The sequence below is a fragment of the Populus nigra genome, chromosome 1, assembly GCF_951802175.1.
Source record: "Populus nigra chromosome 1, ddPopNigr1.1, whole genome shotgun sequence".
NCBI classification, from domain to species: domain Eukaryota; kingdom Viridiplantae; phylum Streptophyta; class Magnoliopsida; order Malpighiales; family Salicaceae; genus Populus; species Populus nigra.
The window spans coordinates 46,332,820-46,397,878 of record NC_084852.1 but is presented as its reverse complement, the minus strand read 5'-3'; the positions used below and the strand labels follow the sequence as shown (position 1 = coordinate 46,397,878).

General features: G+C 34.8%; 5 protein-coding genes and 1 long non-coding RNA gene across 6 annotated transcripts; all 6 read right to left on the bottom strand.

The window, feature by feature from the left end:
- Nucleotides 1-9,406: 9,406 nt before the first annotated feature.
- On the bottom strand, nucleotides 9,407-12,282 carry LOC133701570 (cinnamoyl-CoA reductase 1-like). Its single transcript, XM_062125524.1, has 5 exons — nucleotides 12,018-12,282; nucleotides 11,762-11,916; nucleotides 11,433-11,618; nucleotides 10,734-11,086; nucleotides 9,407-9,793 (listed from the first exon to the last, which is right to left on the bottom strand). Exons 1-5 carry the CDS (start codon nucleotides 12,154-12,156, stop codon nucleotides 9,598-9,600), a joined length of 1,029 nt encoding a protein of 342 aa, XP_061981508.1. The 5' UTR covers nucleotides 12,157-12,282; the 3' UTR covers nucleotides 9,407-9,597.
- A 4,395-nt stretch (nucleotides 12,283-16,677) lies between these two features.
- Nucleotides 16,678-18,290, bottom strand: LOC133681195 (cinnamoyl-CoA reductase 1-like). The gene is made up of 4 exons (XM_062104364.1): nucleotides 18,077-18,290; nucleotides 17,821-17,975; nucleotides 17,367-17,552; nucleotides 16,678-17,034 (listed from the first exon to the last, which is right to left on the bottom strand). Exons 1-4 carry the CDS (start codon nucleotides 18,213-18,215, stop codon nucleotides 16,678-16,680), a joined length of 837 nt encoding a protein of 278 aa, XP_061960348.1. The 5' UTR covers nucleotides 18,216-18,290.
- An 8,274-nt stretch (nucleotides 18,291-26,564) lies between these two features.
- Nucleotides 26,565-29,532, bottom strand: LOC133700114 (cinnamoyl-CoA reductase 1-like). Its single transcript, XM_062123673.1, has 5 exons — nucleotides 29,275-29,532; nucleotides 29,019-29,173; nucleotides 28,690-28,875; nucleotides 27,991-28,343; nucleotides 26,565-27,027 (listed from the first exon to the last, which is right to left on the bottom strand). Exons 1-5 carry the CDS (start codon nucleotides 29,411-29,413, stop codon nucleotides 26,832-26,834), a joined length of 1,029 nt encoding a protein of 342 aa, XP_061979657.1. The 5' UTR covers nucleotides 29,414-29,532; the 3' UTR covers nucleotides 26,565-26,831.
- Nucleotides 29,533-37,923: 8,391 nt separating this feature from the next.
- LOC133702589 (uncharacterized) lies at nucleotides 37,924-38,929 on the bottom strand. The gene is made up of 2 exons (XR_009843798.1): nucleotides 38,838-38,929; nucleotides 37,924-38,760 (listed from the first exon to the last, which is right to left on the bottom strand). It is a non-coding gene; the product is annotated as an uncharacterized LOC133702589 (long non-coding RNA).
- Nucleotides 38,930-47,214: 8,285 nt separating this feature from the next.
- On the bottom strand, nucleotides 47,215-50,147 carry LOC133700930 (cinnamoyl-CoA reductase 1-like). Its single transcript, XM_062124666.1, has 5 exons — nucleotides 49,890-50,147; nucleotides 49,634-49,788; nucleotides 49,305-49,490; nucleotides 48,606-48,958; nucleotides 47,215-47,682 (listed from the first exon to the last, which is right to left on the bottom strand). Exons 1-5 carry the CDS (start codon nucleotides 50,026-50,028, stop codon nucleotides 47,487-47,489), a joined length of 1,029 nt encoding a protein of 342 aa, XP_061980650.1. The 5' UTR covers nucleotides 50,029-50,147; the 3' UTR covers nucleotides 47,215-47,486.
- A 5,187-nt stretch (nucleotides 50,148-55,334) lies between these two features.
- Nucleotides 55,335-57,152, bottom strand: LOC133702421 (sister chromatid cohesion protein PDS5 homolog D-like). Its single transcript, XM_062126776.1, has 4 exons — nucleotides 56,612-57,152; nucleotides 56,457-56,500; nucleotides 56,240-56,311; nucleotides 55,335-56,162 (listed from the first exon to the last, which is right to left on the bottom strand). Exons 1-4 carry the CDS (start codon nucleotides 56,846-56,848, stop codon nucleotides 55,712-55,714), a joined length of 804 nt encoding a protein of 267 aa, XP_061982760.1. The 5' UTR covers nucleotides 56,849-57,152; the 3' UTR covers nucleotides 55,335-55,711.
- Nucleotides 57,153-65,059: the final 7,907 nt, after the last annotated feature.

Here is a 65,059-nt window from a genome sequence, read left to right as displayed (position 1 = left end):
GAATATTTCAAGAGAAGTATGTGATAGACGTTGTTATGAATATTGCAAATAACCATTGGAAAATGTTTACTAAGATGCGTCTCAAGAGTCAATAAAATTCCTCCTTACTCTGCCAGCCTAATAACAGTTTTGTCAAATGATTTTAATAATATCAAAAACAGTTAGTAAGTTTTAATAATGTCAAATGGTTTTTTTTTTATATCAACTACTACCCTCTCCCTCCAACCAAAATGAGACATTGTCCTTAATGTCCGAAACTAGAAAGATAGAGTATAGAAGACATCACTTGAAACAACGAACATTGACAAACCTGAAACACACTTAAACAAATATAAGAAACAACAAAACACAAAAACTATGCTCTTAATAAAACCAAACGACACAAGGTTTCACAAACGAAGGCTCAAATCCAATCTAAGCTTTTTACAGCTTTCCTTAGTTGACCAATTTATGTGACTCATGGAGGGATCAATCCATTTTTTTTTAAATTTTCCTATTCGAGAATGCTCATAACCAACAACGTTTACCTTTTGGTCTAATCAAGGTGTCTCCTGTTCTAACGTTTGAGTTTGATAATCGTAACACACATCGTAAGTGTGAAATTATATATATATATATATATATATTCACATGTTTCTTTGTTTTGTTTTTTTGATTAACATGGGTCTTCGGGCCAACTTGCGCGCACCTGGAGTAATCCAACAGGCCCTAAAGTTAACGACCATGTAAACCTCAAGTGGCCCTGAGATTTGTGAAACTTGAACTAGTAACTTTTAGGAAATAATCTCAGGATCTAACCAGTTAACAACCATGTTTCTTTGTTTCTTGCTTGTATAAAGAAAGACCCATCATATCAATTAATGGTTGATCCAGAGAGCAACTCTAGGGGTGTATTAAATGAAAAGCTAAAATTTAAAAAATATTATTTTAATTTTTTAATGTTTTTTTATATACTTCAAAGAAAGTGCTAAATAAAATGTCAAAATACTTTTTTTTTCCTGTAAATGCTATTCCTATATCTCTTAAAAAAGCTGAAACCAACAAAGTGGAGCCAACAAAAAAATAAATTACATCATGAAATCATTGCACCCATCACATTAAAACCAATTTCTATTTATTAAAAATCAAACACGTGATTGTTGAAGAAACACAAAAGACTTGTTTCATAATAACAAGTATTTTGGATAAAAAATGATTTTTTGTGTGGAGAATTTATAGAAGACCTTGTTCAATAAATTGAGTTCATCATTAATCAGAATATTTTTTTTATTTTTTTTTAAAAATTTATAACTAGTAAAAATTAAACACATGTTTGTTAAGAAACCACTGTCATAACCTAATTTTTGACCATTTTATTTTTATTTTTATTTTTATTTTATTTACTGAAAAGAATAAAAAAAAATGATGAAATAATAATAATAATAATGATGATGGAAAAACAAGTAAAATGAAATAAATGAAGAATGAATTAAAATTTGGGTTAAGGGCAAAATGGTTGGAAGTTTTGGGGTTTAATTAAACTTTGAAACTAATATAATTAAGCTTGGAATTAATTTAATTAATATAATTAAGGGTCTAATTGGAGAATTGATAAATTTTTAGACTTAATTAAGCTTGAAATTAATTTAATTCATCCAATCAAGGGTTTAATTGGAGAATTGATAAGTTTTGAGACTTAATTAAGCTTGGAATTAATTTAATTAATCCAATCAGGGGCTTAATTGGAGAATTGATAAGTTTTAGACTTAATTGGACTTTGGATTTAATTAAATTAATGAAATCAGGGACTTAATTGAAGAAATAACAAAGTTTTAGGTTAATTGGGGGCATGATTGCATCAGATTAAAGTCCAAGGACTAACTTGTAAAAGACGCCGAAATACAGGGCCAATTACAGTTTAAACCAGGGGCTTAATTACAAGACTTTTGAAACTGCAGGGGTCAAAACATAAAATGGCCATCTTTTATCTCCAAACAGCGTCGTTTTGAAAGGGACGTTGTTTATCTTCTTTTCCTTTAAGCCAGTGACCGTTTCTGCAGTAATGGAGGGAGGAAACACTAAAGACTTGTTTCATAATAACAAGTATTTTTGATAAAAATGATTTTTTTTTGTGGAGAATTTATAGAAGACCTTGTTCAATAAATTGAGTTCATCATTAATCAGAATATGTTTTTATTTTTTTAAAAAATAAATAAAAACAATTTATAACTAGTAAAAATTAAACACATGTTTGTTGAGAAACCACAACAGAGGTTTTTTGTTTTTTGTTTTTTTTTAAAACACATATTTTGGTTGAAAATATATAATACTTTTGTGTAAAAGTTATAGAAAACCATATTCAATAAATTAAGATCATTAATAAAATTATATATGTCTTATAAAAAAATAAATGAAAATAACTGATCATATTTATTAACCAACCAAACATTTGTTAGTTGAAAATAACTCATATTTAAAAACACATATTTAAATTGAAAACGTTTTATTTTCCAAATAGTATATAAAAAATTATGTGGTTTAAGAAAATACCTATTCATTCAAAAATAAAAATAAAAACTTCTAAAATGACGCTAGAGCTTCTTAAAGATCGACAATTTAAATATTATACACATGTTTTGAATCTCAAGGACGTTTATCTTAATAATATGATTTTTTTTTTGAAGAAAAAAAACAGGAAGTAGAGTCTTGAGTTTTAATAACAATAACAACGACAATAATATAGGAAAAAACAACGATAGATTTATTTTTAACAAACAAAAAGAAGCATATATATATATATATATATTTGTCTCGTAAGTTTGAAAGAAGCAGCGGGTAAGCGATGAGGGTCAATCAAACAAGTTTTATTTCAAATCATAAACTCAATCTGCAAAGCTTTGGCTCCCGCATGGTAAAGGGTTTTCGAGTAGTTTCAGATCATGAATTAAGACATGGAAAAACAAACCAATTAAATAAGTTAAATATTCACAACGAATCAAGGGAGTACCTGCATATTGCACAATGGTTAATAATTAATGGATCAACAATCAACTGATACTGTCAAAAACTATCGCTTACTTGTTTGAAACTAGCAAGCTCGACCTTTGCTGCTAGCTGTAATGGACGGATCCTCTGGTCTAGAGCTGAGAGAGAGAGAGAGAGAGAGAGAGAGAGATACTCTTTGTGACCATATATCGATTTATCCCAAAAGATAGAAATTCTAGACGCCCCTACTCGCAAAGAGGACTTAGACTTGTCAAGTTAACATGTCTTCGTCTTCGTCCTCGTTCATGCATGGCTGGACAGCTATTCCCACGTCACATTAATTTTATAAAAGCCAAGTTGGGGGACCATTAGCCTCGGCGTAGAAGCGGTATGTGATTTTGCCCTGTGTATTACTAGTTCAGTATTACACATTAATTTCAGTGTTTTTTGAATTACAACGTTTTGGATTTACACGGATACATCCCAGGATTAATAATTTATTATGAATTTCAGGATTCAATTTATTATAAATTTTCACTACATCAAGTAAATAAACTCACCTTTTTTATTCTTATATGTTTAAAATTAATTTATTGTATTTTTTTATACAATTTTTGGTTTTATATATTGTATAGTTAAATGTTTTACAACTTTTTTTATAAAGGATCTTATTGTATTAATATATGATTTGTATGTTAGGATTTGTTTAGTATTTGAAGGAAATTGATTTTATTTTTCATTTGATGAAATTAAATTTGATCTTGTAACTTAGGTGTGTTATAATTAAAGAAATGATGGTTTATTTAGTGGTACCAATTATATTTTATTAATTATATTATTAAGTTGGAAATTTGAGAAAAAATAATTTTTTTTGAATTGATAATAATTAAAAATTTTATTAGGTTAAATAAATATGAATTGAACAAACGATGGATATTTAGTTAGCTATCGATTATTTATTACTTTTTATTGTTAGTTCACATTTTGACACAAGATTGAATTTGTGTTGAAATGATAATTAGTTATTGAATTGGGATTTCATTTAGAATAATTATTTGAATTTTGAGTTGATATATAGTTACATTATTAATAAATTTTGTTATCAATATTTTTTATAGACTTTATAAATAATGAATAATTGTTTTTAATATATCGAGACTCCTTGAAGGTTTTATAATAAAAATTATCTTAAAAGGGTTAAAGATTTTATTAATTTTATACTTTCTAATATGAACAATATTAGTGGGGGTGAAATTAAATATCCATGTACAAAGTATAATAAAAAAAAGTTCCATCATAAAGATATTATGACGATGCATGTACTTAAAAAAATATTTATTAAAAAATATTTTTGTTAGTTTACACACGAAGAACTATATGTTCCTTATAAAATTCATTGTTCTACGAGGAAGCATACTAGGAGAGCACTTTCCTTCGTTAATCATACAAGATGCCTAGTAAAAGCTTATTGTTGTATATTTAAATATAATTTTTTATTTTTATTTGATCTTTATTTATGAGACTTTTTACATATTATTTATTTGAAAAAACAGCTTGGAAGCAAACACACTCCAATGAAATTATATGAAGAAACTTATATAAGAAAGGGGGATAGGAAGAAATGGGTGAAAGAATTTGTCGAAGAACAAAAGTGTTTGTTGTAATTCTTTTAATTAAAGCTCGTATTTATTTTTATTTTTATTATAAATTTTGTATTAACACAAGTCAATCTAATATATTATCGTTTTAATATAAAAAAAATATTATGTAATATGCATTGTATTTTGAATTTATTATTAAAAAATTATTACAAAACATGTTAGCAAAATTAAATATTTTTTTATTAAAAAAATTAATACCACTTGCAGCACAAAGTCGTATCTACTAAAATTTGAACTATTCAAACCTGCATTACCGAGTTTGGACGAAGTCCAAGGGATCTTGGCAACCATTCACTCATCACTTCAAGGTATAAAAAAGTGTAAATTACACGGTAGCTGCCACTGGCCACTTGTGTTGGCGTGGCTTGTCTTCAATTCTTTCTTCCACAAAGAAAGAGTCTGCGATCAAAACAAAGATGGATGGCATCGATCCTAGCTTTTTTTGGGAGGGAATACAAGAGACAGCATGAAAGGCAATCCTTTGGCTCAATTCAAGAAGAGCCAGCAGAGAAAAAAAGAAAGGGAACCCCCTTCTTGAGATACCTATTCTCAGTTACATCTGAAACTAATTAATTTTGGCATGCAGTTTGATCCCAAAGCTATTTAGTAGTAGTGATGCCTGAATATTGTTCTTGCATGAAAGGCAATCCTTTCTATACATGAAAAAAAAAACAATAAAATTAACAGTTTCAGAGAATCAAATGATTAATTAAAAAGAAAAATGAGGGAACAAATGGAGAAAAATAATAAACAAAAGATTTGTTCAGCAATAGATTATAGATCCCTAACGTACGTAGCTGGGCAGTGGAAACCAAGAAATATTACAAGCCAAGTAAGAGGTTAAATACATGCGATATCTTAATTAGTTTATGAAAAAAACATACATCATCCTACTCAAGAACCAATCAACTTCGCAGAAAAATGAACCTCAATATAATAAATATTATACTAATAATATAATAGATTGCAATTAAATAAGAGGTTTGTTTTTGTTATTCGTTTTGAGCAATCACCTTCGCAGAAAAAGGGCATCATTTTTATTTTTTTTTGCGTTTGAGGGTCGTTGCCTAATGGTTTTGGTAGAAAATTTCCTGTTTTTATACCCAGGTTCAACTTTCTATACGAACGTCTGTCACTCCCGTGATGTTTTACCTACCTACTACACTTACAAAGTATTTAGTGGATCTGAAAATTAATCGTGATGTGCGTAAACTAACCCAAACATCTCGATTTATAAAAAAAACAAAAAAAAACATCATTTTTTTAAATAGTAAAACAACTTTGTTTTTTGTTATTTTTATTTTTTGCTCTTAAATTTGACAAAATTAAATTTCACAAATAGCATTTTAACTTTTAAAATTACTATAATTATAAAACTTGGCGATTTAACAAGTTAAATAGAAATCTTGAGAACCCGAGTTAAGACCCACCGGTCAATCTAAAACCAAATGACTTTACATAATTAAGATGAAAGTGGACTCTTTTTTTTTAATAAACAAAACGACACCGTTTTGTGTTAGGGAGACAGAATTGCTCCTTCCCCTTCTTCCCCAATTCTTCTTCCCATTCTTCCCCTATTCTTCACTTAATAAACAAAAATGCTTGCCATGGCTAATTATAGAAACCAGATCGCTGCTCTTTTTCTGCATTGCGGCCAGCATCCCAGCGATAAACTTTAGATCTTTGTTCTGAGAGGTAATTAAAGCATCAATAAACTCTGCTGGAGATTGACTGAAACCAAGAAAGAAAGCTCGCTTCTGACGATGCTCATGTATCTTCTTTATAGGGTTGCATATCAATCCATCACAGGCATCAGTTTCTTTGTTACTCTCTATGCTGGTCAAGTACGCCACAAGGTCCTTTTGTAATGGTGAAGGAACATCAACCATAAAATCATAGCAAGTAGTTCCGGTTGGGCAATTCCCTGAGAGCTTGATCTTATGTTCCAAATGAATAGGCTGTTGAGGAGTTATAAAATTACTAATATAATGATATTAATTATGCCCTGAATATTATAAAATTACTCAAAACTGATAAGGTTTGTATTACTTTTAGAGACAAAAAGATAGCTGATCGGAGAAAAGAGAGAGGAGAGAGATATAAACAAAAACACCTATTTATGGCCAAAAACCAAGCCATTTCATCCCCCTAAATTTTTTCAATTATAGATGGGCTTGCAGCGCTGGGCCTAGGCGTGCGTGGGTATTAGAACAATGCCCATGACAAGTCCAACCTCATTTTCTTTCTTAGTTTCAGCTTTGCCTTTTGTTTGGCTTTTTTTACGTACTAGATTTTTATTTTGTTTTGATTCGAGAAAACTCCGAAAAGTATATTTTATAGGTTTAAATGAGCGAGTAAAATCCCGGCTGTCCCAGGTCCTTACAAGAGCTGCACGTCCTGACTTGAACTTGAGACCTACTATGCAGATCTTAAACCATTTGCTATCACGCTACACCTCTTGATGACATAATAGACACTCTCTATTAAATTATATATATAAGTTCTTAAATTAATTTTTTTATAAAAAACAGAAAATTAATCATAAGTTATTTCAGGTCTTCAAATTATAAGCATCACTGAAATTAAGTTGAAATTTTATTTTATAATTCTTATTATAGTGTTGATGATAAAAAGACTGAAAATAAATACGGTTAAGTTCTATTTGCCATACTATTTTTTAAAGAATAAATATTAAATTTACATTTGAATAGAGAAATTCTTTTTATAATAATAAACATTAAATTATGGATGACTTACACGTTGTAATAAATTTCATAAAATATGTTTGTGCTCATCATATATTAACAAGATAATAAAATAAAGACAAGGATAAACATTGAGTTTGAATAAGCTTTTATTTCATTGAATTTAATATCTTTTCAAATTGTATAAAGATAAACAAGTCAGATATTCTTTTTTATTTATTTATGAAATATAGATTTTTAATAAACTCATTGTCATGTGCAGACAACATCCCACAGCAGGAAACTTACTAGTAAAATCGAGTGGAGAGGACATGCGACCCAAAAAAGAAGAAGAAAATAGCTGGACCAGCGGAGTTTTTGGGCCAAGAGGCTGAGTCCAAAGAGTGTCTCTTGCTGAGACATGCAGCTAAAGGAGATTCTGTGGTGCTTCACTCTGCAGATATCTTTTCACCGTGTTTTTAAAATTTTATTTTTTTTATTTAAAATAATTTTTTATATATTTTTAAATTATTTTGATGTGCTGATATTAAAAATAATTTTTAAAAAATAATTTTTTTTTATTTTAATATATTTTTAAATAAAAAACATTTCAAATCACTATCGCTATAACAATTTCAAATATTACCTACCTCCACAAATAAAGGAAATAAGCGATATGGCCGTATCCTCTCCTTTTTAGGACGTTGAGGCCTGAACTGGATCTGGTAACACATAGCTCAACTGAAATTAACATTTGGGATTGAATATATTGCACTGTGATTGTTTCTTGTCTGGTCGACCTTTCGTTCCTGCTTCTTGTTAAATATGGCTTCTTTTGTGGTGACCTTTTCTACCGGGTCACCTCTATAAAAGATAATTTTGGCTTTCATTTAATTCTGTTCCCATGTACAAGAGTTCTAAATTCTAGATCATATAAAGTAGAATGAGAAAACAAGTTCATTGCAGAGATCTTCTTGTTAATGAAACTTGCAAGGAACTAATATACCATGATAAGAAAGGAGGGGATTTCAAGTGTAATACACCGAAGAATTGTATGCAATGTTTGTGGAGGAGTATCGCTATAGAAAAAAAAAAATTGATTCTTTCCCAATTGGTTGTGCAGTAGGTGTAATGATTTACTTTATGTGCAAATTCTCTAGTTTAAATTCAAAATAGCTTACCTATCCAAAAAATAAATAAAAATAATAGCCCTTTATCATCCTCAATCTATCAATCATCCCTAGCAAAAAAAAACAAGAAACAAATCCCATAAAAACAAATGTTGTCAGTCCGCTTCGCTCCACTTTGATATTTTTTATGACCCACAAACTACAACACTATATATATATATATATATATATATATATATATATAATACTAGATTAATCAAAATTAATTATTTAAGCTCAAGGGAAATAGATTCCATCATCATATTTGTAAGGGCTTTTTTTTTCCCTGGAGGTTAAATAAAAAAAGAGAGAATCACACAGAAGGGACATTCGGTCTTCCCTTCTTACTTTTACTTGTGGCAAATCTGTAAGGATGAGCAGCTGATCTTTGTATTCAGCTCAAGGGAAATAGAGTCCATCATCATTCGTGCGTAAGAAGTAATGCTATTATTGTAATCTTTTTACATTCAAGTATTTATTTATTTTTATTTTTATTTCTATGATATTGATTTTTGATCATGCTTATTGAATCTGTTTGAGACTTTCTAGTGTCTTTCAATTCATAATTATTATTAGAGATTAGAACAAGAAGTAAATAAATTGAATTGATTGTTTGATCTTTCACTTTAATTTATTAAGAAGGAATGAACCATGTTTAATTATTTAAGCTTTTGGATGGTTGCTTGAAATAAAATTTAACCGTATATGCTCTTAAAGCTATTAACAAGTTAATGAGAATTGCTTTTAATATTGAATTTGCTTGATGATAAGGAATTGATTAGAAGCTTACTCTAATTAATTTACTATTAATCCTAATTATTTCTCTGAGTTTTAAGAGAAATTGAATTTATTTGCTTGAATTGAAGGGATAGTCATTTCACTTCAATAATTAAACTGTTTATAGGAATGGATGTATAACCCTTTGAACTAAGATAACAAAATAGTAATTATCTTTTAAGTTTTCCATATCTCGTTACTTTTCTGATTTCTGTTTTATTCAGACCCCTCTATCTTCTTTTAGTTTCAGTGCATCATAGGCTTTAGCTACAATTTCCCAATTCGACCGGGTCATCAGCATCATACTACTAGATACTGTTTAGGTGATAGTGAAAAAAAGAATTAATATTTGGAGATTCCGACTACCGACAAGTCTTGAGCTTGTTTTGGGATTGGAAGGTGACCCTTTTCCTGCAAGCTCTTAACAGTTTCATATAGGCATTGTTTCACTGGGGTGAAATCGATATTGCCCAGATCCTTGATCTTCTGGTTTGTGAACTTGTGGGGTTGTTTTCTTGGGTTCTTCTCATCTGAACACCTGCAAATGCATTGCAATACAAAATATTAATATTCAAGATTAATAAAAAAAAAAACACACCACAATTAATTCTTTCTACAAACCTGGTAGGTTTTTTTCTACAAAATATTAATATTCACTAGCTCATTAAGCACTACAATTAGACAAACAAGTACTGTAGCATAAATTGCATGAGATGAGGATTTAGGACCCAATAATCCTCTTCCTAACTCTCCATGACTAAATTTGAAAATATATAACGAAGAAAGATTTAACTTGTGATCCATTAACTTTGTGCAGTACCAATCGTACGTAGAGAACCCATTTTGGTCCAAATATGACAAAGACGATGGGGTTGGTGAGGACCCTTTTGCTGCACCAGCATATTGTCAAATCATTTGGCTTTCTTTGTTGATGATTCAAAAAATTATGCCACGGGGGATTCGATTTTTCATGATTTTTGGTTAAGATTATCATACAAGTCAAAATTGGGACAACAATTGCCCCACGATACCATTAAGAAACCAAAAAATTAAAAATAAAATAAAGCAGCAATCTGCAATGTTTTTTTAGTATATTTATAATAAGGACAGAAAACCCTTTTTTTCATTTATTTTCTTATTTTGGGCATGAATAGGGATGAAGTATCAGAAAACTGTCATGCAACAGGAAGTGAGGATTTTATTCTTTAATTTAAATATTATTGTACAAAATCTTCCAAAACATTCATTGCACTAAGTTGCTTTATATATCAACGAGAAAGTAAAAAGCCTTAAATTGACTGTCTTGTGCAAATATAATGTTTCTTAAAATCATAATATAATTTTGCTAATGAAGATTTCAAGAAAAATCGGGAAAGGACCATGAAAGAAAAATAGGTTAGTAATCACTTAAAAATATGTGGGTTTGTTTTTGCGTTCAAAAATTCTTTTCAAAATTGTTCAAAATCATAAGAACTTACTTGGTGGGGATGGGATACTCCGGGAAGAACTTTGCAAGGATTTCCACCACCTCTCCACGGTGGAGCATTCTCTCAGCGCAAATGTAACGGCCGGAGGCGGAAGGTGTCTCGAAGACTAAAATGTGGGCTAGTGCCACATCCTTAACATGCACATAAGCTTGAACAGAGTTAGCATATGTCTTGGCTGAGCCGGTTAGGTACTTGAGGATGTGAACGATGCTAGCATTGACTGTGGGTTGCAACAATGGTCCAAGCACCAGCACTGGGTTCACCACCACTAGGTCAACTCCATTCTTCTTAGCCACATCCCATGCATCCTGTTCCGCCACAGTCTTTCCATAGCAATACCAATTCTGCAATTCCAAGATGAACTTACATCAAGATGTGAAGGATAGGCAATTAGGATTTCAAGATGCAGTAAGCCCTAGGACGCAAGAATAATAAACTTGCATCAAGATGTGAAGGATAGGCAATTAGGATAGAGATATTTTTATTTACACCTACTCTGTATGCTTTGAGTAACACAAGTGTATGTGGGCACAATAATATTTATGTTAATCAATTATCATGACATGTGATTAATTAGCATATATTTTATATCATGTTGATTTAATCATCAAGTAATAGCCGATCCGTGCTCTAATTAGGAGCTATTTAATTATGTTAATCAATCATCATCACATGTTATTAATGAAATACCTTGGTGTTCTTGCAGAACTCAAGATCACTCCAGCAAGATTCATCAACGACAACATCAGGGCTCCTATTGGGGTCCATGTACACAGTACCAATTGAAGACGTGAAAACCACTCGTCGGACTTTGGCCTCAGCTGCTGCCATGATCACATTCTTGGTTCCATTCACTGCTGGCTCCAGCATTTGCTCCTTCAAGTATTGGAACACAAAATCATCCCATCATCAAAACCAAATTTGAAGATGTTATTATTTTCTTTTCTTAAAATTCTCAGCATCCAAACAAGATTTTTACTACCAATGAACCGGAAAGAAAAGAAAAAAAGGAAACATACTGGATCGTCTGTGACAGGAGAAGCAGTATGGAAAACTCCATCACACCCTTGAATAGCCTCTTTAAGAGACTCATAATCAAGGAGATCAGCCTTGCATAAAGTTAATCTTTCTTGAGCTCCTTCAAGCTCCCTCAAATGGGAATTCTTGGGATCAGCTGTGTATACCAACACAAATACAGAGCATTAAATTAACACAATCTTAAGAACAGAAAAAGAAAAGGGAAAGAAACCAAGTGCTTAATTATTATAAACTAACCTGGGTTCCTCACAGTTCCTTTAACAGAGTAACCTTTCTCTAGAAGAAGTTTAACAATCCATGAAGCAATGAAGCCACCAGCCCCGGTGACACAGACAGTTTGGCCTTGGCATGGAAGTGATGAAGTATCGACAGGCATGTTGTCTTGATATATGTATTATTATGTGTACGTGTTTGGTGGTAGGACGAAGGAAGAGAGACAGAGAGAGGGAGGTGTTTTCCTTTTCTCTTGATTTAGGAGGTGGATGCTACAAGGAAAGAAGTGGTGGAGTGGATGTATTTATAATTAAGGTTTAGAGTTACCTTCCTAACCCACTACCGGTAAATACTTACCAAAGAGAGTTTCTCTCTCTCTCTCTCTCTCTCTATATATATATATATATATATATATAGAGAGAGAGAGAGAGAGAGAGAGAGAGAGAGAGAGTTTATAATCTATATATCCACATGTTTCTTGTTTCTTGCTTGTAATTCCAAACACTGCATAATGGATTGATTCCGATATCATGTTCATGTAAGCTTACTTTTCTCCGACCCCATGTGAATTGGATTGAATAATATCTCTTAAGAAAGTTGACCAGTAAATGAATGTCCACTGATTAATTAATACACATAAACCAGCAAAGAATCTGGTGGGGAAAAAATGTAATAAATCTTACATGGAAACCTTATTGTTTTATGTATGTATTTTTTGGACCAAAAGTGCATGTTGTTTTTGACCATTCTCCGGTTCTCTTGTTCTTCTTTGGCATTTACATCAAACTTAACTTTTTAAGAAGATGGTATTATTCAAAACATATATTTGTAATTTCCGAACAACCAATTTTTGTTCTATTAATAGATGAATGTATCGAGATAATGAAGTCTCCAAGGATATTACTATATTTGTCTTTACCTTACCTTTATTATTATTATTATTATTATTTGGATTCGATAAAAAAAAATGGCCATAAATATCATAGTTTTTCTCGGATTATGGAAATGCATAGTTGAATCTATATATCATATATGCACAAGAATAAGTAAATCACCATCCATGTTTTTTTTCGTATTCTTTTTTTTTTTTTAATTTCCCTATTCGACAATGCTCATGACAGACGACGTTTACCTTTCGGTCAAATCATATAGATATATATAATCTATCCACATGCATGTTTCTTGTTTCTTGCATGTATAAAGAAAGACCCAATCACATCAATTTTTGGTTGATCCTGAGAGTCCTTATTCCCTTCCTAGTAACTTCAAAAATATGAATCTTTGACAATTTCTTACGTCCTGTTCTCTTCTCTTCCCACTGATTGACCTGACCTGGTCTCTTTTTCTTTTTCTTTTTCTTTTTTATTGAACGTTTGTTTTTTATTTAGACCAGCATTTCCATCAAAGGACATGATCTCATCTATTTTTAAAATATTTTTTGAATTGGGTTTTCCTTGGAAGAAATTTTAAATTTATATTTTTTTATAATTTTAATATATTAATGTTAAAAACAAGAAAAATCTGAAAAAATAATTTTTTATTCCTTATTAAAAAACACCTTATACTACACCACTTTTCAAAAATTACCAGAAATTTCGATCCATTGTGTTTTGATCGTTGAATGCTTATAGTTGGTTTCGAGCACTCAAACTCCCAAGTTCAAGCTAATGTTAGACCAACGAGTACAGGATCAAGCGACCTATATTAATGAAAAATATAAATGACTCACTATGAATTATAAAAAACTCAGCTGAGTGGTAATGAAGACGAGATCACACATGAGTGGTCCATGTGCTCTTTTTTATTGACCTCATGGTCCCAACAATGACCGGTCTCCTCCTCTTCCAGCGTCACTTCTGTTTTAGATTTATTGTATTTGAATGTATAAATATTTAAATTTGTAATAAATATTTAATTTTTATATTATTTAATTTCTTTTTATTTATTTGATTTTAATTATTTCTCTACTTTTGTTCAATATATTTTAAAAAAATATATATATTTTTAAAATATTACTGACGGGGTTACCAATGAACCACATAAGTCGGTATATTCCAAAGAGTTGAAAAAGAATTATTGTAAATGTCACTTTTATTGTTAACTCTTCGATGAAATTATAGATGATATTCTGTCAGTGATATGTTATATTTATCGACAGATATACCGACAGACAAATAAAAATATTGATAGAATTGCATATGGTATTTTTTCGGTTATATGACAAACTTGGAAATACTAGCATAATAAAGTAGTATTTTTTTTGCGCGCTTTGTCTGTCTTTTAATCCATTGGTAAATTTATTAACAATGGATTCATTGATAAACCAGAAATTACTGAAAAGAGTTTTTTTTGACGAATTGTTTTCATCCATGAACCTATTGGTAAACTACTTGTTGATAGACTGTAAATATAAATACCAACAAAAATTTATATAAGTAAAACTTTCAAATTTTATAGTAAAAAGGCTCAAATTCATCAAAACATCCAGGCTACAACTCTTGTGAAGGTCCGGGATCATAAGAGATCTTTATCAATATGAAAACTCTGATGCAAACTGTAAGGCGAGAATTGTTCCTAATCTGGTGGGCAACCGACCTAATAGGGAGTCCTATGTTAAATAGGAAATCTGATGGGATGGGAGAGATATTATTTACAGCATCAAATCTCCTATATTTTAAGATAGATCTCTTATCACGAAGACTTTTTTTCTGCAGGTTAAATAAAGAAAGAGAGAACCACACAGAAGGGACATTCGATCTTCCCTCTTTTTTCTTACTTTTACTTGTGGCAGATCTGTAAGGATGAGCAGCTGATCTTTCTATTCAGCTTAAAGGGGATAGAGTCCATCATCATATTCGGTTGTGAGGATTAACGCTGTTATTGTAATCCTGTTACATTTAAATATTTATTCATCTGTTTTATTTTTTATGCTATTAATTTTTGTTCATGCTTGTTAAATCTTTTTGAGATAGCATATATATTTTTAGTGTTTTTCCATTCATAATTGTTATTAGTAACTAGAACAAGAAGTAGATAAATTGAATTGATTGTTCCTTCTGTCACTTTAATTTATTAAGGAGGAATGAATCATGTTTAATTATTCAAGATTTTGAATGGTTGATGTGCTCTTAAAGTTATTATCGAGTGAATGAGAATTGTTTCTCAATATTGAATTTGCTTGATGATAAGAAATTGATTAAAAACTTAGTGTAATTAATTTATTATTAATCTTCATGATTTCTCTTAGTTTTAAGAGAAATTAAGTTTATTTACTTGAATTGATAGGATAATCATTTTACTTCTATAATTAACCTGTTTATAAAAATGAATGCATAACCCTTTGAACTAAGATAACAAAATATATAGTAATTACCTTTTAAGTTTTCCAAATTTCATTGCTTTTCTGATTTCTGTCTTATTCATACTCCCTTGTCTTCTTTTAATTTCAGTGCTTCATAGACTTAGCTAAAATTTCTCTTGGATTCAACAGGGTCTCACCATCATACTACTAGATATTGTTTAGGTGATAGTGAAAATCAGAATTAATATTTGGAGATTCTGACAACCGACCCATCTTTAGCTTGTTTTGGGATTGGAAGGTGACCCTTTTCCTGCAAACTCTTAACAGTTTCATACAGACACTGTTTTACTGGGGTGAATTCGATGCCCAGATTCTTGATCTTCTGGTTTGTGAACTTGTAGGGTTGTTTTCTTGGGTTCTTCTCATCTGAACACCTGCAAATGCATTGCAATACAAAATATTAATATCAAGATTAATAAAAAACACAGCACAATTAATTCTTTGTACAAACTTGGTAGGTTTTTTTCTACAAAATATTAATGTTCACTAGCTCATTAAGCATTACAATTAGACAAACAAGTACTGTAGCATATAATTGCACGAGATTAGGAATTAGGACCCAATAATCCTCTTCCTAACTCTCCATGACAAAATTTGAAAATACATAACAAAGCAAGATTTAACTTGTGATGCAATAACTTTGTGCAGTACTAATCGTGGAGAACCCATTTTGGTCCAAATATGACAAAGACGATGGGGTTGGTGAGGACCCTTTTGCTGATGATTCAAAAAATTATGCCACGGGGGATTCGATTTTTCATGATTTTTGGTTAAGATTATGATACAAGTCAAAATTGGGACAACAATTGCTCCACGGTACCATTAAGAAACCAAAAAAATAATAATAAAATAAGGGAGCAACAGGGATGAAGTATATTTATAATAACGACAGAAAACCCTTTCCTTCATTTATTTACTTATTTTGGGCATGAATAGGGATGAAGTATCAGAAAACTGTCATGCAACAGGAAGTGAGGATTTTATTCTTTAATTTAATTATTGTACAAAATCTTCCAACATTCATTGCCCTAAGTTGCTTTATATATATATATATATCATATGTCAACGAGAAAGTACAAAATATACAAGCCTTAAATTGACTTTCTTGTGCAAGTATTTTGTTTCTTAAAATCATAATATAATTTTGCTAATGAAGATTTGAAGAAAAATCGGGAAAAGACCATGAAAGAAAAATAGGTTAGAAAAATAATACAAGTTTCATTACCTTAGAAAAAGTCAATTTATTCTAACTTTTCCATTGAAGTAGTTTTTTAGAGGTGTTAAGCTCGTGATTATTATAAAGTTGTTCAAAATCATAAGAACTTACTTGGTGGGGATGGGATACTCTGGGAAGAACTTTGCAAGGATTTCCACCACCTCTCCACGGTGGAGCATTCTCTCAGCGCAAATGTAACGGCCGGAGGCGGAAGGTGTCTCGAAGACTAAAATGTGGGCTAGGGCCACATCCCTCACATGCACATAAGCTTGAACAGAGTTAGCATATGTCTTGGCTGAGCCGTTCAGGTACTTGAGGATGTGAACGATGCTAGCATTGACAGTGGGTTGCAACAATGGTCCAAGCACCAGCACTGGGTTCACCACCACTAGGTCAACTCCTTTCTTCTTAGCCACGTCCCATGCATCCTGTTCTGCCACAGTCTTTCCATAGCAATACCAATTCTGCAATTCCAAGATGAGCTTACATCAAGATGTGAAGGATAGGCAATTAGGATTTCAAGATGCAGTAAGCCCTATGACGCAAGGAATAATGAACTTACATCACCATATCTTAGAGATATTTTTATTTACACCTGCTCTTTATGCCTTGAGTAACCCAAGTGTATGTGGGCACAATACTATTTATGTTAATCAATTATCATGACATGTGATTAATTAGCATATATTTTATATATCTTGTTGATTTAATCATCAAGTAATAGCCGATCCGTGCTCTAATTAGGAGCTATTTAATTATGTTAATCAATCATCATCAAATGTTATTAATTAAATACCTTGGTGTTCTTGCAGAACTCAAGATCACTCCAGCAAGATTCATCAACGACAACATCAGGGCTCCTATTGGGGTCCATGTACACAGTACCAATTGAAGACGTGAAAACTACTCGTCGGACTTTGGCCTCAGATGCTGCCATGATCACATTCTTGGCTCCATTCACTGCTGGCTCCAGCATTTGCTCCTTCAAGTATTGTAACACAAAATCATCAAAACCAAACTTGAAGAAAACATACTTTGCCTCATAAAATTTGGAAAGAAAACTTAAAAAAATGTACGGAATCTTTTACTAACATTTGTCGGTGACATCAGTACTTAAATTTACCGGCAGGCCTAAAATTTGTCCTTGGAAGTCCAAGTGATGTTTTATTTTCTTTTCTTAAAATTATCAGCATCCAAACAAGATTTTTACTACCAATGAACCGAAAAGAAAAGAAAAAAAGGAAACATACTGGATCGTCTGTGAGAGGAGAAGCAGTATGGAAAACTCCATCACACCCTTGAATAGCCTCTTTAAGAGACTCATAATCAAGGAGATCAGCCTTGCATAAAGTTAATCTTTCTTGAGCTCCTTCAAGCTCCCTCAAATGAGAATTCTTGGGATCAGCTGTGTATACCAACACAAATACAGAGCATTAAATTAACACAATCTTAAGAACAGAAAAAGAAAAGGGAAAGAAACCAAGTGCTTAATTATTATAAACTAACCTGGGTTCCTCACAGTTCCTTTAACAGAGTAACCTTTCTCTAGAAGAAGTTTAACAATCCATGAAGCAATGAAGCCACCAGCCCCGGTGACACAGACAGTTTGGCCTTGGCATGGAAGTGATGAAGTATCGACAGGCATGTTGTCTTGATCTATGTATTATTATGTGTACGTGTTTGGTGGTAGAACGAAGGAAGAGAGACAGAGAGAGGGAGGTGTTTTCCTTTTCTCTTGATTTATATTTGTTTTATATAAGACCAAAGTCTGAAGATGCAAAGGAATTCATTTTGATTCCGAAGAATTTTCTAACTGATAAAATAAGATAATACGACGGATTTATATTACAGGTGTTAATAGTTCCATATTACGTATTGAAATATCTACAACAGTTATCGATAATATTGTAAAATGAAAGAAACTAGAAAGAATATAAAATTTAACGTGTTTCGACATTGTGTTTACATCCACAAGAATGATGAGTTTTTATTTTCATTATATGTCAAATAAGGTTATATTTATAATAAACTCTTAATTGTTTAAAGGATATTAGAGAATTTTTTAATAATACTAATTTATTGTACCGCTAGGGAATTGCCCCCACACCCTCAACCTATCAATAATCTCTAGCAAAAACACAAGAAACAAATCCCACATAGTTAGATGTTGTCATTCCGCTTCGCTCCACTTGTATATCTTCTTAAGAGCTACAAACTACAACAATATATACACACACACCAGATTAATCCAAATTAATATGTTTATGCTTTTATCTTTTTACAACTTTGAACAAAACAAAAGGAGAATGTACATCACTTAAATGCACTTATTGATTATATTCGTTTTTTTAATGTTTGTGGGCTTGTGATGGTCTTCTAAGTTATGATTGTATTTAATTTCATTTATTTTTTTTAATTACTATATCTTTTTTTTAATCCATATGTATGCATGGTATGATACCATTTGTATAGTTATCAAAGAGTTTAATTGAGCTAATCTATGGATCCACTATATAACCTAAGCATATTTGAAAACTAAATTATTTTAGATAAATATAAAAAAAAACCCTTGAGATTCATGATACAACCATATTATTCGTATTATAGAATAATATAAATCATATCTTGAGACCTCTTCTAATAGCTTAAACTTTTAGGTTGAGATGATTCTTTGACATCGTATCAGAGCTTAACATAACCTCTGTTTTTCGATCCACCAATATGGCCTCATCTCCTTCAAACCTGATTACTCCCAGCAACCTCCCTAATCACTTCCATTGAGATATCAAATCCCAACTATATTACCTAGTATGAGCAAGATCAGGTTGTTCTAAGTGCACTAGTTTCCTACTTATCTGAGAATATCCTGGTATAAATGGTTGGCCTCGCAACTTCAAGAGAAATCTGGGTAGCCCTCGAGAGAATGTTCATGTCTCACTCCTCCGCTCACACCATACAAACTTGACAATTTTTTGCCTCCACCAAGAAAGGTAACTTGTCAATTTCTGATTACTTTCAAAAAATGAGATCATTCTCAGACAACCCTTTCAAAACCATGAATTTGTAACTTACTTTTTTCGTGGTCTCGATACTTCTTATGATGTTATTGTCATGTCAATTTCCACTCAAATTCACAGAATGACTTTAGAAGATATGTTTAACCATCTTCTTGTGTTTGAGTTACGACTAGAGCAGCAACAAATTGTCATTGACACCTCTGTTGGCTTAGTGAACATGGCCCAAGGAATGACTATAGGTCGCGCGGTGGAAAATACCCACAACGACAACACTTCCCTCCGAACCAGTCCCATGATTCCAACAACAGAGGAAGGGGACGTGGAAATAGAGGAAGAGGCCCACCTCCAAACTACTCCTCCAACCTAAAACCACAACACCAAGTCTGTGGAAGAACTGGCCACACCGCCATTCAATGTTGTTGCAAGTTCGATCATGCCTACCAACGCACTCCTTCTAATATGGCGGCTTATATAACATATCCATCACCACAACATGATACCAACTAGTATCTGGATATTGGTTCAACAAACCACCTTACCAACAACTTCAACAACTTGTATGTGCGATCATAACCTTATCTTGGCAACGACTACATTCATGTCGGCAACGAGGCAGGTTTACCTATATAAAATATTGGTTTCACCACTCTTTCAACCCCGAAAAATTCTTTTATTTTAAATAAGTTACTGCATGTACCTCAGATTAAGAAGAATTTGATTTCTGTTAACCAATTTATTAATGATAATAATGTTTATCTTGAATTTCACTTTTCTTTTTTTTTGGTGAAGGACGAGGCAATGGGGAGAGTTCTTCTGCATGGCAAACCTAAAGATAGCCTTTACATCTTTCTGACCTCTATGTCACCAATAAACCATCCTCAAACATACATATCTCAACGAGCACCTTTTGATGTATGGCATTGCCAAATAAGACATCCTTCCTATCAAATTATTTGGCATCTTGTTTCCAAATTTTCTTTACCTACTTCGTCTAATAAAATTTTGGGTATCTGTTCGACTTATCAAAAGGAAAAAGTCATCGCCTTTCTTTTTCTAGTTCTCAATCAATCTCTAATCATCCTCTTGAATTAATTTTCTCCAATGTTTGGGATCCATCTCCTAACATGTCAACCAATGGCAATAAATACTATGTTTTGTTTGTTGATCATTTTAGCAAATTTACATGGTTATTTCCAATCCCTAACAAATCCAGTGTCACATAAATTTTTGCTCATTTCAAAAACTTGTTTCATGCCAATTTAATTGTAAGATAAAATCTGTACAAACTAATTGGGATGCGAAGTATTGCTCTCTTCACATATAGTTTGCAAATATTGGCATTCAACACCGAATCTCATGCCCTAATATGTCCCAACAAAATGGATTCGTTAAACGAAAACATTGTCACATCGTTGAAACGGGCCTCTCACTCTTATCCTATTATCATGTTCCTCACACCTATTGGGATAACATTTTTCTTATGGCCACATATCTCATTAATTTCCTTCTCACCACCCCTCTTGGCTTTTCACCATTTGAAAAACTCTACAAACATGCTTCTGATTTTTCATCTCTAAAATTTTTTAGGTGTGCTTGTTTTCCTTTTCTTCAGCCATTCAATCGCAACAAACTTGACTTCAAAGCTAAACATTGTGTCTTCATTGATTATAGCAACTCTCATTGAGGATTCAAATGTCTTGATACATCCATTGGCAAGATATTTGTTTCAAGACATGTGATCTTCGATGAAAGGTCTTTCTCTTGCTAACTCAGACGCAAACCCAATATCAAAGAACTATCTCAACCTAAAAGCTTAAACTATTAGATAAGATCCCAAGATATGATTTATATTATTCTCTAATATAACCCCTCAAGTAAAAGTCATTTAGGCTTGAAACTTGCATAAAGTCATACTATTTTGTGCTTAATTTTTATCAAGTAAATGGTGATGGTGAAATTCAAACTCGTGACCACTTTGTCATCAAGGCTTTGATATCATGTCAAAGAACCATCTCAACCTAAAAGCTTAAGCTATTAGATGAGGTCCTAAGATATGATTTTTATTATTCTCTAACAATTCGATAGTTTTACCCATATATATTTACCTAGCATTTTGTTCATGTTTTATATATAAAATACCTTGATAATATTTCTTTTATGTTTTAAAGGCACTTTTGGATGTGAAATTCTAAAATGAGTAAATTAGAGATAAAATTCAAACCATGTTCCATCTCGTGCCGAATATTGGCAGATTTAACCTTTGATCGATGTTTTATGCAGAACTTGAGTTGTAAAGGTCGAAATGAAGTGATTCTAGTGGAATTAGAAAGTTAACATCCATACCTTTCTATATTTATATGGCAAGAAAAATAATAATAATAAAAAAGATGGAAAGCGCATCTTTCAAAGACAAGTATTGCCTTCTGCCAGTTTTGATCTTCGACCATTCTAACTTGAATATCTTGAGGTAGAGAAGTCCATTTGATGCAAACTTAGTCTTGTTGGATTCTTAACTCAAAGAAATATCAACCTACCAAATTTCAACCTATTCAAATAGCTCATATGAGAGAGATATGATTTTTCTAACACAACATATAAATTCTACCACATACAGGTTTTGTGAAGAAATAAGTCCAACTTACTTAAATGTAGATTGTTTACTTTGTAAATGACTATTTATATATATTTTGGGAGAGTAAAAATGGATTAGAGGAATGTGGGGGTTAGGATTTCCTATCAAATAAAAAGAAAGAGAGAAAGAAAAGGATGAGGCAGCCAGAAAGAAGAAGAAAACTCCACTCTTTTATCCTATACCAGAAATTATGATCTCATATATTTTATTCATTAGTTTTTCAATAGACATATAAGGCTACGTAATTTTTCTTGATTGAAAGGGTACAAAAACCTTCGAATTTCAAAAAAAATGTGAGATCTATTCTATCTTTTCTTTTCAATTTATATGATGAGTATGAATGTTTTTCTATACTTATTTCATATGATTGTTTAGTCTAATTGTTAGAGCAGACTCTAAATTATTATTCTAAACCAATCTATGGCTAATTTTGCTATTAAAACTAAAGTTGTGATATTTGAACTTGTGAAGCGACTAGGTTTAATAATTATGATGGATCTATGTTGTTAATCTTAGGGGAAACATTCAACTAAATCAACAATATATTGCAGACAGTTATGTTGTCTAAGATTTATCAACCTATCTAGCTCTTAAGGCTGCCATTGATTAAAATTACTAGTGTGGACACTGTGGTTGTTTAATGGTTAGGGTTAGTTACACTGTAGATCGGTTAAGTGAGTAATGTTAAGAAAAGATAGATATTCATAACATAAATTGACGTATGGTTTCAGGTATCAGTCTTGATTTTTGTAGGTGGACATTTACTTGATACCAAGGTTTTTCTTTTAATAACTTTTGGATTTATTTAATTTACCTTGATTAATTTGTTTTGTTTTCCATAATATAGCCTAGATAACCTCAAAACCCCCTTAACTTTGAATCATCTAGTATAAAGACTTGAATATTTAGATCTTTCTCGTGTAATCGACCCCTTACTTGCTCTATACTATATTGTTTGTTTAAGATAGGATAATTAATTTGTGTAACTATAACATTGCAACAATTCACTTAGTCGAGTCTCACCTGGTTTGACCGAATCAACTAGATTACCTGACAAATTGTCATAACCCAATTCTGGGTTATTCCCCAAAAATCAATTTTTTTTTCAAAATAAAAATAAAAAAATAAAATAAAGGCTGGCAGCACGGAGAAAACAGACCGGGAAATCAAGCTGCAATTTTTGAAGGAAATTCAAGGCCTAATTGTACCCCATTGTGCCTAAAAATGGAGAAAAAAATGGAAATTCAAGGTTAAATTAAATGATTATTGGATGAATTTGCATAAAAATTAAGTCCAATGACATAATTAAATTTTTAATAGGCCAATTTGATTTAATCAAGGGCCAAATTAAATTTTAATTATGTTTAAGAATTAATTTGGGTCCAATTGAATTATTTAATTAATTGCAAGGACTTAATTATACTTTAAATGGGTCAAATTAATTTTATTTAGGACTTAATTGGTGAAAAATTAAGTTTGGGAGCCTAATTTAAGCTTAATTGAGAAGATTGGAATTTTAAGAAACCAAATCTAATTTTTATCAAGTTAATTGATTGAAAGTAGAGGCCAAATTGCAAGAAAATTGAAGTTTTGGGGTCAATTAGGGGTTAAATTGAAGAAATCCGAGACCAATGACCATATCGCGATAGGCGCGTAACTTCAGGGCTCTAATTAAAGTGCATCAGGGGCTTAATTGCAAAAGTTTAAGGTCAATTAGATGTTCAATTGAAAGCAATTTAAAGTGGGAGGACTGAAATGAACTTTAGCTAAAATCAGAACTTTGATACTGTTCATCTTCTTCTTTAAATCTCTGAAATAACTGCTTATGTTACATACTTTGCAGGTGAATTTAATGCACCTAACGTCCACCAAATTTAACCAAATGCACGAAAATGATCCTCTGCAGTTTCTCTATAGCTCCATGTCAATAGTTCAGTGTGAATGACAATTAATCGGCGTCGGCGTCAGCCTAAACATGCCAACTCAAGCAGCTTTTTCTGTAGATTTGACAGTGCACCATGCCTACTTTGAGCCAACGATTGGGATCCTTCCCAATAGAATCAAGGGCTAAAATTTTTTCCTTGTGTAAACAAGATTTCCCTCTTCCACCGCCTATAAATAGAGGTGGATTTGATGGCCTAAGGGAGGATAAAATCGGGTCCAAAAATCACAAAAAAACCAGCCTCCCCCCCTGTTTCCATTTTCCTTCTTTCCCCGTCAGCCTTTTGCAGCTCTCTCCACCTCTCCACAACTGCTTCTCCAGCGAGAATACCAACAAACCCAGCCTATACACCACCACGAACACCAGCTCCACCACAGGAAGCCAGCACAACCACCAAGCAGCCACCACGACTCTCTCTCTCTTCTCCTTCTAGCCTTTCTCTCTCCTCTACAAACTTCTTCCTGCGCAGTAGCGACTCCGGCGGACAAGCTCTCCATCAACGCCGCCACCAGCCTCTCCACCAGCACGACCACAGTCCCTCACCACCTCAGGTGGTTCCCCATCCCTGCCTTACATCAACCGTCCCCGTTGTTCACTGCTGCAGTCGCTGCATGTAGAATGAATTTTCATGCAGCGACCAAAATAATTAGCTTCCCACTTGGGTCGGGCCAGTTCTGGCCCAACCCAAATGGCTGGGCTGGATCCGGCCCAGCCCCATTTAAAAAAAATTCAAAAAATTTCAAAAATCATTTTTTAAAAAAATGTGATTTTCTCAAATATTTTTCTACCAATTTTGCATAATATCGGGTTGTATATCTACACTGTAAAATACAAATCCGGTATTAAAATACCTGGTTTTCTCTGAAACATTTCAAAAAAAATCAAAACATTTTAAAAAAAAATCTCAAAAACTTTTAAATCAATTTCCCTTTTTAAAAACAAAAAAAAATTGTTTTCATGCATAAGGCCAAATCCTAAAAATTTTCCAAATATATTTTCATAAAAAAAAAATTACATCTTTTTCATGTTTAAAAAAATCAAAAAATGGATATCATAACCAGTTTATGATTCTCCATTAGAATTTGGCCAACATGTCAAAAATCATTTTCCTATCTTTTTTTAGGGTCCAGATGTAGACTTTAATATTTGTGGGGTGTAAAATTACATGATAAAGTACACCCTCAGGTATTGAAGATAGAAGGTGTAGAAATGCAATGCTAAAATTCAAACTTTATAATGGTTAGGATTTAACCGAATAAGGTAGAAACTTTCTCATGAAGAGAGATCTGTCTTGAATCTTAGAAAATACCAACAAATAAAACCCGACTTAGAAAAAAAAACAATCAAACAACAATGCAGCTTACCTTAGGTAGCGTGTACTGAGGGTGATGTGTCTTCCCCTTACACAACCAGTCCCTTACCCAGACTCTCACAAACCATAAGTTCCTAGTGATCATAATACTAGGTGACGACTCCTAAACTTAATCATAATTTTATGATTAAATTCAAAAAAATACCTTCCCAACATCCCTCCCTTATCAGGAGGCATGACACGAATCTCCACCATCGTCAGATGAAGTCGCGCCCCTCTTGACACAAATCATCTAAGTTTGCTAAACAAGTAAAAAAACCAACCAGACTTGGAGCTCAAATTTGATAGGTTGTTAGGTTGATATGTAGGGCTCACCTAGTTTTAATTTTAAACTCTACCGAAATTGCTAGTAGAAGGATGGGGCCTCAAGTTCTGCAGCTGGATTTGGTCGCACACAACTCAACTGAAGTCTAGGTTCGGGCTTGTATATATTCCTGTTGCTTATGCAGTCCTTTTTTTTGCTCCTGCCTCTTGGAAAATACACCTATTGCTTATTTCCGTCACTCTAAAATAGATCTTTTGGGTGAAATTGAACGACTCAAATTTCCCTAAAAATGCTTCCATTTCAATTCAGATCATACCTACATAAAAAATAAAAAATAAACTTTTTTTTTACTAGTGAAGCAAATGATTAAATTTTAGATGTATAAAAGATGAGAAAATAAGATCCTTTGTCCAAAGAATATGTCAGTTAAACTTGCAAGAAACTAATATAATTCGCAAACTAGAAAATCATAGTTTCCCAGTAAGTACCACCACCTTTGTCTGAGCATTGCTAACCTGTAATAGCAGAGTGGATGAGGCCCATGATATGATACAGTCAATCAGTCTAAACCAACTGTGTACCTTGGTTTAGACTTTAGATTCGTCATCCACAAGAAAGGGTAAGAGAAATTGACATCCTTAATTAATTATATTAGGAGGTTGCTACGAGATGTACAGGCAACTATCATTATATAAGCTTATTCGATTTTTAGACCTTATTTTGAAAGATAGATAATCAATTCTCAATCCAAGGGAAGCCACAGAGATGGTATTAATTCCATTTTGAAATTGAATTAAACTTAAACAACAACAACAACAACCAAAGAAAAAAAGTGGAACACTTAAAAGTTACATCCAATAATTGATTAATTAGAGGATTAAAACATTGATTAATGTAAGCGCGAAGACAATTAGAGGTCTTAGAAGACAGTAACACTTGCACTCTACATTCTTCTTTAGTAAATTCTTTTCCCTAGTATGTATGTTGCAAACAACTACAACCACACATGGGGTGTGGACCTGTACGTCCCCTCCTAATAAATGAGTCCTTGTTGAATTTTCACAGAGTCTTCAGCTTGTTTTGGGATTGGAAGGTGACCCTTTTCCTGCAAGCTCTTAACAGATTCATACAGGCACTGTTTCACTGGGGTGAATTCGATGCCCAGATCCTTGATCTTCTGGTTTGTGAACTTGTAGGGTTGTTTTCTTGGGTTCTTCTCATCTGAACACCTGCAAATGCATTGCAATACAAAATATTAATAATCAAGATTAATAAAAAAAACACAGCACAATTAATTCTTTCTACAAACTTGATAGGTTTTTTTCTACAAAATATTAATATTCACTAGCTCATTAAGCACTATAATTAGACAAACAAATACTGTAGCATAAATTGCATGAGATGAGGATTTAGGACCCAATAATCCTCTTCCTAACTCTCCCTGACTAAATTTAAAAATATATAACAAAGCAAGATTTAACTTGTGATCCAATAACTTTGTGCAGTACCAATCGTACGTAGAGAACGCATTTTGGTCCAAATATGACAAAGACGATGGGGTTGGTGAGGACCCTTTTGCTGCACCAGCATATTGTCAAATCATTTGGCTTTCTTTGTTGATGATTCAAAAAATTATGCCACGGGGGATTCGATTTTTCATGATTTTTGGTTAAGATTATCATACAAGTCAAAATTGGGACACCAATTGCCCCACGATACCATTAAGAAACCAAAAAAATAAAAATAAAATAAGGCAGCGATCTGCAATGTTTTTTTACTATATTTATAATAAGGACAAAAAACCCTTTTCTTCATTTATTTTCTTATTTTGGGCATGAATAGGGATGAAGTATCAGAGAACTGTCATGCAACAGGAAGTGAGGATTTTATTCTTTAATTTAATTATTGTACAAATTAAATCTTCCAACACTCATTGCCCTAAGTTGCTTTATATATATATATATCAAATGTCAACAAGAAAGTAAAATTAAAATATACAAGCCTTAAATTGACTGTCTTGTGCAAATATAATGTTTCTTAAAATCATAATATAATTTTGCTAATGAAGATTTCAAGAAAAATCGGGAAAGGACCATGAAAGAAAAATAGGTTAGTAATCACTTAAAAATATGTGGGTTTGTTTTTGCGTTCAAAAATTCTTTTCAAAATTGTTCAAAATCATAAGAACTTACTTGGTGGGGATGGGATACTCCGGGAAGAACTTTGCAAGGATTTCCACCACCTCTCCACGGTGGAGCATTCTCTCAGCGCAAATGTAACGGCCGGAGGCGGAAGGTGTCTCGAAGACTAAAATGTGGGCTAGTGCCACATCCTTAACATGCACATAAGCTTGAACAGAGTTAGCATATGTCTTGGCTGAGCCGGTTAGGTACTTGAGGATGTGAACGATGCTAGCATTGACTGTGGGTTGCAACAATGGTCCAAGCACCAGCACTGGGTTCACCACCACTAGGTCAACTCCATTCTTCTTAGCCACATCCCATGCATCCTGTTCCGCCACAGTCTTTCCATAGCAATACCAATTCTGCAATTCCAAGATGAACTTACATCAAGATGTGAAGGATAGGCAATTAGGATTTCAAGATGCAGTAAGCCCTAGGACGCAAGAATAATAAACTTGCATCAAGATGTGAAGGATAGGCAATTAGGATAGAGATATTTTTATTTACACCTACTCTGTATGCTTTGAGTAACACAAGTGTATGTGGGCACAATAATATTTATGTTAATCAATTATCATGACATGTGATTAATTAGCATATATTTTATATCATGTTGATTTAATCATCAAGTAATAGCCGATCCGTGCTCTAATTAGGAGCTATTTAATTATGTTAATCAATCATCATCACATGTTATTAATGAAATACCTTGGTGTTCTTGCAGAACTCAAGATCACTCCAGCAAGATTCATCAACGACAACATCAGGGCTCCTATTGGGGTCCATGTACACAGTACCAATTGAAGACGTGAAAACCACTCGTCGGACTTTGGCCTCAGCTGCTGCCATGATCACATTCTTGGTTCCATTCACTGCTGGCTCCAGCATTTGCTCCTTCAAGTATTGGAACACAAAATCATCCCATCATCAAAACCAAATTTGAAGATGTTATTATTTTCTTTTCTTAAAATTCTCAGCATCCAAACAAGATTTTTACTACCAATGAACCGGAAAGAAAAGAAAAAAAGGAAACATACTGGATCGTCTGTGACAGGAGAAGCAGTATGGAAAACTCCATCACACCCTTGAATAGCCTCTTTAAGAGACTCATAATCAAGGAGATCAGCCTTGCATAAAGTTAATCTTTCTTGAGCTCCTTCAAGCTCCCTCAAATGGGAATTCTTGGGATCAGCTGTGTATACCAACACAAATACGAAGCATTAAATTAACACAATCTTAAGAACAGAAAACGAAAAGGGAAAGAAACCAAGTGCTTAATTATTATAAACCAACCTGGGTTCCTCACAGTTCCTTTAACAGAGTAACCTTTCTCTAGAAGAAGTTTAACAATCCATGAAGCAATGAAGCCACCAGCCCCGGTGACACAGACAGTTTGGCCTTGGCATGGAAGTGATGAAGTATCGACAGGCATGTTGTCTTGATATATGTATTATTATGTGTACGTGTTTGGTGGTAGGACGAAGGAAGAGAGACAGAGAGAGGGAGGTGTTTTGCTTTTCTCTTGATTTAGGAGGTGGATGCTACAAGGAAAGAAGTGGTGGAGTGGATGTATTTATAATTAAGGTTTAGAGTTACCTTCCTCACCCACTACCGGTAAATACTTACCAAAGAGAGTTTCTCTCTTTCCATTATTTTTCTTTCCTTGAGGTTTGTGACTGAGTTTTTGTGAATCGTCAGCACCATGTGTGGAATCCTGATTGTTTTGTACTTGTGTTTTTTTGACCAAACGTGCATGCTGTTTTTGACCAAAATGTAATTATAAGCTACTAATAAATTAAGAAATGAAAATATATTATACACAACGACCCATTAAATGGTTGTAGATCACAAGTAGAGAGCGGTACTTTAATTTGTTTTGGAAGGAGAGAGGGGAAGGATCTCATGGATGACAAGTGTTCATGTTAAAGAATATTTGGTTATTACCTTGTAAAATAGGAACGAGTATGATAATTATATACTGAATTTTTTGTTCTATTAATATATGAATGTATCGAAATAATGAAATCTCCAAGGATAATACTATTTTTTTTTACCTTAACCTTTATTATTATTATTATTATTATGCACAAGAATAAGTAAATCACCATCCATGTTTTTTTATTTTTTTTTAATTTCTCTATTCAACAATGCTCATGACCAACAACGTTTACCTTTTGGTCAAATCATATATATATATATGAGAGTTTATAATCTATATATCCACATGTTTCTTGTTTCTTTCTAGTATAAAGAAAGACCCATCACATCAATTAATGGTTGATCCTGAGAGTCCTTCCCTTCCTAGTAACTTCAAAGATATGAATCTTTGACAATTTCTTACGTCCAGTTCTCTTCTCTTCCCACCGATTGACCTGGTCTCTTTTTCTTTTTTATTGAACGTTTGTTTTTTATTTAGACCAGCATTTTCATCAAAGGACATGATCTTTTACACGGTAACACCAACCATAGTTGTTCGACGTTATGGTCTCATCTATTTTTAAAAATATTTTTTGAATTAGGTTTTTCTGGGAAGAAACTTTAAATTTATATTTTTTATAATTTTAATATATTAATATTAAAAATAAAAAAAATCTGAAAAAATAGTTTTTTATTCCTTATTAGAAAAAATAATTTTTTATGCCTTATTAAAAAAAAACACCCTACACCGCCGCATTACAAACACTATCAAAAATTTTGACCCGTAGTGTTTTGATCGTTGAATGCTCGTAGTCGATTCCAAGCACTCAAACTCCCGAGTTCAAGGCGATGTTAGATCAACGAGTACAGGATCAAACGACCTATCTTAATGAAAAATATGAATGACTCACTACGAATTATAAAAAACTTCGCTGAGTAATAATAGAGACGAGATCACACATGAGTGGTCCATGTGCTCTTTCTTATTAATTGATCTCACGGTCCTAACAATGACCAGCCTCCTCCTCCTCCTCTTCCTTCTCTAGCATTGTCTTTGTTTTAGATTTATTATATTTGAATATATAAATGTTTAAATTTGTAATAAATATTTAATTTTTATATTATTTTAATTTCTTTTTATTTATTTGATTTTAATTTATTTTAATTATTTTTCTACTTTTGTTCAATATATTTTTTTAAAATATATAGTTTAAAATATTACTGACAAGGTTACCGATGGACTACATCCGTCAGTATATTCCAAAGAGTTGGAAAAGAATTTATGTAAATGTCACTTCTATTGTTAACTCTTCGACGGAATTACAGATGATATTTTGTTGATGATATGTTATATTTACCAATGGATATACCAACGGACAAATAAAAACACTGATGGAATTGTATATGATATTATGTCAGTTATATGACAAACTTCCTGAGAAAAATATTGACAGAATGAAGTAGGTAAATTTATTTTTTTTGCTTGCTTTTTATGTCTTTTAATCCATTGGTAAATGTATTAACGACGAACTCATTGATAGACCAGAAATTACTGACGAGAGTTTTTTTGACGGACTGTTTCTGTTGTTGTAACCCATTTTTGGGTCCCCCACAAAATATATATATAAAAATATATATATATAGCCAAAGGAGGCTAAGAAAAAATAACAGGAGGCAGAAGCGCTCAGAAAATTGTCGGAAAATTGGTCAATGAGGTTAAAAATACAAAGATTGGATTTTTGACAGTATATTCTTGAAGGAGGAGAGCCCTGTTGAGAAGGAAAATTTGAAATTGAGGAGAAAAGCCCAAATTTAGATGTTTATGGACTTAATTTGATTTTTAAATGAATTTATAGGGGATTTGATTGCAAGAAAAATTGATTTTTAAGTCAATTTGGGCTTTAATTAGAAGAAATTTAAGTTCTGGGGTCAAAATATATTTTTTAGGAATTTATTAAGTCAAATCATGGGCTTAATTGCATAAATATTGAAGTTTAAGGGCCAATTAGGGACTTAATTGAAGAAATCCGAAACCAAGGACCAAATTGGAAAAGGCGCGTAAGTATAGGGGCTGCAATTAACGAAATCAAGGGCCTAATTGAAGAAATTAGAAGTTTATTGATCAATTAAGGGCTCAATTGCATAAATCTGAAACCAAGGACCAAGGTGAAAAACACAGCCAACAAGAGGGGCGGAGATCGAAATTGGCAGGGATGCAATTGAATGAACAAAAGATGATTGAGGGCTGATTTGAACATTGGCGCATGTCTGGCGCCACAGTTAAATGAAACGGCGCGTTTTCTCTAAGACGACGCCGTTTCATATATATATATATAAAAAAGAAGAAAGACCGAACGGTGCCGTTTTGAACGGCACTGTTCCCCTTTCTTCTTCCCCCCCGAACATGCAGCGGGGAAGAAGGCAAAAAGGGATGCCTTTTGGTTTGAATTTTTGGCCGGCCCCTCTCTCTCGCCTGGAGCCCACCGACCGAACACAATGGCCGACCACCCACCGCGCACCACCCACCGAACCTTGGCAGTCGCGCCCAATGGTCGACCAGCCGACTGCTCCCATGAGAGCTGTAAAAGGCAGCGCCCTTGGCCTCTATAAATAGAGCCCAAGAACGCTGAGAGCAAGGGGACCGAGAAGGAGGAGACCCGAAAGAGGTGAAGGAGAAAACGAAAAAAACAGAGAGAGAAAAGGAGGAAGAACCGAAAGGAGAGAGAAACCGAGAGGAGAGAAAAACATAAAAAAAATACAGAGGAAAGAAACAGACCGAGAGAAGAGAGGGAAGGGAAGAAAAGAAAAAAAAAAAAGACGAAACCATAGGAAAAGAAAGGGGAAAGCTGGAAACGGGTGAAAAACTGGAAAAGGAACAGTAGCACCGCCGGACGTTCGGAGCAGCCGCAGCACCGCCCGGAGCCACCGCAGCACCGCCAGCGAAGCCGACAGACCAGCGACGCCCAGCCTCCTCCGCGCCAGGTAATTCTTCTTCCCCTCCGTTGCTGCATTTTATGTTGTTTCCTGCATGCAGAACGAATAACGTTCTGCATGCAGGAGGGTAGGGGGAAAATAATTCCCCCCGCCAGCATTGTTGCTGGGCCAGGCTGGTCCTAGCCCAGCCCAATCTTCTGGGCTGGGTCTGGCCCAGAAGAGAGTAAGAGTTTTTTGGGCCGAGATCGGCCCAACACCTTTGGGGCTGAGACCGGCCCAAGCCAGTTGGGTGGGCCGGCCCAGTCCGATTTAATATTATATATTATATATATTATATTTTGTATTATATATATAAAAAAAATTTAAGAAAATACTGCAAAATTTATTTCAAAATATATGATTTTTTTTGTAATTTTATTATTGTATTTTGATTAATATTGGTTTGTATTTTTATACTGTAAAGATACAAATCCGGTATTAAAATACCTGGTTTTCGTCAAAGCGTCAAAGATTTCAAAAAAAAAATGTCTTTTTCTTTCTAAAAATTTCCTATATATCTTTAAAAATATTTTTGATTTTTCTGCATATTTTTATCAAAATGGATTAATATTTGGTTGTATTTTTATACCGTAAGAATACCAACCCAGTATTAAAATACCCGATTTGCGTCAAAACATCAAAAAAAAATATACATAATTAAAAAATGTTTTGTTTTAAAATATGGCCTAGTCTCTCCAATATATATATATAAATATTATAAAATCATATTTCCACACAACAAAAGAAAATTTCAAAAACGATATATGTTTTAGCATGCATTTTGGCTTTAATAACCAGTTTATTCAAGCCATGAGAACTGGGCCAATATTTCAAAAATTCTAAAAAAATCTTTTTGTTTTATTTTCAGATATGGGATTATGAATTTATACACAAAACGTTTTCCTGATATTAAATATGGTTTTTTTATATAGACATTAGAACGGTTAGGTTTTACCCGATAAGATAAGGACCTCCTTATTGAGGAGAACTTTTCTTGAACCATAGACGGACCAACAACTAGGAAACACAACGGGACCTTGATTTTATCAGACAAATAAAAAAAGCAGCTTACCTTAGGTAGGGCGTATTTGGGGTGCTAATACCTTCCCTTTACGCAACCAGTCCCCGTGCCCGATCTCTGAGACCAGTTAGGGTTCCTAGTGGCCAAAATATTAGGTGACGACTCCCACACCATTTTTTATTGCTAAGAGACAAAGAATTTCTTCTCCCTATATTTACCTGATATATACCCCCCACTACACATTTGAGGGTGGACGATCGTCGCGACGTCGCGCACCCCGCGACATCTGTCTATGAACATATCAGTAAAATAATTCCCGAAAGATTATGAGTATAAATACTAATAGAAAATTTCTTAGATAAAACTTTTAAATCTGGTTGTGAAAAATCTAGTCAAAGTCAAAGTCACAACAGCAAAAGAATCAATACATTGTCACTTTCTTTTTTCTTTTTGATGTTCAACTGGCAGTTTGTTGCCAGCCGGCCAGTAAACCGATTGAGAAACAAAAGAACATGACAAAGCTGGCCGTTGTCTGAGTCATTGTTTTGCCTCATGGCCGGGAGCTAATTTATAGCATTGCCGGATAAAGGAAACATTTTGTTCTTGTCTTGGGTGCCATTTACTTAGAGCATATGTAATACCCTAAAGGATTTGCTCCTTTTCTTTCTCAGGAAATCATATCTTGCTCGATCGTCCTAAACTATTGATAATTGAATTTCAGTTCTATCAGCTTTTGCCATGTGTGCATATCATATTGGTTAATGGCAAGTCCATTAACAAATTAGTGATATCAAACCAAGGAGCTCTATCATTGAATTAAAGTAGAAGAGTTTATATGAATTAAAATTGAATAAAGGAGTTGATATAACTGAAATACAATAATGCATGCAAGGGTACGTAATGAATTTTTTATTTTTTTCCTCACACGAGAAGGATTATTTGGTTTTGAGCTATTTAATATAAATAATCTATGGCTCTTTTATGTTTGAAAATGATATTTATAAATATAGTAGTGGTTGCTTTTTAAAATATATTTTTTTATAAATATATCAAAATAATATATTTTTTAATTTTCAAAAATTATTTTTAACATTAATATATTAAAATGATTCAAAAATATAAAAAAATCAATTTTAATAAAAAATACATCAAAATCTTGAAAAACTCAGTTTCAAACATGTTTCCAAACATGGTGAAATTACAAGGTAATGAGTGCTTTATCTTTTACTTTATAAGATTAACTTGTTGCACTCACCCACTTAAACTCAATTATGTAGAATGTAGGAAGCTAAAGAGTCGTTTTGATATTGTGTTTCAATTTATATTTGGATGTATTTTAAAAATGTATTTAACATGAAAAAATATTAAATTTATATATTTTTTAGTGTATTATAATAATTTTAATAGGTTTGTGTTAAAAATAAAAAATAATCTAAAAAAATATTTTAATATATTTTTTAATTAAGATAACTTTAACAAAATATATTACACCACAGTATCATCTTACACTAAATCTTCCTTGGGATTGAATGAGAAATAAGGTTTTTAGTGATGGAGGTATTTGAATGTGTTTTAAATTAGTTTTTTAAAGTGTTTTTATTTTTATTTAAAAATATATTAAAATAATATTTATTATTTATTTATGAAAAATTTATTTTTATATCAAGTCATCAAAATAATTTAATAAATAAATAAATCTTAAAAAAAAAACACATTTCCAAGCACAGCCGACAGTGCCGACGGTGATTATTTCCTACAAACTAATCTATCATAAAGTCTTGTTTATAAATATGCAAAGACTTCGGTTTTCTCTGTCACGTTAATACTTGAAACAGCTTTCGATAGTGACTATTTGTTACAAACTAATCTATCATAAAGTTATTTAATTACTTCTAATTATAGCTCTTGACGAAGAGTGTTTCTTCGCCGACTAAACTTGAAAAAAAAAAAAAAAGTTTTTGGTTCAAAAACTGCCACATTGCATAAGCCTATTACAGCTAACTGTCACTCTGTATGAACGCTTCTTAATTGGAGAATCTTTGTGCATGGTTAGTATTTAAGGATATATATATATATATTTGAATTAAAAAATTAAAATAAGGATATAAAATAAGCCTGTTTCCGAAATAGAAAGCATATGAAATATATTATCTTTATATATTTTCTATTCTTTTTTTATTATTATTGCAGGATAATAACTAATAATTTTCATTCTATATTTTACTATTTTGATACCAGAAACTATAGCATCAGATTTCCAAATCAGAAGTAGTTTTAACGGGGAAAGGAATTTCCACAATGTTCCCCCCTGTTTCGAAATCGGTACACTTCATGTGGCTGGCCGGCTGTCTCCATCTCACCAACCTAGCTAGCCATGCATCTCCGGCGTCTTCAATCCAGAACTTCCCGAGCACTCTCACCCCTTGACCTAGGGCGCCGTACACCACCTAATGCCAGAAAAACACAAAAGAAGACACCATTAATTGGAAAGTCAAATGCACTAACTACTAGTAGATTTCCATCACTTTATGCGATTATAATAATCCATCTTCTCTTAGATCGATGTTGACTCACATGATAAATGAATTTGTTCAAAGTCCAACTAAATTAAGTTGCAAGATTGTTTTTTAGGTGACCTAACAAAGTCATAATAAAAAATAGAGAGTCTCCATAGGTATACTAAGCTAGATTGATCGGGGAATATCTTTATGTTATCACTACTAATACTTATAAAATAAAAATAAAATATAAAGATTAGAGAGAAAATAACATCACAACCCACAAAAAAATAAATATAAGGATTAGAGAGAAAATAACATCAGAACCCACAAAAAAAAAGTGATAAAAATTCTCCCAAATACTTCAAAAAATCTTTGTGTGTGTGATATTTCTAACGTTTAGAAAATTTCTCTTCTTTTTTTTTTACCACCACATTCCCTTTGGTGGTTTGGACTGCGAGGTTGACCATTTTTTGTATGCCATTTACGCGTTTAATCTGAATCGCGGGGAGATTTCAAGAAAATTGTATTTTGTTGAAAAAGGAAAGATGTGAAAGCAGCCTTATACGAAAAAATTGTCTTAATCCTATCCTCGCATTAGCGTTGGCATAAATTTCTTCACATGATTGATTTCAGGGAAGAAAATTTCTGAAGCCCTCAAAGTTTCGTGGGTAGGTAGGTAGATGACTGGTTTCTAAGGTTTTGAAAAACATGCCCTCACTGATTTTATTGCAAGTCTTTAACATTTGAAAAAAAAAAAAGAAAGTAAACTATGTATATACACGATCAACAACCTCCACATATGAAGACTTTTGAAAACTTCCACGAAGAAACAGTTGGAGGAGCTTCAAGGAAAGCACACCAAAGACAATTGACCCCAAATCCTTTCAATGAGAAACGTCACCATTACCAAATTTTGAGCGGATAACTCTAATAAATTACCCATTTTTTGTACAAATAGACGCAGTAATGACTGCTTATCTTTGTGTTTTGATCAATCATTAACTGTTCACTCTTCATCAGCTGTCACATCAATTTGTATTGAATTTAGGATGACTTGTTTGCGAATGATTTTCTAAGCATGACTTCACTCAATTAGGATCAAGGAGGGAGATTTCAAAGATAAGTCCTATAATTCAATAATTTGGTATGTAATATAATATGGAGGGGGAGAAAATGTATGCATATGTTAGTTCATTTTGGCAACCCTATATTCTTGTTTGTCGGCTTAGCAGGTGACCATTTAAATATGAAGGCCTACTACTAGGACTCCCTTCTTCGTCCATTAACAAACGGGTTCGTGCTTGTCAGCTTTCAAGTTTCAACAAATTTTATGTCCTGCGCATCGAGGTTTTTGGTTAATTTATGGGGTAGTTCCTATGATTTAATTATTTGCAAACAGAAGAGCAAGTTAAAAGCTAAGAGAAGGAGAAGAGTTTCTCAAGATTAGTTGGGTTGACAAGAGATTAATAAATCTTGTAGAATAGTGAAAATCGAAGTATGAAATCCTGGCCATGTCATGACACCGTTGCAGGCCAAAACATCCTCCTTTTCATAAATGCATACGTTATAACATCCAGGGTCTTTAAAATAATGTGGCGGAGGTTGTTTCATAAACACCCTTAAGATTGCAATCAAATTGAGGTCTAAACACTTCATGGGCTGAGGGATCCATTACAATACAAGCCCTATCAAAACCATTGTTCCTGTCTAAGCCGAAGGATTGCTTGCATGTACTCCACTAGGGTCGCGAAATATATGCTTCAGTTGCCTAAAACAGAGGCGCTAAAACTAACACTAGTTCTAAACGAAACCAAACTCACAACGTTTCCCTGTGCCTCTCCGTCCGCTGTGTCTGTACACGAGGTTTACCAGTTCCTACTCAGTTTCAGGTGAAAAGGAAGAGCTCACTTCCCCTTGTTGTTCCCTATTAGATCATCCGAGCCGTGAGATTCATCATCCCCTTCGGAACTTTCATCTTTGGATGGTGTCACACCGACTGAAGTTGTCTGCTCAGAGTTGAAGCTACAATACCCGGTACCAGCTTTGGGACTTCCATTGTCAGACGGATTTACAGTCTCTGGCAATGCTTGCTTGGACTTGATATCAGTCAATGGATTGTCGATCTTAAACTTGACAGTAGAATTTTCACCATCATCTTGTGAACCGCTATCGGACCCTGAAGTGTTTTTACCATCATCTTCTGAACCGCTATCTTGCCCTGGTGTGTTTTTCCCATCATCTTCTGAACCACTATCTGACCCAGATTTGTCATGATCCGCAGGTTTGTTGACAATAATTGGTTCGTTAGGCACAGCACCATATGCAGATCTTCTAGCTCTAGTTTTGGAAATGATGGCAGCTCTGCTCCTGGCAAACCATCATACATTTCAGTCAGTAGCTGACCACGTGAAAAACACAACTCAAACGAAAGAATGCAAGCCAACCTTTTCGAGGATGAAACAGCCTTTGATCTCTTCCTTGACTCTGACTTAGTCTCGCATTTGGCCTTTTGCAGTCTGGTAACACATTGTAAAAGCAAAGCCCAGATAATGATTCCTTAATGTTAGGTCTTATCCTAAATAATTGAGATCAAATACAAAAATGAGGCTAAAATGCTAAATAATCTGTATATTATGAATGCATAGTCTTAACCTAAATACAAATAACGTATATATAGGTTAAACTGAAAGTACTATTCTACCCTTAATAAATAAGATTACATAAATATTATTTAACATCTCCCCTCAAACTCATGATGTGGCAGCTACAAGCATCGAGAGTTTGCCAACCAGAAAACAAAAACGAGAGATGGAATGCGTCTTGGTAAAGAAATCTGCAATCTGTAAGGAAGAAGGAACAAAAGGAAAAGCAATGGTGTCATGTTTGAGATGATGACGAGTAAGATGACAATCGATCTCATTGTGCTTAGTGCGTTTATGAAAAAACGAGTTATGAGCAATCTGAATAGAACTCTGTTTGTCACAATACATAGGAGTAGGATGAGAAAAGGAAATTTCCATATCAGTAAGTAAACAACGTAACCAAACAATCTATTTGGTAGTAGATGCCATGACACGATATTCTGCTTCGATGGATGATTGAGAAACAATAGATTGTTTCTTGCTCTTCTAAGAAATAAGAGAATCACCCAAAAAAATACAGAACCTGGAAACAGACTTGCGATCTGTGGGATCACTACCATGATCAGCATCAGAGTATATACGCAACTCCAAGGAAGAGGTGGATGGAAGTAAAAGACTCTGAAAAATTGTACCCCGAAGATATCGCAAAATACAAAGAACAGCTACCCAGTGAACAATAGTAAGAGAAGCAATAAACTGACTAACAACATGAACAGCATATGCAATATCTGGTCGAGTAATGGTGAGATATACCAAACTCTCAACAATAGTGCGGTATAGAGTAGGATCTATCAAAGGTAAACCATCAGAAGAAGAGTACATTACATTAACCTCAATAGGAGTGTTGCTATCCAATTTTTGACCTATATTTTTGATAAATTTTCAGAAAAATAAAAAAAATAGCAAAAAAAAACAAAGAAAAACCCAAAAAATGCATTTCGACTTATTTGCATCATTTTTAGTATTTTCAACATCATCTTGGAAGAATTTAAATTTTCAAAAGTACTTTGAACGCGTTCAACTTTTAACGCGTTAATTTTACAATCACTGATTTTTTGAGTCGATGTTGGTATTGCTCGCTTTAAAAAAATACAAAAAAAAAGAAAAGAAAAGGAAAAAGAAAAGCTAGGGGACTAATTTGGAAACCTAGGAATATTTCTTCTATATATACTATGCTACAGTGAAACAGGGGGGGAGAAAAATGGACAGGCATGGAGGCGGAGAAAAATTTTAGGGAACAAAAAGAAAAAACCTAACCTAAACTGAAAGAGGTAGAGGCCGCCACCCTTTGAAACCAAGTTGGCCGACCCTCCCTTTGAAAAACCAGAGAGCCCCTCTCTGCCATTGGAGTCTTCTCCCTTCTCCCCATTTCCCTACACATACTGTCCCATTCCCCTCTCTTTTGGTCAAAAAACCAAGGCCGCCACCCTCCCTCAGCAAAAGAGAACCGCCAGGGAGCCGCTCACCCTCCTTCCCCACAGAAGGAAGAGGTCGTCGTGCCCCCCTTTATCAAAAACAGAGAACCCTCTCTTCCCTCTCAGTTGCAGGAGCAACACGCAACCGGACAGAGACCCAGCTCTCTCTCTTTCCCTCCACAAGCCTCCTAGACGGCAGCAGGAAGCCCAAGCACGACTGCTAGCAACAGGAGTGAAGACCATCAGCCAGACCGGCCTCCACCGAACCCCCTTCCATTCGGCCTCCAATAGCAGCGGCCAAAACACCAGCCACAACAGCTCTGCCATTACTGGAGACCAAGCAGCTTACAGACCCCGTCTATTGTCTCACCATCGACCACAACGACGGACCAGCCACGACGTCCCTCTCCCCGTGCAGCGGCGTCTCTTTCCCCATCACAGCAACGCCGCCACTCCTCTCAGCGTTGGTTTCTCCACAGCAGATCTGCTACCGGAAAGACAAGGAAAGAACAGCAAACCAAGAAAGACCTGAAAGAAGCAGATCTGAGAAGAGAAAACAAAATAAAAACAACTGCTTGTGCGTTTTCTTTTGTTACAGGTCACGAAGAAAGCCACCATGGGCAGGGAAGAGAAGAGAGGAGGAAACCAGTCTAGAGCTCCCCTGTTTGTTGATCTTTCCTGCGGCGGCGCGTGAACCCACGAGCCGCCAGTGGCACGGCGCGTGGAGAAGACGCGCCGCACTGTTCCTACAGACCTGGAACTCTTCCTCCGTAATTCCTAGATTTTTAGGGGTTTGTTTTTTTTTGTAATTTTTACATGATAGGATATGTATTTAAATTACTGTTTTTTTTTTATGTTATGTTGTAAATGTATGACCATGAGTAAAAGATAATGAAAAGTGATGTGTGTGTGTATGGAGGTAATGAACATTGATATATGCGTGCTTGTATTATTTTGTGCATGATATTAAATTATAAAATCAAAAAGACAAGAAAGTGATTAATTTGAATATGGTTGAATATCTCAAGGATAAATAAAATCATGTTGTATTTTCTTGTGAAAATGTAAGAATATGTTTTATATTTATTGTGGGATTTAATAACTGATTTATTAAAATCTTTAGAATTTGACTAATATTTCAAATTTTAAAATCACATCAAACCACAAAGCAGCTTACTTCAGGTAGGGTGCGCTAAGGGGTGCTAATACCTTCTCTAGCCACAATCACTCCCTTACCCTTAGATCTCTAACTACGACCAGCAAATCCGGGTTTCCTAGTAACTCTCAATCCAATACTAGGTGGTGACTCCCAAAGAACCAATCTAGCAATACAAATAAAAAATCACTAAATCGCCGCGCTGGTGACGTGCGACAAGGAGTATCTATAGTCTTGTTATCAGTAAGTCTAGCCCGCTCAAGAATATCTGCAACATATTTTGACTGAGAAAGAAGGTAACCTCTAGATGAGTATGCTACCTCAATACCTATGAAATATTGAAGATAACCCAAATTCTTTATTTCAAATCGTCTAGCCAACTCTATCTTCAAAACTGAAATACCATCAATATCATCACTAGTAATAATCATGTCATCAACATATAAAGACAGAATGATACGACCTGCATCAATGCATTTAATAAAAAGAGCAGAATCATGACTGCTAGAAACAAAGCCAAGAGATGAGATCACAATAGAGAATTTCTCAAACCAAGCATGAGGTGCTTGTTTGAGACCATATAATGCTTTCTTAAGCTTACAAACATATCCAGAGTCATGTGAAATACCAGGAGGGGGTGCCATATAAACTTCTTCTTGAAGATCTCCATTCAAGAAGGCGTTTTTAACATCAAGCTGAGAAATATGCCACTGACGAATCGAAGCTACAACAATAAGAGTACGAATAGTAGTCATTTTTGCAACCGGGACAAATGTCTCCTCATAGTCCATACCATACTGTTAAGAGTATCCTTTTGCAACCAGCCTAGCTTTGTATCGCTCAATAGACCCATCAGAATTAGTCTTGATCTTATACACCCAACGAAAACCAACAACACTCTTACCAGGAGGTAGAGGAACCAGATTCCAAGTATCTATCTTATGCAAAGCAGAAAGTTCCTCATCTATAGCTTGCTGCCAAAACGGATCAAGAATTGCCTCTTTATAGGAAGAGGGCTCAAAGAGACAATGAATAGAAGCTGAAAAGTAAATGATGAAGAATAACAAGACTAAGCAAAATCTAGTAGTTCTGTAGACTCACGAATGCGGATAGACTAACATAGAGGTGGATCCATAATCTTAGATGAAGCTTGAGGGGCTATAGATGAGAATAGAGCTTCAGGTGTGCCAAAGAGTAAAGTACCAGTACCTGCAGAGTTATGAGTATAAATTGATAGAATATAGGGAGAGGTATCATTACCAGAATCCTCAAAAAAAGGATCTATACGAATAAGATCAGATTTTGTCAGGCTATGAGTAGTGGATGGAATAGAAAAGAAAGGCATATGCTCAAGGAAGACAACATGACGAGACACATAAAGTTTCTGAGTTGTTGGATCAAAACAATGATACCTCTTTTTACCTTCACCATAACCCAGAAAGACACAAATAGTGAATCGAGAGGATAGCTTACTGCGTTCTATATGAGGACGAAGAACGAAACAAGTACAACCAAAGACTATAAATGAGGAATAATAAAGAACATACCTATATAACTTTTCAAAAGGAGATAGACTCGAACTATGAGAAGATGGAATTGTGTTAATCAAACTTACAGCAGTAAGAATAGCTTCTCTCCAAAACTCACTAAGAATAAAAGCAGACAACAAGAGAGAACAAGCAGTTTCGACAATGTGTCTATGTTTTCTTTCAGCAACACCATTTTGCTTAGGAGTATTTGTACATGAAGTTTGGTGGATGGTTCCATTTAAGGCAAGCATTTGATAAAATTTATTAGAGGTGTATTACCCCACCCAAATCACACTTAAAGCATTTGATCACAGCAGAATGTTGAGTTTTGATAAGAGCTCGAAAAGCTGCATATATCTCAAAGAATTCAGAACAATGTTTCATTAAATAAACCTAACAATAACGAGTATGATCATCAATAAAAGAGACATAATATTGAGACCCTCCTTTTGTGGCAACAGGAGAAGGTCCCCATACATCAGAATGAATCAAATCAAATGGTGAAGATGAAACAGAAATACTTCGATTAAAAGGTAAAGCAGAAAATTTTTCAAGTTTTCAAATTTCCTAAAGCTCTTGTGGATGCCAAAAATCTCAAACGAGAAAACGAAACATGACCTAGATGGGAATGCCATAAATAAAAACTAGAAGATGAAAGACTCAAACGAAAGGAAGACAAATCAATAGTAGTAGCAGCAGCGGCAGCAGCAGCAACTAGCACTTTTAACTCATCCAAAATATATAGTTCATTCTCCCTACAACCTGTCCCAATCAGCTTCTAAGACTGCAGATCCTGTACACAACAAAAGGAACCAGAAAACATGACTAAATAATCACCAGAATCACATATTTGACCAATAGATGCAAGATTTAATTTGAGTTTTGGAATAAGATAAACATTAGGGAGAGACAAGTGAGGTGTGACAACAGAACCAACACCTGCTAAGGGCATAGGAGTGCCATCATTAGTCATAACAGGAATGGAAGACAAAGAGGACACACAGGTAAAAGATGAGGAATCTGGAGACATATGATGGGAAGTACCAGAATCCAAGACCCATTCAGAGTGTGGCTTACTTAAGGAACTATAAGGCAACTGACCTATGAAAGAAGCGGATATTGCTTGTGGCTGCAAGGAGAGAAACTTCTGAAATTGCTCAGCCAAAGTATTAGGATCGATAATAGAGCTTGGGGAAGCTACTGCTGCAGTATTGTGGTGTGGTGGTTTATAACCCTGAGGTGGTTGATAAGCATTAGATTGTGACTGACTGCCAGACTTCCAAGCTTGATTCTATTATCTCAACTTAGGACACTGAGCCTTCCAATGACCTTTATGCTTACAGAAACTACACTCATCAAAGCCAACCCTTGTGTAAGGCTTGTTCTGATGATTAGAGAATGGCTTAGAAGGTACTACTAGTACAGAAGGATTTGAAGCAGAAAGAATTCCCTTTTCAGAATAAGACTGAAGACGTATTTCTTCAGCCAATAACTCACTAACAATAGAGTCAACAGAAGGCAGTGGAGAACAATGCAGAATTGAACCTTTAAGTCCTTCGAAGTCACTGCGAAGTGCTGTTAAAAACTGTATCAATCGTTACTGCTCTTTACGCTCAATATAGGCACTACATGCTTTTAATTCTGCTGATTCTGTAAGAGCTAATTGATCCCAAAGATCTGTCATAGCAGAATAAAACTCTTGAATACTCATTTTCTTCTGATGAAGAGCTCGTATGTCATTCTCTAATTGATACTATTTTGCAAAATTTCATTGCATGAATAACCTTTGCAGATGATCCCAAACCTCTTTTGTTGTCTCATACTTCGCCAACTGTGTACCTATCAAATGCTCAACAGAATTGTTGATCCATGTTGCACGTCAAAATCCGCGCGGTGGCAGGCGATTTTATCGTTGTTATGCATTGCTTCCTTTGATTGGTTCGTTAGAGTCGCCACCTAGTATTTAATTGAGGGCTACTAGGAAACCCGGGTGTACTGGTCTTGTCAGAGATTCACGGGTAAGCGACTGGTTATGGTTAGGGAAGGTATTAGCACCCCTAACGCACCCTACCTAAGGTACGCTGCTTCGTGGCTTTGACGTGTTAAAGAAGTTTTAAAATTTTATCTTTTCATTGGATATTAGAAATACAACTTACGTATAAGTTAATAATTATAGACCGTGAGCAAATCAAAATATTAAATTCTTCTTTCATCTTTGCAATTTTATCATAAAAAAAACATACATGCATAAATAAATAAATGAAAATCCAAACACACACCCACTTTTACTATATATTTTTCTTTTCTTTTCTTTTCTTTTCTTTTCCATCCATATTTACAAAAAAACTTAAAGTTACAAAAAAAAAAAAAACAACCCCTCAAATAGAATCAGGAACAATGCAGGGCGGAAATAGTGCTGGAACGATGGCGGCGCGTGGGTTCACAAGAAAAAACAAGCAACAGGGGGGTCTGGATCGACTTCTTCCCCTCTTCTTTTCCATGCTGGCAGTGACAACCACCGTTATCTGCAAAAACAAGAAACATAAAAGGCAGTCAATTTTAATCTTCTTTCTTTTTTCAATCTATTTCAGTCTTTCTTTTTTAGCTCAGTCCAGTTTCACTGCCTTCTCCCTTCTCTATTTCAGGCGGCAGCAAGACCAAGGGGTCACCGGCGAGTAGGCTTCTGTTGATGGTCGATCTAGCAATGGTGGTCTTCTATGGCCACTGCTAAGTCGTTGATGACGGGTGGATCTGCGACCGACCGGGTGAAAGAGATGACCGGTCTTGGCTGGTCTGTGGCCGTTGCTGTTGAAGAGACCGAAGGTGAAGAAGACGCTGCTGAGGGGAAGATCGGTCTTAATAGCGGGTTTCTTTCGAATTGTGAAGTGAATAGATCGGACGGAGAGGCGGTGTGGGTTGTTACGGTTGGTCGTCCGAGGAAGAAAGGGTACTGACAGTGTGGACGGCGCTGCTGTGGTGGACGGCGCTGCTGGCTCTGTGTTGATGAATGGAGGGGAGTTGGCTCTCGGCCTAGTAAGCGAGAGAGAGAGAGAGAGAAAGGGGGGATGGCTTGGGTGAAGGTTGGAGCGGGAGTGGCCAAGGAGATAGTGAGGGAGGTCTATGAGCGGGGAAGATAAAGGGGGATGGTTGTGAGAGAGGTAGCCTCCGGCTGAAAGTTGAAGATGAGAGAAAAAGGGGGGGGGGGCTCGCTCCTTTTGCTTTCTCTGGTTTTGGCAGGGGGACTGTGAGCGGCTGCTCGGGTAGGGAGGAGAAAGAAGTATGGTTTTTAGGGTTTTTGTGGTTTAGGGTTTTTTGTGGTTTTTCTCTATTTTGCAAAATTACCCCCCCCCTTTGTATGTGTTGAAGACCAGTATTTATAAGCAAAAATGTTACTAGGTTTCCAAACTTGGTCCCTCAACTTCTTTCTTTTTGTAAATTCGACTTTTCTTAATTTTTTTTGTATTTTTTGAAAACGAGCAATATCAATATCGACTCAATGAGGAAAATCAATAATTTTAAAAATGACGCGTGAAAAGTTGAACGCGTTCGAAAGACCTTTGAAAATTTAAATTCTTTTTAGACGACGCTGAAAATGCTAAAAAAATGCAAATATATTAAAAACGTATTTTTTGAATTTTTCTGAAAATTTACCGAAACATGGGTCAAAAATTAGATAGAAACAGATGCCCCCTCTTTACAATGCTTACGAAGCAAAACTCCTCAATGTTTTGCATAGTAAGCTTTGTAAAGATAAACTTGTCTTTTTATCTGCTTAACATGCTCAATATCCACTCATCTAAAGACCTTGCTCTCTTTTTTTCTGTTCTCTCTTCCTTCTCTTTTCTTCCTCTTCTTTCTTTCTTTCTTTCTTTCTTTCTTTCTCTCTCCTTTTTTTTGTTAACTTGAGATCCCATCTGGCGATCTCCTTTTCCAAAACCAAAGAATGTGTGTAGCTCGGCAACCTATTGCTCATGCAATCCTTTTTTTTTTCCTACCTCTTGGAAAATACTCCTATTGCTTATTTTCGTGCTTAGATCGACTCTAAAATAGATCTTTTGGGTGAAATTGAATAACTCAAATTTCCCTAAAAATGATTCCATATTGAAATTGAATTAAACTTAAACAACAACGACGACGACGAAGACGACAACAAAAAAAATAAAACACTCAAAAGTTACATCCAATAATTGATTAATTAGAAGATTAAAACATTGATTAATCTAAACGCAAATACAATTAGAGGTCTTAGTAACACTTGCACTCTACATTCTTCTTTAGTATATTCTTTTCCCTATATGTATTTTGCAAACAACTACAACCACACATGGGGTGTGGACCTGTACGTCCCCTCCTAATAAATGAGTCCTTGTTGAATTTTCACAGAGTCTTCAGCTTGTTTTGGGATTGGAAGGTGACCCTTTTCCTGCAAGCTCTTTACAGATTCATACAGGCACTGTTTCACTGGGGTGAATTCGATGCCCAGATCCTTGATCTTCTGGTTTGTGAACTTGTAGGGTTGTTTTCTTGGGTTCTTCTCATCTGAACACCTGCAAATGCATTGCAATACAAAATATTAATATTCAAGATGAATAAAAAACACAACACAATTAATACTTTCTACAAACAAAATATTAATATTCACTAGCTCATTAAGCACTACAATTAGACAAACAAGTACTGTAGCATAAATTGCATGAGATGAGGATTTAGGACCCAATAATCCTCTTCCTAACTCTCCATGACTAAATTTGAAAATATATAACGAAGAAAGATTTAACTTGTGATCCATTAACTTTGTGCAGTACCAATCGTACGTAGAGAACCCATTTTGGTCCAAATATGACAAAGACGATGGGGTTGGTGAGGACTGCACCAGTATTGTCAAATCATTTGGCTTTCTTTGTTGATGATTCAAAAAATTAGGCCACGGGGGATTCGAATTTTGGTTAAGATTATCATACAAGTCAAAATTGGGACACCAATTGCCCCACGATACCATTAAGAAACCAAAAAAATAAAAATAAAATAAGGCAGCGATCTGCAATGTTTTTTTACTATATTTATAATAAGGACAAAAAACCCTTTTCTTCATTTATTTTCTTATTTTGGGCATGAATAGGGATGAAGTATCAGAGAACTGTCATGCAACAGGAAGTGAGGATTTTATTCTTTAATTTAATTATTGTACAAATTAAATCTTCCAACACTCATTGCCCTAAGTTGCTTTATATATATATATATCAAATGTCAACAAGAAAGTAAAATTAAAATATACAAGCCTTAAATTGACTGTCTTGTGCAAATATAATGTTTCTTAAAATCATAATATAATTTTGCTAATGAAGATTTCAAGAAAAATCGGGAAAGGACCATGAAAGAAAAATAGGTTAGTAATCACTTAAAAATATGTGGGTTTGTTTTTGCGTTCAAAAAATTCTTTTCAAAATTGTTCAAAATCATAAGAACTTACTTGGTGGGGATGGGATACTCCGGGAAGAACTTTGCAAGGATTTCCACCACCTCTCCACGGTGGAGCATTCTCTCAGCGCAAATGTAACGGCCGGAGGCGGAAGGTGTCTCGAAGACTAAAATGTGGGCTAGTGCCACATCCTTAACATGCACATAAGCTTGAACAGAGTTAGCATATGTCTTGGCTGAGCCGGTTAGGTACTTGAGGATGTGAACGATGCTAGCATTGACTGTGGGTGGCAACAATGGTCCAAGCACCAGCACTGGGTTCACCACCACTAGGTCAACTCCATTCTTCTTAGCCACATCCCATGCATCCTGTTCCGCCACAGTCTTTCCATAGCAATACCAATTCTGCAATTCCAAGATGAACTTACATCAAGATGTGAAGGATAGGCAATTAGGATTTCAAGATGCAGTAAGCCCTAGGACGCAAGAATAATAAACTTGCATCAAGATGTGAAGGATAGGCAATTAGGATAGAGATATTTTTATTTACACCTACTCTGTATGCTTTGAGTAACACAAGTGTATGTGGGCACAATAATATTTATGTTAATCAATTATCATGACATGTGATTAATTAGCATATATTTTATATCATGTTGATTTAATCATCAAGTAATAGCCGATCCGTGCTCTAATTAGGAGCTATTTAATTATGTTAATCAATCATCATCACATGTTATTAATGAAATACCTTGGTGTTCTTGCAGAACTCAAGATCACTCCAGCAAGATTCATCAACGACAACATCAGGGCTCCTATTGGGGTCCATGTACACAGTACCAATTGAAGACGTGAAAACCACTCGTCGGACTTTGGCCTCAGCTGCTGCCATGATCACATTCTTGGTTCCATTCACTGCTGGCTCCAGCATTTGCTCCTTCAAGTATTGGAACACAAAATCATCCCATCATCAAAACCAAATTTGAAGATGTTATTATTTTCTTTTCTTAAAATTCTCAGCATCCAAACAAGATTTTTACTACCAATGAACCGGAAAGAAAAGAAAAAAAGGAAACATACTGGATCGTCTGTGACAGGAGAAGCAGTATGGAAAACTCCATCACACCCTTGAATAGCCTCTTTAAGAGACTCATAATCAAGGAGATCAGCCTTGCATAAAGTTAATCTTTCTTGAGCTCCTTCAAGCTCCCTCAAATGGGAATTCTTGGGATCAGCTGTGTATACCAACACAAATACGAAGCATTAAATTAACACAATCTTAAGAACAGAAAACGAAAAGGGAAAGAAACCAAGTGCTTAATTATTATAAACCAACCTGGGTTCCTCACAGTTCCTTTAACAGAGTAACCTTTCTCTAGAAGAAGTTTAACAATCCATGAAGCAATGAAGCCACCAGCCCCGGTGACACAGACAGTTTGGCCTTGGCATGGAAGTGATGAAGTATCGACAGGCATGTTGTCTTGATATATGTATTATTATGTGTACGTGTTTGGTGGTAGGACGAAGGAAGAGAGACAGAGAGAGGGAGGTGTTTTGCTTTTCTCTTGATTTAGGAGGTGGATGCTACAAGGAAAGAAGTGGTGGAGTGGATGTATTTATAATTAAGGTTTAGAGTTACCTTCCTCACCCACTACCGGTAAATACTTACCAAAGAGAGTTTCTCTCTTTCCATTATTTTTCTTTCCTTGAGGTTTGTGACTGAGTTTTTGTGAATCGTCAGCACCATGTGTGGAATCCTGATTGTTTTGTACTTGTGTTTTTTTGACCAAACGTGCATGCTGTTTTTGACCAAAATGTAATTATAAGCTACTAATAAATTAAGAAATGAAAATATATTATACACAACGACCCATTAAATGGTTGTAGATCACAAGTAGAGAGCGGTACTTTAATTTGTTTTGGAAGGAGAGAGGGGAAGGATCTCATGGATGACAAGTGTTCATGTTAAAGAATATTTGGTTATTACCTTGTAAAATAGGAACGAGTATGATAATTATATACTGAATTTTTTGTTCTATTAATATATGAATGTATCGAAATAATGAAATCTCCAAGGATAATACTATTTTTTTTTACCTTAACCTTTATTATTATTATTATTATTATGCACAAGAATAAGTAAATCACCATCCATGTTTTTTTATTTTTTTTTAATTTCTCTATTCAACAATGCTCATGACCAACAACGTTTACCTTTTGGTCAAATCATATATATATATATGAGAGTTTATAATCTATATATCCACATGTTTCTTGTTTCTTTCTAGTATAAAGAAAGACCCATCACATCAATTAATGGTTGATCCTGAGAGTCCTTCCCTTCCTAGTAACTTCAAAGATATGAATCTTTGACAATTTCTTACGTCCAGTTCTCTTCTCTTCCCACCGATTGACCTGGTCTCTTTTTCTTTTTTATTGAACGTTTGTTTTTTATTTAGACCAGCATTTTCATCAAAGGACATGATCTTTTACACGGTAACACCAACCATAGTTGTTCGACGTTATGGTCTCATCTATTTTTAAAAATATTTTTTGAATTAGGTTTTTCTGGGAAGAAACTTTAAATTTATATTTTTTATAATTTTAATATATTAATATTAAAAATAAAAAAAATCTGAAAAAATAGTTTTTTATTCCTTATTAGAAAAAATAATTTTTTATGCCTTATTAAAAAAAAACACCCTACACCGCCGCATTACAAACACTATCAAAAATTTTGACCCGTAGTGTTTTGATCGTTGAATGCTCGTAGTCGATTCCAAGCACTCAAACTCCCGAGTTCAAGGCGATGTTAGATCAACGAGTACAGGATCAAACGACCTATCTTAATGAAAAATATGAATGACTCACTACGAATTATAAAAAACTTCGCTGAGTAATAATAGAGACGAGATCACACATGAGTGGTCCATGTGCTCTTTCTTATTAATTGATCTCACGGTCCTAACAATGACCAGCCTCCTCCTCCTCCTCTTCCTTCTCTAGCATTGTCTTTGTTTTAGATTTATTATATTTGAATATATAAATGTTTAAATTTGTAATAAATATTTAATTTTTATATTATTTTAATTTCTTTTTATTTATTTGATTTTAATTATTTTTCTACTTTTGTTCAATATATTTTTTTAAAATATATATTTTAAAATATTACTGACAAGGTTACCGATGGACTACATCCGTCAGTATATTCCAAAGAGTTGGAAAAGAATTTATGTAAATGTCACTTCTATTGTTAACTCTTCGACGGAATTACAAATGATATTCTGTTGATGATATGTTATATTTACCAATGGATATACCAACGGACAAATAAAAACACTGATGGAATTGCATATGATATTATGTCAGTTATATGACAAACTTCCTGAGAAAAATATTGACAGAATGAAGTAGGTAAATTTATTTTTTTTGCTTGCTTTTTATGTCTTTTAATTCATTGGTAAATGTATTAACGACGAACTCATTGATAGACCAGAAATTACTGACGAGAGTTTTTTTGACGGACTGTTTCTGTCTATGAACATATCAGTAAAATAATTCCTGAAAGATTATGAGTATAAATACTAATAGAAAATTTCTTAGATAAAACTTTTAAATCTGGTTGTGAAAAATCTAGTCAAAGTCAAAGTCACAACAGCAAAAGAATCAATACATTGTCACTTTCTTTTTTCTTTTTGATGTTCAACTGGCAGTTTGTTGCCAGCCGGCCAGTAAACCGATTGAGAAACAAAAGAACATGACAAAGCTGGCCGTTGTCTGAGTCATTGTTTTGCCTCATGGCCGGGAGCTAATTTATAGCATTGCCGGATAAAGGAAACATTTTGTTCTTGTCTTGGGTGCCATTTACTTAGAGCATATGTAATACCCTAAAGGATTTGCTCCTTTTCTTTCTCAGGAAATCATATCTTGCTCGATCGTCCTAAACTATTGATAATTGAATTTCAGTTCTATCAGCTTTTGCCATGTGTGCATATCATATTGGTTAATGGCAAGTCCATTAACAAATTAGTGATATCAAACCAAGGAGCTCTATCATTGAATTAAAGTAGAAGAGTTTATATGAATTAAAATTGAATAAAGGAGTTGATATAACTGAAATACAATAATGCATTAAAATAATATTTTTTTATTTTTTATTTTTTTCCTCACACGAGAAGGATTATTTGGTTTTGAGCTATTTAATATAAATAATCTATGGCTCTTTTATGTTTGAAAATGATATTTATAAATATAGTAGTGGTTGCTTTTTAAAATATTTTTTTTTATATAAATACATCAAAATAATATATTTTTTAATTTTCAAAAATTATTTTTAACATCAATATATTAAAATGATTCAAAAATATAAAAAAAATCAATTTTAATAAAAAATACATCAAAATCTTGAAAAACTCAGTTTCAAACATGTTTCCAAACAGGGTGAAATTACAAGGTAATGAGTGCTTTATCTTTTACTTGATAAGATAAACTTGTTGCACTCACCCACTTAAACTCAATTATGTAGAATGTAGGAGGCTAAAGAGTCGGTTTGATATTGTGTTTCAATTTATATTTGGATGTATTTTAAAAATGTATTTAACATGAAAAAATATTAAATTTATATATTTTTTAGTGTATTATAATAATTTTAATAGGTTTGTGTTAAAAATAAAAAATAATCTAAAAAAATATTTTAATATATTTTTTAATAAAGATAACTTTAAAAAAATATATTACACCACAGTATCATCTTACACTAAATCTTTCTTGGGATTGAGTGAGAAATAAGGTTTTTAGTGATGGAGGTATTTGAATGTGTTTTAAATTAGTTTTTTAAAGTGTTTTTATTTTTATTTAAAAATATATTAAAATAATATTTATGACAAATTTATTTTTATATCAAGTCATCAAAATAATTTAATAAATAAATAAATCTTAAAAAAAAAACACATTTCCAAGCACAGCCGACAGTGCCGACGGTGATTATTTCCTACAAACTAATCTATCATAAAGTCTTGTTTATAAATATGCAAAGACTTCGGTTTTCTCTGTCACGTTAATACTTGAAACAGCTTTCGATAGTGACTATTTGTTACAAACTAATCTATCATAAAGTTATTTAATTACTTCTAATTATAGCTCTTGACGAAGAGTGTTTCTTCGCCGACTAAACTTGAAAAAAAAAAAAAAGTTTTTGGTTCAAAAACTGCCACATTGCATAAGCTAACTGTGACTCTGTATGAACGCTTCTTAATTGGAGAATCTTTGTGCATGGTTAGTATTTAAGGATATATATATATATATATATTTGAATTAAAAAATTAAAATAAGGATATAAAATAAGCCTGTTTTCGAAATAGAAAGCATATGAAATATATTATCTTTATATATTTTCTATTCTTTTTTTATTATTATTGCAGGATAATAACTAATAATTTTCATTCTATATTTTACTATTTTGATACCAGAAACTATAGCATCAGATTTCCAAATCAGAAGTAGTTTTAACGGGGAAAGGAATTTCCACAATGTTCCCCCCTGTTTCGAAATCGGTACACTTCATGTGGCTGGCCGGCTGTCTCCATCTCACCAACCTAGCTAGCCATGCATCTCCGGCGTCTTCAATCCAGAATTTCCAAAATCTTTTTTTGTGTGTGGGTGTTTGATATTTCTAATGTTCAGAAAATTTCTCTTCTTCTTTTTTTTTTACCACCACATTCCCTTCGGTGGTTGGGACTGCGAGGTTGACCATTTTTTGTATTCCGTGTACGCGTTTAATCTGAATCGCGCGGAGATTTCAAGAAAATTGTTTTTTGTTGAAAAAGGAAAGATGTGAAAGCAGCCTTGTACGAAAAAATTCTTTCTTAATCCTATCCTCGTATTAGCGTTGGCATAAATTTCTTCACATGATTGATTTCAGGGAAGAAAATTTCTGAAGCCCTCGAAGTTTCGTGGGTAGGTAGGTAGATGACTGGTTTCCAAGGTTTTGAAAAGCATGCCCACTCTGATTTTATTGCAAGTCTTTAACATTTGAAAAAAAAAAAAGTAAACTATGTATATACACGATCAACAACCTCCACATATGAAGACTTTTGACAACTTCCACGAAGAAACAGTTGGAGGAGCTTCAAGGAAAGCACACCAAAGACAATTGACCCCAAATCCTTTCAATGAGAAACGTCACCATTACCAAATTTTGAGCGCATAATTCTAATAAATTACCCATTTTTTGTACAAATAGACGCAGTAATGACTGCTTATCTTTGTGTTTTGATCAATCATTAACTGTTCACTCTTCATCAGCTGTCACATCAATTTGTATTGAATTTAGCATGACTTGTTTGCGAATGATTTTCTAAGCATGACTTCACTCAATTAGGATCAAGGAGGGAGATTTCAAAGATAAGTGCTATAATTCAATAATTTGGTATGTAATATAATATGGAGGGGGAGAAAATGTAAGCATATGTTAGTTCATTTTGGCAACCCTATATTCTTGTTTGTCGGCTTAGCAGGTGACCATTTAAATATTAAGGCCTACTACTAGGACTCCCTTCTTCGTCCATTAACAAACTGGTTCGTGCTTGTCAGCTTTCAAGTTTCAACAAATTTTATGTCCTGCGCATCGAGTTTTTTGGTTAATTTATGGGGTAGTTCCTATGATTTAATTATTTGCAAACAGAAGAGCAAGTTAAAAGCTAAGAGAAGGAGAAGAGTTTCTCAAGATTAGTTGGGTTGACAAGAGATTAATAAATCTTGTAGAATAGTGAAAATCGAGGTATGAAATCCTGGCCATGTCATGACACCATTGCAGGCCAAAACATCCTCCTTTTCATAAATGCATATGTTATAACATCCAGAGTCTTTAAAATAATGTGGCAGAGGTTGTTTCATAAACACCCTTAAGATTGCAATCAAATTGAGGTCTAAACACTTCATGGGCTGAGGGATCCATTACAATACAAGCCCCATCAAAACCATTGTTCCTGTCTAAGCCGAAGGATTGCTTGCATGTACTCCACTAGGGTCGCAAAATATATCCTTCAGTTGCCTAAAACAGAGGCGCTAAAACTAACACTAGTTCTAAACGAAACCAAACTCACAACGTTTCCCTGTGCCTCTCCGTCCGCTGTGTCTGTACACGAGGTTTACCAGTTCCTACTCAGTTTCAGGTGAAAAGTTAGAGCTCACTTCCCCTTGTTGTTCCCTATTAGATCCATCCGAGCCGTGAGATTCATCATCCCCTTCGGAACTTTCATCTTTGGATGGTGTCACACCGACTGAAGTTGTCTGCTCAGAGTTGAAGCTACAATACTCGGTACCAGCTTTGGGACTTCCATTGTCAGATGGATTTACAGTCTCTGGCATTGCTTGCTTGGACTTGATATCAGTCAATGGATTGTCGATCTTCAACTTGACAGTAGAATTTTCACCATCATCTTGTGAACCGCTATCTGGCCCCGAAGTGTTTTTACCATCATCTTCTGAACCATTATCTGACCCAGATGTGTCATGATCCGCAGGTTTGTTGACAATAATTGGTTCGTTAGGCACAGCACCGTATGCAGATCTTCTAGCTCTAGTTTTGGAAATGATGGCAGCTCTGCTTCTGGCAAACCATCATACATTTCAGTCAGTAGCTGACCACGTGAAAAACACAACTCAAACGAAAGAATGCAAGCCAACCTTTTCGAGGATGAAACAGCCTTTGATCTCTTCCTTGACTCTGACTTAGTCTCGCATTTGGCCTTTTGCAGTCTGGTAACACATTGTAAAAGCAAAGCCCAGATAAGACCTAACATTAAGGAATCAGAAAGAAACATCTACAAACTATGGGAAAACCATGTTATGTTATTATAGTCTTATTTATAAAACTTTGAAGAAAAATGATAACTAAACTTACACGTCAGATGAAGTAGCAGCTTTTGGAACATCAATCCCCTGCTCCTGCAAACATTATTAGCACAATTGCAAGCCGGATAAATTACTTCTTTGGAACAGTTCTAGAACATACAAGAAGAGGAAAATATGAAGCACAGAATGGGGCAAGAGACCCACTTGAACTGGAAAACTATCATCTTTAATTAGTTCCCACCGCTGCCTTTTGAGATTAAGCTTCTCTTCATCCCCATCAGCATCAAGACCTGAACAAGTCATCAACAGAAGTATTTTAGAGCTATGATAGGAAGAAATGAAGATAGATGCTCCATTGATGATGGAAGTTGTGTAAGAAGATTTGGACTCCATCATCCACAATGAACCAATTACTCCATCAAAGGAGTAATTTGGATCCATTGATCTTACAAGAAAAGCTATAGAGACAAACAAAAGGAGTCATTGCTGTAAGACAATTTCTCATGATTTATCATAAACTTTGGCCCCAGGTACAGTCACAATTGCTATATAAAGACTGAAATAGTAGAAGACAGGTTCATTCCCCCTCCTTTCTTTTTTTCCAAGATAAGTAGGGATCACTCAGAGTCATCTCACCCTGTGCTTCTTTTTGATGGGGTCGTAGGAATCAACAACTCCTTCATAGAACCTGCAGAACAAGGAATCACGCTTAGAAACTTCATGACAGATGTTCTTCAGGAAAGATCAAGAAATAAAGGTGGTTATAGCTGAGCATTAATTCAAATTTCTGAAACCAGATTCTCAGCCAAAGATGTCTAGTCCATCTCAAAACCCATGATCTGCGTTCACTAAAAAAAAAAAAGCAAGTGGCAAGTGGAATTCTTTTACAAATTGATGGTTTCTTCTTTTTCCTTCTGTGCTGAGCTGACATCAGGCAATAGCTCCGCACCCGCAAAAAGCATTTTCAGAAGCTCAAAATACAGTAAACAAAAACATCAACTTTCTCTGTCAAAGGAAAACTTAGATACACCATATAAGATCAATAAAGAAAATTATGAGAAGGATGAGCAGCTGATCTTTCTATTCAGCTCAAAGGGGATAGAGTCCATCACCATATTCGGTTATGAGAAGTAACGCTACTAGTAATCCTTTCACATTTAAGTATTTATTCATCCATGTTTTATTTTTTATGCTATTAAATTTTTTGTTCATGCTTGTTAAATCTGTTTGAGATAGCATATATATTTTCTAGTATCTTTCAATTCATAATTGTTATTAGAGATTAGAACAAGAAGTAGATAAATTGAATTGATTGTTTGATCTGTCACTTTAATTTATTAGGGAGGAATGAATCATGTTTAATTATTCAAGCTTTTGAATGGTTGCTTGAAATAAAATTTAACAGGACATGCTCTTAAGGCTATTATCAAGTGAACGAGAATTGCTTCTCAATATTGAAATTGCTTGATCATAAGAAATTGATTAGAAGATTAGTCTAATCATGTTCATATTTGAATCCACTAGAGAAATCTTACCGTTTGAAGATTTCTGGGAAAACCACTCTCGGAATAGTCAGAACCGCCAATTTATTTCTCTTCTTTCTACCGTTGGATCAATCTGAATTTTGGATATGTGATGTGTATGGTTGTATTATACATTCAGAACAGTGGAGATGAGATGAAACCCTTCCAGCAAAGTGTTATGCACGCTCAACAGTGGTTCGTCAATCTCAGGTCAGTTTGGGTCTAACTTCGATCTAGGGAGATCCAACCGTTAACTTGAGCTGATATTTGGATATGTGCTGTATAAGATGTGTGTTTACCTTTTCACCGTTGGGATTTGTTATTGTTTGAATTGTTGGTGAGTAATTGTTGTTTGAAGCTCTACCCAGAATCTGTCATGGCTTCCAATCCGAAACCTCAAACACTCAAAGCTAATACCATCCCCTCAACCACTAAACATCCCATAAACCATCATCAAAACACCCAAAATACAGCCTCCCCAAGGCAGGTTAGGTTTCTAAAATTCCACGAATCAACAAACAATCAAAAATCCCTTTTCAATAGCCACCTTGACCTAAAACAACAACCACCCCCTAAACACAATCGCAATATTCCTAGCCCAAAAACCCATAATAACCACTCCTTTAACATTTCAGTGCCACAAATTTGCTTTAAAGGGTTCCCAATATGGGCTGATTACCATCGCATAAAGGCTTCTTTTAACAAGTTTGGCTCTGTACTCAAACTCTATGTATCCAGGCGTGTCAACAAATTAGGGAGTCTTTTTGGTTTTGTAACAATAGCATCAAACTTTTCTGACAAAGTTTTGCTAGAGAGTGTGAATGAAATTTGGTTTGAATATCACAGACTAAAGGTTAATTTCGCTAGACATTATAAAAAGATTCCAAGAGAGAACAAAGCTCCCGATAGATCAAAACTCAAAACAACTATAAGAGTGCCTATTAGTGAAAGAGATGTAAGAAGTTACAAAGAGGTACTCGGTGAAGGAAAAGCGGAACAAATACTTCTGCCCTGTGGCTTTTGGACCAAAGGATTACTTTGAAAAACTCTCCCTTGATATTAAAGAAGAGGATTATGCTTAGCTAAAGAGATGTCTTCTTGGAAAAATAAAAAAGGATCCAATTACTCTTCTATACGTTTTGGACTGATCCAACATGATATAGATTTTGCTGGACTGCGCTTTCTTGGGGCATCTCAGGTCCTTGTAATTTTTGATAATAGAGACATATTAATGGAATTATGGAGGAAGAATAATAAATGTTGGGATGTATTTTTTGAGGAAGTTCGCCCCTGGGTTGAGACTGACACAACTTTGAATCGGATTGCCTGGATAACAATAACAAATCTACCCATTATAGGGTGGAATTGCAGATGCCTCACGAAGATTTTAGAAAGATCTGGTCAGATGATAGGCTATGATAAAACTACTCTCAAGCATTTTGAACTATCACAGTTACGGATCCTCATTGGTACACAACTGGATAAGGTGAATAAGGTGATTGTTTTGCAACTCAAAAATCAAACATATCAGGTTAAGATAGAGGAGATGGACCAGTTACATTACCCAATTGATGGCTCTATTTCATACACCATGGATGACTTTCAGACATCCCTAAAGCAAGGGGATGGGGATGATGAGGAAGACTCAGTTGATGTGGCTGATGGCGTAGACACAGATGAAGATAGAGCAGGTGTGTCTCCATCAGTCACCAGGACTCTTGGGGGTGGCAGCAGCGGGTTGGAAAAATCAGATCTAGCACAGGATGGAGACAAGCTATCAACTTCTGATGATAGCTCTCTTATCATATTTAATGCTCTTCATCTTGATGTGGTGCAAGATCAACATGTTGCCTCATCTTTAGAGAGATTTTTAGAAATTATGGCATACAATCTTTCTTTTTTTTACAGCAGCTATATAAAAAGCAGTCTCATTCTCAATGCTCTTACCCTATATACGGGACGGGGCACTCCTATTTTGAGAGAAGATGTTAGAAACCCTGCTGCTGCCTTAGGCCTTGACTCCCTTGTATTGGCCCAGATTGAAAGCCCAGTTTATGGCAGTGGATCTTAAAGCCCATCTGACGTTCTCTCTATTTCATCTGGATCAAACAACGATTTAGCCGTTCAATCAACATATAATCCTCAAACCGTAGTAATTCTGGAACCGCAACACATGAATCACCCTGTTATTTTACACTCTGATGCAAACATAAGAGAGAGTGCAACTACTTTATCTGCAAAAATAAGAAGGAAGTTACGACATACAAAGATGATTGCAGCTGATGGAAGTTTGAATGAAACAATTAATAAGAGTGAGATGGATACTAAGGACTCAACAATACAGAGGTGTAACAGGAGGAACTTGCTAGCACATTGCGAAAACAATAAACCTTCTGAGGATGATGAGGTTTGTTTAATGTTGGAAATAGGAGAGGTTTTGCAGATTGAAAAACCTCACAATTTAGATGCTTCACATCCTATATAAATCAGCAAAGGCGTAAAGAGAAGGCTGATTGGGAAGCATCCCAGTGAGCGGATATTCCACTTTGTTCTGTAAGGATTTTAAATCTCTTTTCTTATGCAGATTCTTTCATGGAATTCTTGTGGTTTGGGGTTCGCTAGAAAGAAGAGGATAGTTTCAAAGTTAATCAGGGATTTTGATATAGAGGTTTGTTTTTTGTTTGAAACTAAGTTACAAAGTTACTCAGACAGATTGGTTTTTCAGTTATGGAACGTTAGCAATGTTTCTTGGTTTGGTAATGAGGTTGAAGGTACTAAAGGGGGCATTCTGGCTGTGTGGGATAACTCTAAGTTTGTAGTATCATCAGTGGATTATGGTCAAGGTTGGATTGGGTTATTTAGGCAAAATGTCTTGACTGGCTTCTCTAGGGCGGTGGTAGGTGTTTATGCCCCTTGCAATCAAGCTGATAGACTTCTTCTTTGGAAGGACCTTCATATTCTAAAGGTTGCTTTTGAGTGTCCTTGGTTTTTAGCAGGTGACTTCAATGAAACTATGTTGCGGAGTGACAAAAGCAGCGGCTTCATTAACAAGTTGGGTTCAACGGCTTTTAGACTTTTTATTGATGATTGTAACCTAATCGAGTACAACATGTCAGAGGGTTTGTACACCTGGTTTCGTGGGGGATCCATGAGTAAACTAGACCGTATTTTTTCTAGTCCTTGTTGTCATTTGCAATTCCCCCTTTTGTCTCTTCGACGGATTCCAAGAGAATTCTTTGATCATTGCCCTTTAATCCTAGGGGTTTTACCTGCAGAAAAAGGTTGCATTCCTTTCAAATTCATGGATTGTTGGCTCCATCATCCAAATTTTAAAGATATCATAAAGGGTATATGGGATGAAGCTTGCAATGAATTTTCAGGTCAGTTCAAGCTCATTAAAAAGCTCAGCTTTATGGCAACTCGGCTCAGATAGTGGAATAGGGTTGGTTTTGGGCATCAAGAAACTGCTTTGGTATTGATCCAAAGCAATATTTCAGCTATAGAACATAAATCAGAGTATGGGCAATTATCTACTACAGAGCATAACTTGCTTAATTCATTGATCAAGAAGCAGTGGCAATGTAACTTGCATATAGAAATCATGTGGCGTCAAAAGTCTTGCCAAATTTGGTGTCGCCTGGGTGATCGCAACACGCTTTTCTTCCATCTAGTTGCTAACTTCATGAGGGCTAAAAACCATCTCCTGAAAGTGGTTCATAATGGTTCTGTTGTTGAAGGCTTACCGGTCATAAAAGATGCGGTAGTTCGCTTCTTCTCCAACTTATTCAGAAGTCCTGATAAATTCCGAATTGGTTTAGGGCCTGTTGGTTTTAAAACACTCTCGGCTTCTTTTTCAGCTAGCTTGGAGCGAGATATCACTTTGGAAGCATTAAAGCAGAGTGTTTGGGATTGTGATGGGAGCAAGAGTCCGGGTCCAGATGGTTTCAATTTCAAATTCTACAGGCTTGCTTGGAATTTCATTGCATATGATCTGTTAGACCTGGCCAAGAATTTCTTCAAAACAGGTAGGCTTCCAAAAGGAGTCAATCATGCTTATGTTCATCTAATTCCAAAGATAGCTTCCCCGGTTGGCTTCAAAGATTTCAGGCCTATTAATTTGATTCATGGCATTTGCAAGATAATGGCTGAGGTTCTTTCTAGCCGTCTGAAAGCGGTTATGCATGACCTTATCAGTGAGAATCAAATAGCTTTCTTGGCAGGGAAGCAAATAATTGATGGGTTTTTGGTTGCCAATGAAGCAGTTCATTCCTTGAAAAGATACAGAGTGCCAAGCCTTATCTTTAAGGTGGATTTTCACAAAGCTTTTGATAGTGTGCAGTGGGATTATTTAGAGCAGGTTATGAGGCATATGGGTTTTGGTGAAAAATGGATTAATTGGATCAACACTTGCATCTCCACTGTCAAATTATTAGTGCTGATTAATGAATCTCCTTCTAAGAAATTCTTGATGGGTCGTGGGATTCGCCAAGGTGACCCTCTTTCTCCATTCCTTTTTCTAATTGCAGCAGAGGGATTATCTGTTCTGTTTCAAAGAGTAGCTTCAAATAATCTTTTCAAAGGTATCCCTTTTGGAGACAGCTTTTGCCTCAGTCACCTACAATATGCAGACGACACTTTGATCTTCATGCCTGCTAATCTTCATATGGTCAAAACGGTTAAAAGGATCATGTTGTGGTTCTCTATTTGTTCAGGTTTGCACATTAACTTCCATAAAAGCTCTTTAATTGGCATAAATGTTGGGGAAGATACTTGTGCTAGTATGGCATATTCAGTCTTTAGCAGATTTGATTTCTTGCCTTGCTCTTATCTGGGCATGCCTTTGGGATCCAATCCTAAAAGATTGTCTACATGGAAGCCTATTATTGAGAATTTCAGAAGAAAGTTGAGCATGTGGAGAGGTCGTATGCTTAGTATGGCAGGGCGTATTTGCCTAATCAAAAATGTCTTGAGTTCATTGCCAGTATATTATATGTTGTCTTTTCTTATGTTGAAAGGTGTCTGTAATATACTAACATCTATTCAACGAAGATTCTTATGGTCTGGAGTGGCGAAGCAAAAGAAAATCTGCAAGATACAGTGGCATATTGTTGTGAAAGCTAGAAAAGAAGGAGACTTCGGGTTGGGTTCTTTAATGTCTAAAAATATATCCATGCTTTTCAAATGGATATGAAGGCTAAGCTTACCAGACCATGCCTTATGGAAACAGGTAACTACCCATTTTTACTCCCTAACTTTCAAGAATGGAATCCCAAAATTGCATGGTCATATTTCCCTATTTTGGAAAGACGTTTTGTCAATCTTGGATCCAAACAATGTCATCGGCTTAGTATTGCGTGAAAACATTAAATTCATGATTGGAGATGGATCCTTCATTCTCTTCTAGTCTGACGTGTGGATAGGATCAAATGCTTTACGTAGCATTTTCCCTAGGCTCTACCAAAATTCTACTTTTCAAACTGGTTTGGTTAATGAGATGGGTCAATGAGTGAATAATTAATGGCAATGGAATTTGGTTTGGCATAGGAACATCTTATCTTATGAAGAGCAACAATATCATCATTTGCTCTCAATGCTGGAGCCAACGATAATTTGGCAAGGAAAAGATGACAAACTTATATGGCCATGCAATTCTAATGGAAGCTTCTCAGTTAAATTGTTGTTACTCAATTTTTGACTCACTTTTTGATAAAATTTTCGGAAAATCCAAAAATAGCGAAAAACAACGAAAATCCAAAAAAATACGTTTTTAATATATTTGCATCGTTTTTAGCATTTTCAACGTCGTCTAAAAAAGAATTTAAGTTTTCAAAGGTTTTTTGAACGCGTTCGACTTTTCACGCGTCATTTTTAAAATCATTGATTTTCCTCATTTAAGTCGACGTTGATATTGCTCGTTTTCAAAAAATACAAAAAAATAAGAAAAATCAAAATTTACAAAAAAGAGAAAGTTGAGGGACCAATTTTGAGGCCCAAACATTATTTTGCCTATATATAGCAGCCTTCAACAAACATATATGGGGGGGTAATTTTACAATTAAGGGGAGGCAACACAAAAAATGAAAAAACCCTAAAAAAGGCTGAACTTTTCTTCTCCCTCACCCGGGAGCAGCCGCCGCTCACAGCCCCTAATCCAAACAGAAACCAGACCAGACCATCTCCTTCCCTGGTCGTCCCTATCCTCTTCACTTGGCCAAACGAGTCGCCTCCCCCTCATTTTCTTCTCCAAGCAGCCGCCGGACCCCCCAGCTTGGACCCGTTGTTTTTTTCTCTTCACCCATCTCCACCAGCCGCTGCCCACAAACCAGCCACCCGAAGACTCCACACAGCCCCTTTCCTCTGCACACAACCTCTCGGCCAGCACCATATTTTTGCCAAAGACAAACCAAACAGATCCCCCTCTTACAGTCACTTCCCCTCATCCCAAAACAAGCCAGAACCGCCGCTGGAACCTTGCCCCCTCTCGGCCGCTCACTCCCCTGCTCCCAGCACCTTCCTTCTTCTTCCGGCTCTCTCGACCGACCACCGTTTTTCCCTCTCTCGGCCGACCCAGCTCCAGCAGCGAGACCCACGAACAACAGCAGCGAAGGAAGACCATCAACGCCGGCCTCCAGCGAGCACCACAACAGCAGCAGCTCCTCCCCAAAACAGCCGGCCACGATAGCTTCTCCTCCGATCTCCATGCCCGGCCACAGATCCACTATCAGCCAGCAGCGCCGCCCGAAGCAGAGGAGAAGGAGATGAAATCCATAGCAGCAGACCCGAACGGGACAGATCCGGGAGAAGAACCCGAGAACAGATCTAAAAAAACAACAAAGAAAAACAACTAAAATCAACTGCCTATGTTGCGTTTTTGGTTGATTTTGCAGGTCACCATCGGCAGAGAAGAGAGAAGGAGAAAGCAGGGCAGATCCGCCCATTTCCGGGCACTGTCAGCGGCGGCGCGTGAAGCCACGCGCCGCCACTGTTCCAGAACTGTTCAGGCAGTTCCAGAAGTGTCTCCCTGCAATTTCTGAAGTTTAGGGACTATTTTGTAATTTTTAAATTATGTAATGTAATTTTTACGGAGTGTCTAAATTTTTTTATAATTTTGTAATGTGATGTACAAAAA

Coding starts and splice junctions, on each gene's coding strand:
- LOC133701570 (XM_062125524.1), bottom strand. CDS start 12,156: ATGCCTGTCGATACTTCATCACTTCCATGCCAAGGCCAAACTGTCTGT. Junction 11,619..11,761: donor CTCCTGTCACAGACGATCCA/GTATGTTTCCTT, acceptor CAATACTTGAAG/GAGCAAATGCTGGAGCCAGC. Junction 9,794..10,733: donor GAGTATCCCATCCCCACCAA/GTAAGTTCTTAT, acceptor ATGCATTTGCAG/GTGTTCAGATGAGAAGAACC.
- LOC133681195 (XM_062104364.1), bottom strand. CDS start 18,215: ATGCCTGTCGATACTTCATCACTTCCATGCCAAGGCCAAACTGTCTGT. Junction 17,553..17,820: donor CTCCTCTCACAGACGATCCA/GTATGTTTCCTT, acceptor CAATACTTGAAG/GAGCAAATGCTGGAGCCAGC. Junction 17,035..17,366: donor AGTTCTGCAAGAACACCAAG/GTATTTAATTAA, acceptor TTGGAATTGCAG/AATTGGTATTGCTATGGAAA.
- LOC133700114 (XM_062123673.1), bottom strand. CDS start 29,413: ATGCCTGTCGATACTTCATCACTTCCATGCCAAGGCCAAACTGTCTGT. Junction 28,876..29,018: donor CTCCTGTCACAGACGATCCA/GTATGTTTCCTT, acceptor CAATACTTGAAG/GAGCAAATGCTGGAGCCAGC. Junction 28,344..28,689: donor AGTTCTGCAAGAACACCAAG/GTATTTCATTAA, acceptor TTGGAATTGCAG/AATTGGTATTGCTATGGAAA.
- LOC133700930 (XM_062124666.1), bottom strand. CDS start 50,028: ATGCCTGTCGATACTTCATCACTTCCATGCCAAGGCCAAACTGTCTGT. Junction 49,789..49,889: donor AGGAACTGTGAGGAACCCAG/GTTGGTTTATAA, acceptor TGGTATACACAG/CTGATCCCAAGAATTCCCAT. Junction 48,959..49,304: donor AGTTCTGCAAGAACACCAAG/GTATTTCATTAA, acceptor TTGGAATTGCAG/AATTGGTATTGCTATGGAAA.
- LOC133702421 (XM_062126776.1), bottom strand. CDS start 56,848: ATGGATCCAAATTACTCCTTTGATGGAGTAATTGGTTCATTGTGGATG. Junction 56,312..56,456: donor GCTGCTACTTCATCTGACGT/GTAAGTTTAGTT, acceptor ATGTGTTACCAG/ACTGCAAAAGGCCAAATGCG. Junction 56,163..56,239: donor GCTGTTTCATCCTCGAAAAG/GTTGGCTTGCAT, acceptor ATGGTTTGCCAG/AAGCAGAGCTGCCATCATTT.